This window comes from Tinamus guttatus, unplaced genomic scaffold, assembly GCF_059628265.1.
Source record: "Tinamus guttatus ecotype Peru unplaced genomic scaffold, ASM5962826v1 Tinamus_guttatus_pri_ptg000616l, whole genome shotgun sequence".
NCBI lineage: Eukaryota > Metazoa > Chordata > Aves > Tinamiformes > Tinamidae > Tinamus > Tinamus guttatus.
The window spans coordinates 360,312-430,236 of NW_028289150.1; the positions used below are offsets into that span (position 1 = coordinate 360,312).

The 69,925-nt window shown below is 51.5% G+C and overlaps 4 protein-coding genes across 4 annotated transcripts; 2 read left to right on the forward strand and 2 right to left on the reverse strand.

The window, feature by feature from the left end:
• Window positions 1–1,059: 1,059 nt before the first annotated feature.
• On the reverse strand, window positions 1,060–1,983 carry LOC148592379 (olfactory receptor 14A16-like). Its single transcript, XM_088535113.1, has one exon. The coding sequence runs from the start codon at window positions 1,981–1,983 to the stop codon at window positions 1,060–1,062; it is 924 nt and encodes a 307-aa protein (XP_088391239.1).
• A 21,814-nt stretch (window positions 1,984–23,797) lies between these two features.
• Window positions 23,798–24,718, forward strand: LOC148592380 (olfactory receptor 14A16-like). The gene has a single exon (XM_088535114.1). The coding sequence runs from the start codon at window positions 23,798–23,800 to the stop codon at window positions 24,716–24,718; it is 921 nt and encodes a 306-aa protein (XP_088391240.1).
• Window positions 24,719–33,194: 8,476 nt separating this feature from the next.
• On the forward strand, window positions 33,195–39,875 carry LOC148592381 (syncytin-A-like). Its single transcript, XM_088535115.1, has 3 exons — window positions 33,195–33,333; window positions 38,628–39,374; window positions 39,844–39,875. The coding sequence occupies exons 1-3, from the start codon at window positions 33,195–33,197 to the stop codon at window positions 39,873–39,875; spliced, it is 918 nt and encodes a 305-aa protein (XP_088391241.1).
• Window positions 39,876–56,510: 16,635 nt separating this feature from the next.
• LOC148592382 (olfactory receptor 14A16-like) lies at window positions 56,511–61,199 on the reverse strand. Its single transcript, XM_088535117.1, has 2 exons — window positions 61,163–61,199; window positions 56,511–57,475 (listed from the first exon to the last, which is right to left on the reverse strand). The coding sequence occupies exon 2, from the start codon at window positions 57,468–57,470 to the stop codon at window positions 56,511–56,513; it is 960 nt and encodes a 319-aa protein (XP_088391243.1). The 5' UTR covers window positions 57,471–57,475; window positions 61,163–61,199.
• Between the last annotated feature and the right edge of the window lie 8,726 nt (window positions 61,200–69,925).

The window sequence follows — 69,925 nt, forward strand, 5'->3', positions numbered from 1 at the left end:
GACAAGGGGGTTCAGTGCTGGAGGCACCACTGAGTACCAAATGGCCAGTACAGAGGGATCCAGAGCTGGGAAGGATATGGAGCTGGGAGAGGGGGGAATAAAATGGCTAAGGGTGACATTTCACTGCCCCTGTGACCGGGGGTAGGAGTCAGACCCAAACAAATGGGTATCATGACCTCTAATCCCTCCGGGGGACTGCAGATGACTGCACAGTCCAGGGCACCTGGACTGCAGAGCATTTCCAAGGGTGCTCATTGTGTCCAGTTGTGCCTATGCATCCTGCCCCTGGTGTTTGATAGATGGTGACCCAGAGGGCTCTCCGTTCTCCCTTCTTTCTAACAGTTGAGTCCTCACTGCCTCTCCTGAGACTGCAGAGTCCTCTTTTGCCTGCGAATACCCAGTGCTTTACCTCTAAGAAACTCCATCCTTGAGGACCTCCCTTTATGAGGCTCTACTCACAGGCCATCCCAGGCATATGCAGTCCCAGGAGGATCTCTGTGCTCTCCTGACACCTCCAGCTGCCCCTCCATGAGAACAGCCGTCTGACACTGTGCCTTAATACGTACAAGAGCTGTGCATGTGTAAATCCATGACCATTCAGTGTCTCCACTATCCTTGGAGTCTGATGGGTGAATTGTCAAACCAGCCCTTGGTCTCTGAAAGATCATTACCTGATTCTAAGCTCTGTGTTGCTGAACCCATGGAGAATCCTGTGCAGCAGGTCCTTGAGGGGTGCAAGTCCTTGGGCCTACTCTTGACACCAGCTTTGGAGGAAAAGCCCAGCTTTCACCCACTGTACTGATAGAAATTACTTTATTACAGACATACTGTTAGGGAGCCAGTCCTTGTCCAGCATTCAACACAATTGAGGGTATCAGGTGAGACAGAACAGACACCGTAAAAGGGGGAAAGAATACAAGTAGTTGTGTAGGAAGACGATAACAATTATTATCACTAGTAAAAGCCATAATAAAAATAACATGAAGAAACAATGCTCAATCCAGTTACAGGATACAGAAAGAGTCATTTGTGGAGAGATGTGGAAAAACTACCACTGCTTTAAAAGGTCCATGAAATCACTTTCCTAATGGCATCCTTGAGCTCCTTGTTCCTCATGCTGTAGATGAGGGGGTTCAATGCTGGAGGCACCACCGAGTACAGAACAGCCAACACCAGATCCAGAGATGGCGAGGAGATGGAGGGGGGCTTCAGGTAGGCAAAAAATGCAGTGCTGACAAACAGGGAGACCACGGCCAGGTGTGGGAGGCACATGGAAAAGGCTTTGTGCCGGCCCTGCTCTGATGGGATCCTCAGCACAGCTCTGAAGATCTGCACGTAGGACACCACAATGAAAGTGAAACACCCAAAGCATAAACAGGCACTAACCACCAGAAGCCCAACTTCTCTGAGGTAGGAATCTGAGCAGGAGAGCTTGAGGATGTGGGGGATCTCACAGAAGAACTGCTCCACCACATTGCTTTTGCAGAGGGGTAGAGAAAATGTGTTCCCGGTGTGCAGGAAAGCATAGAGAAAGCCACTGGCCCAGGCAGCTGCTGCCATTTTGACACAAGCTCTGCTGTCCATGAGGGTCCCATAGTGCAAGGGTCTGCAGATGGCAACGTAGCGGTCATAGGCCATGACAGTGAGGAGACAATACTCCGCTGATACTGAGAAAAGGAAGAAAAAGACCTGAGCAGCACATCCCAAGTAGGAAATGTCCCTGTTGTTCCAAAGGGAATTACTCATGGATTTGGGGACAGTGGTGGAGATGAAGCCAAGGTCGAGGAGGGAGAGGTTGAGGAGGAAGAAGTACATGGGGGTGTGGAGGTGGTGGTCACAGGCTACGGCTGTGATGATGAGGCCGTTGGCCAGGAGGGCAGCCAGGTAGATGGCCAGGAAAAGCGAGAAGTGCAAGAGCTGCAGCTCCCGCGTGTCTGTGAATGGCAGGAGGAGGAACTCGTTGAGGGAGCTGCTGTTGGACATCTGTTCTATTGGGCTCAGGAAAACTGTCTAGGGAAGAAAAGGCAATAATAGCTTAGAGGAATTTTCTCTGAAATAAACTTTCCATTTTTCATAGAAATGCTTCTTGACCCCGTCCCAACTCTCAGCAATTCCTTCTTCTCACTATCACCTTCAGTCAGCTCCTCAGTCTCTGTTCCACCTGAGTGTTCTGGGAGGAGCCGGAGCCTGAGCTACTCTACGCCAATGTGTATAAAGGACTGGTTCTTGATATCTCTCCTTTTCGGAGTTGATGCCACAGGACATCCACCTTTAAGACAAAGGGTCTTTTAATATTCCCACAAACACTTCCAAAGAGTTTGGGGTGCAGCAGGGGTTTTAGCATTTTGTTTTAGAATTACTTATTTTGGAAATTTTTATATTCTGTCACCATATCTGGTCAGGTTCTTTGCATGTCTTTATCGGCATGCAAATAAAGACAGCTGTCTTTATTGCTGCAAGCATGAACATAAAGCAGACTGGAAAGGGAAATGGTCTCCCTGCTGCTTGGGGAACAGTAAGGAGTGCTGTTGAGTCCATCTGCCTTGTTCCCAGCAGACAACTCTGGACTCTGTTGAGATCATAGAAGACTGGTTTCAAAGCACTCATTTGACTCTGCTCTCCCTCTAAGGTCAAGGTGGATACATGATGGAGAGAAGAGGACACTGCTACTGACATGGCAAAGACTCTGTGCACTGAGTCCACTTATGCAGGGCAGCTCACAAACCCACCAGGACAACAGAGACAGTCACAGAGTCTCCTAAAGGAAGAGTCAACCCCTTCGCAGCCCCTCCAATGACGCTGCCCAGCACCCTGGGCACATTGCCCCTCTTCAGACACCTCCATGGCAGGACCTCAGGGTGAGTATCTGAATTTGTAGCTGAAGCCCCAGCTGACTGCCAGGACAAGAGCAGAAAGGAGAGGCAGGGAAACGAGGAGAAGCACTGTGACTGCTGCCAAGGGAGGACAGAGAGACAGAGCAGCACCATCCCCAGGTTGCACTTCCTAGACAGTGTGGACTTCCAGGGCAGTGGTTCTCAGCCCCTGTGCCTTGCAATGGGAAATGGGCACATGGCAGGAGAGAGGCAGCTCTGCTGTTCTGGAAATCTGACTGCAGAGGAGGTCAGAAATGCCCTGGAGCCCTTCCCCTTGAGAGTGGAGTGAGACTAAGCACAATGAGAATGAGGAGAGCTGCAAAGGGGATATTGCTGCTGCCCACAGGTGAAAAGGCAGTTGAAGGAATATTCTGGGGTCCTTGCAGACCTATTGATCCCTCAGAGCAGCACTGCAGAACTCTCCTTCAGGCATCTAAACCTAAAATGTCCCATTCATTTGCTGCCTTGTCAAAGATACAAAACAAAATCCTAGCCTCTGGATATTCCCTTCCCTTTCACAGAAGCTTCCCAAGAGTGTCCTCTTGAAAAGCCCTTTCCAAATATGTTGTGTGGGTGAGGCTGAGCTGTGAGCATCCCTGACCCCACACAGCAGCCTCTCAGCAGGAGAATGAACCTGCCCAGGGGGGGGATCTCTCCACCCACCCAGAGCTTCTCCCTGCAGCGCCCTGGCAGGCTGAGTGCTGATCCTCACAGAATCACTGCCCCGGGCACACAGCACCCTGGGGTGCATGGACACTGCTCTGAAGAACAGTTCTCTGAAGAACCTATGTGCCCACATTGCCTTCACTGTCTTGCACCAGCTCCTGAAGAAGCAGCCATGATGCCCTGACCTTGTGATGCTGGCACAGGGAATTTCTGTTCTGAAGCATCTCCTTGTATGCAAAGTAGAAGCAGGGAGAACAATCCTCCAAAAAAAAAAAGTCATCAGCTGTAGGGGTGCTGCAGACCCCTCCAGAAACCTCAGTAGCATTACCCTGCAGCTGGCGACTTACCGTGTCACAGATTGCTCCCACCATGAGCTCTCCTCTGTCCTCCCACGCCACGCTGCCTTTCACCTCTCTGTCCTCTCTTCTCCCCTGTCCGCAGCAGCAGGCAGTGCCCGCAGCCCTGCTGCTCTTGGCACAGGAGCTGCTCCTGCACACGGCTGTCTCTGGGCAGTGCTGCCAGGCTGCCACGAGCTGCGGCCCAGCTGAATTCATGGATTACTCTGTCCCTTGGGATTCCTCCTCCTGGGATATATTCCATCAAGTAAAGTAACCTGTTTTCCTTCTCTAAAGAGTACAGGGATACAGATTTCAACATTGCTGTTTATTTCATCATTTGATTATCTACCAAAGTTAGAAATGTCCCACAGGAAGTCCTGATTCACGTCTCTTAACTAGGCAGGACACTCAGACAGGGATAAGAAGGGAGCTTGTTGATACCCGGTGCAATATGATTCAGATGATTTATTCAAATGGCTTATTGGGGCTCCACATGTCTGTTCAGAAGCCCCCGGGTTGGAGAGGGATTCAGCTAACTCAGGAACTCCACAAATACATGGCAGGTGGAATTCCCCCTTACAAGGCTAAGCATGCACATGGTCTGCTTGCAAGCTCCTGGCCTAAGGTCCTAATGGAATCACTGGCGATAGAGCTTCAGTGGGAGGCCAGGGCAGGAATTTCCTTGGTCATCTCTAATGACCCTGGATGCCTTCTATCCTACTAGAGCAGCACTCACAAGAAAGCTGAGGGACAGGCAGATCCCTACAGCTCAAAAAGCTGATCTATTCCAGTGGAGACCATTTATAGAATCACAGAATGGTTGAGGTTGGAAGGACCTTCGCAGATGATCTAGTTCAATCCCCTTGATCAAGCAGTGTCACCTACAGCACTTTGCACAGGATCCTGTCCAGGCAGGTCTGGAATATCTGCAGAGAAGGAGTCTCCAGAACCTTTCTGGGCAATCCATGCCAGTGCTCTGTCACCTTCACAGTCAAGATGCTTTTCCTCAAATTTAGGCAGAACTTCCTGTGCTTCTATTTGTGTCTGTTGCCTCTTGTGCCATCACTAGTCACCACTGAAAAGAGTCTGGGCCATCCTCTTCTGCTCTTGGCATCCTCTCTTCAGGTATTTGCACACACTGATAAGATCCCCTCTCAGCCTTCTTTTCTCCAGGCTAAAACAGGCTCATGTCTCTCACCTTCTCCTCATAGGAGGGATGCTCCAGCTCCCTGATCAACTTTGTAGACCTATGCTGGGCTCTCTCCAGTAGCTTCATGTCTCTCTTGTACTGGGGAGCCCAGCACTGGACACAGGACTCAAGGGGTAGCCTCCCCAGGCCTTAGTAGAAAGGCAGGATGACCTCCCTTGACCTCCTGGCAACAGTCTTCCTACTGCACACCAGGAGATCATGGACCCCCAGCTCCTTCTTTGCAGAGCTGCTTTGCACCCTTGTGATCTTCAGGGCATGTTTCGCTTAGCAGCAACCCTGGGCCCCAGGGGCTGCTCTGCCAGCAGTCTGCAGGTGGGTAGGCAGGCTTCAAGGGGGCTTGACCTCTAGAGATCATCTAGTCCAACCCCCTGCTCAAGCAGGGACACCTAGAGCATGTGGCACAGAGTGGCATCCAGATGGGTTTTGAAGATCTCCAGAGAAGGAGACTCCACAGCCTCTCTGGGCAGCCTGTTCCAGGGCTCTGGCACCCTCATAGTAAAGTTCTTCCTCACATGGAGATGGAACTTCCTGTGTTTCAGCTTGCACCCATTACCCCTTGTCCTGTCACGGGCCACCATTAAGAAGAGTTTGGCCCCATGCTCCTTACAGTCACCCCTAAGGTACTTACTTCTACATGCTGATCAGATCTCCTCTCAGTCTCCTCTTCTCCAGACTAAACAGGCCCAGCTTGCTTAGCCTTTCCTCATATGATAGATGCTGCAGTCCCTTAATCATCTTGGTTGCTTTATGCTGCATCCTCTCCAGAACCTCCATGTCCCCCTTGTCAACCAGGATTCCCAAATCCCTCTCTGCGGAGCTGCTTTCCAGCAGGTCAACCTCTAGTCTATACTGGTGCCTGGGGTTATTCCTCCCCAGGTGCAGGACCCTGCGCTTGTCTGTGTAATGTGATGCTGGGCAATATTTCTAAATGCCTCTGCCTTTGCCTCTGCCTTTTTTTCTCCTCTACATTGCCCTATTACCCTGGAGCTAAGTAAGGAGATCCCAGTCTACCCAAGGGGTATCTGCTGGTTTGAGTGTCCTGAGTTGTCTGATAGTTTTAGTGAGTATCGGAATGGCCCATCCTTATGCTTGGCAGGTCTGTCCTTAAAGACCTGCTGCCTTTCCTGAGCTCTGATGTCCTTGAGAGCTGCCTCCCCTGGAATCCCCCACCAGTCCCCTGAACAGGCCGGGAAGTCGGCTCTTCTGAAGCCCAGTCTCCATTCTGCTACTGTCCTTCTGCACTCCCCTCAGCATTAGGCGCTCCAGATTCTCATGGTCACAGTAGGCAAGGCAGACACTGAATATCCCATCCCTGATCGGTTTGCCCTTGTTTGAAATGTCCAGATACCAGAAAGCATCGTCCTTATCAGCCCATCTGGCATCTGTGCAAAAAAGTTCTCCTTGATGTCATCCAGAAGCCTCCCAGACTGCTTGCACCCTGCAGTTTGCCTTTCCAGGTCATGGTGGGGGCGTTAAAGTCCGCCCAACAAGAACCAGGGCCAGTGAGCCACAGACATTTTTATACTGCCGAGAAATAGGAGAGCTCCCTCCTGAGATGCTCACCCACAAGCTCTCACTTCAAACCTTGCCTCTTCCAAGGAAGAGCTCCACACATCCAATCTGCTCCTTCACACAAAAAGCATCCTCCCTCATCTTCCATTGATCATCATTCCAATGATATTTCTGGCCTGTGACAGCTTGCACATCTTCACGTGCTCCTGCCTCTACTTCAGGCTGCCTACACTTGCACATATTTGGGCTATAGAGCTTCAGCTGTGGCACAGAGAACAGAATGGTCACAGAGAAACCTGTTACCAAGAGGCAAAGACACTGGGTGTGCAATGGCCCAGTTCAGAGGAGAGCCATGCCGTCATATATAGCAGGAACCATGCAATGGTGGAGGCAGCTTCCCACTAACAAAGTGAATCCAGCAGTGTCTGAGGCCAGAAGGACACAGAGCTGGGCCATTGAGAAACAGCAGGAAAGGGGGTTCTGCCTGAGGTGACTCTGTGGCTATACTGGACCTATGACAGACTTCTTGCACAAATCTCCAGGAAGGACAAGGTGCCCCTGAAGATGTCCATGGACCCTGACAGCCTGTGATCCAGCCACGCTGAGGTCCTCATTAGCCCAGTCCCTGTTCATATAATATGATGGAGTGAGCAGAAGTTGAGGGGAGGAGAGCAAGAAGGGTTTGAGAGAGCAAAGAGTCTCAAGATACCTTGGTGTGATGTGCCTCTCATTTATGCAGCACACATGGATGTAGACAGGATGGACTTTCCCTACAGACAGTTTGTTTGGGTTCGGGATGAAACCCTAGGATTCTCTGGAGCACTTGCCCAACAAGCACTCCGTGTTGGCAGGGATAGTTTCCCTGTAGGTCCAATCTGCTAGAGACATATGCTTGAGCTGGACAACCCAGGCATCTGACAAGGCTCTTCCAGCACTTTTCAACGCCATCAAAAGAAGTGTCTGTGCTGAATTACAAGAGCTGCTGGTTAATACTGGAATCTTCCTATGCCTCAGCTGGAGTGAGTGGGGCTCTAGTTGTGTTTGGCACCAGGAGGTCATTTCAGATAGCCAAGACAATTCCCCACCTCATCCTCACCTCATCCTCTAGGATGATGCAGGTCCCCCAGTCCCTGCATCAGAGCAAGCAGACACTGACACCACATCTGTGTGTGCAACATCTGCCCTGGACCACATCTGTCTGTTCAGCTGTCACCAGATATCTGTGTGTAAGCAACTGACTCTTCCATCTCCAATGATTATCCCTATGATTATAGTGGGATCTTAGACAGAGCACACACGCACAGTTCTGTGTTGTGCTCACTTTGTTTTTGGCAAGGGGAATCCCACCGATGGTGTCTGTGGAATTTACAGGAAAAATCAAAATATCACTTCAGACCCAAGCCTGCGGGGTCTGAATTCTGTAATGCCCAGATTGATTAATCCTAATCAAAACCTGAACCACTCAGTGAGTTGGCTTTTGTCCCATCTAGGTGTCCCTGTCTGATTGAGAGATGAAAATCATTCTTCCAGAGTGGGACATTCACAACTTTCATAGCTCCTCATCCTCTGATGAAATAAATTGCAATGTTGGAACCTCTCTCCACTCACGAGAAAAGGAAAACAGATTATTATTTTAGTTTGCTTGAGGGAACATTCCCCAGGAGGAGGGGGCACAAGGGACAGAGAAATTGGTGAGTTCAGCTGGGCCTCTGCTCCTGAGCGGGACCAGGCTCCTGGGACGGAGGCAGCTCGTGGCAGCCTGGCAGCACTGCCCAGAGACAGCCGAGTGCAGGAGCAGCTCCTGTGCCAAGAGCAGCAGGGCTGCGGGCACTGCCTGCTGCTGCGGACAGGGGAGGAGAGAAGGCAGAGAGAGGAGAACGGCAGTGTGGAGTGGGGTGACAGAGGAGACCTTCACAGCTATTGACATGGTGAGTTTTTGCTTACAGGACAATGCTACGGAGCTTCTTGAAGGGGACATAAGAACCCATCACACCCCAAGGGTGGCAGCAATTTTTGCTTCTTTCTCATGACTTTTCCAGTGCAGAGGAAGAGGAGCTGCTTCAGAGCAGGGATTCTCTAACATACCACCTAAGGGCAGGGCATCCTGCTGCCTTCCCCAACAGAAACAGCAGTGATGTGAAGCTGGGGTGTGCAGACAGGGTGAGAGGTCTGCACTTCAGAGCAGGGTCCCTGCACCCAAAGGCGCTGTGTGCCCGCAGCAGGGACTGTGTCGCCTGTGAAGGTCAGCGCTCAGCCTGCCCAAGGAGCTCCTCACAGCACTGAGGGGAGAAGTTCTGGGTGGGAGGATTATCCTCTACCAGGACAGGTTCCTTCTCCTGCTGGGAGGGTGCTGCGGGGGTCAGCTCTGCTCACAGGTGTAGCTGTGAGCACATTTCAGAGGGCACTTTGCAAAAGGAAAGGCAAGGCAGGTATTGAGATGGTGCTTAGAATTTCCTTCCACTTGGTAAGAGGAAAATGGAGACGAAACTGGCAGATTTGAACAAGACACTGAGACTCATTGAGAGATTCAAGGAGCAGCCAAAGAGTCTGCCAGGGACATCTGACTGTCCCCTCAGCCATCCCTTAGTTCATAGACAGCACCAGCTTCTCCTGGGCTGCTGCATCAGGGTCTATCTGAGCTGCTCTTTAGCACATGCAAACATGGGGGTGCCCCTGGACAGTCCCCTGCTCCTGGGAGGTTTCTGCAGGGAGGACTGGGCTCACTTGCGAGTGTCGTTGTCCTTCATCTGAGTGAGGGGCAAGTACACGACAGTGAGGGGCAAGGCTCAGTGATGAAACAGGTCCTGTGACAAAGTCTTTTTCTCCTGAGAGTGATTGAAATGGCAAAGATTTCTGTTCTATCTAAGAATACTCCCACATTGAGGAGGCACCTTTGTGTGTTTGTGTGTGCACCATTATAGATATTATATATACACATATTTCTATATCAACAGACTCCTGCAGTGACCCTTTTGCAGAGAACACTTGATTTCTGCATATTGAAGAGCCCTGCCATGGAAGGGGAGGCCATCAACTCCTGCAGATTTTGTGCAGCAAAGCTACTCCTTCTCTCTGAAGTTTCTGGAAGACAGGTGCAGATGGTGAAGTGGCATGAGGACAAGGTCTGTCTCTAGACATCTCGACATCTAAAAAGAGGTAAGGTCTTTCCTTGCTTCCATTTGACTGTTCTCCTCCCTGGCTGGAGTCAGATCTGGTGTGACAGATTCAGACACAAATATCTCTGTTGAGGTGGGCAAGATAGATGGAGACAAAGCACTTCTCCTTCAGACACAACCGGTGTGAGCGCTGTATTCAGCTCTCATGCTGGTGAATGGAGAATATTCCCAGCGGGGTTTCCGGGCCACGTCCCTTCCAAGAAATGCAAGATGCCATTCCCAGGAATCTCCAGAAATACTAATCAAAGAGCAGTTTGACACATCCAGTTACACCTGCAGCACAGCAGAAACAACTCTTTGGAGCCATGGGAAGTGGGTCCCTGCTGCAGGAATACAGCCATTTCAACGTGGATCACCTGAAATGGGGCTGAATTAAGGGAGAGAGGAAATATGGGGAATTTTGAGAAACTGAAATGGTTTGGCTCAGACAAGTCCGCTCTAAATTTTTGCTTTCTTTCCTTCCTTGGACAGGACTCCCAAAGGAGCTAATGTCCAACAGCAGCTCATTCAATGAGTTCCTCCTCCTGCCATTCACAGACACACAGGAGCTGCAGCTCTTGCACTTCTCGCTCTTCCTGGCCATCTACCTGGCTGCCCTCCTGGCCAACGGCCTCATCATCACAGCCGTAGCCTGCGACTACCGCCTCCACACCCCCATGTACTTCTTCCTCTTCAACCTCTCCCTCCTCGACCTTGGATCCATCTCCACAACTGTTCCCAAATCCATGGCCAATTCCCTGTGGAACAACAGGATCATTTCCTACTCAGGATGTGTTATCCAGGTCTTCCTGGTAGCATTCTTGTTTTCAGCAGAGTTTTTTCTCCTCACAGTCATGGCCTATGACCGCTATGTTGCCATCTGCAGACCCCTGCACTATGGGACCCTGCTGGGCAGCAGAGCTTGTGTCAGAATGGCAGCAGCTGCCTGGACCAGTGGCTTTCTCAATGCTCTCCTGCACACTGGGAACACATTTTCCCTACCCTTCTGCCAAGGCAATGTGGTGGAGCAGTTCTTCTGTGAGGTCCCCCAGATCCTCAAGCTCTCCTGTTCAGACTCCTACCTCAGGGAAGTTGGGCTTCTTGGGGTTAGTATTTGTTTATTCTTTGCATGTTTTGTTTTCATTTTGCTGTCCTACGTGCAGATCTTCAGAGCTGTGCTGAGGATCCCCTCTGAGCAGGGCCGGCACAAAGCCTTTTCCATGTGCATCCCACACATGGTCGTCGTCTCCCTGTTTCTCAGCAGTTGCACATTTGCCTACGGGAAGCCCCCCTCCATCTCCTCCCCATCTCTGAATCTAGTGGTGGCTGTTCTGTATGCAGTGGTGCCTCCAACGGTCAACCCCCTCATGTACAGCATGAGGAACAAGGATCTCAAGAACGCCCTAATGAAACCGGCTCAGTTGGTGCTAGAAATAAGCTCCCTGTCCTTCCTGACAAGTGGTTCCTAATGCATCTCAGAGAGTTCTGTGCTTTGAGCATTCTCTATGTGTTTATAATGATTTTTTACATAAGTTTTTGAATGCATCCTCCTTTGCCAGAAGCATGAACTCGCTCTGTGTAATTGCCATACCTGCTGTAAATATGTCTGTCCTTGCGTTTCTGTGTCAGTCCTGGCTTCGCTCAAATAAAAGTGGATTTCCTTACTGCAGTACTTGAAGGTTTGACTCTCCTTCCAAAGTCAGATTCTAAAATGTGCTCAGGGACTTTCACCATCAAAGTGTCTGTTTCTTTCCCAGGGCTCTTCAGGGCCTCCAGCAATGGTCTCATGGATGATGTGTTAGGGAAGGAGGGTTGGATTCAGTTCTCAGCTGTGGGTGCTCAGAGCTCCTGCAGGTGGTGAATGGTCAAGTCGTATCTTCAATGTGACAGGGCTGAGGATGCATATGGATACCCTGCCCTGAGTGCTGTCTGCACAGTGGAGCCAGGGAGCCGTGTGCGGGTGCAGGGATGGGCACACATGGAAGCCCCCGTGTTCCCCTTGGGAGAAGGGAACCTGCCAGGAGCTCTCCCACCCCTGCCTCACCAGCACCAGTGATGACCAGCCCTGCTGCTGCACCCACACTTTCTTGGTGCTGAACTCAACCACGTCCCCAAGCTGCTCCCTACAGCTGGTGCAGGGACACCCATGGGGCCTGGCCATTCCTGCTTCTCACAAGCCGCTTGTCCAAGGGAAGGCTGGAAGAACAGGCTGGCACCATCCTCTTGGCACTGCACTGCCTGTGACTGTCACAGTGAACACTCCCCTCCAGAGAATGGTTCCTGGGACAGGCACTTGGGAACAAGCAGCTGGCAGTGTTGATGGGAGCCCATCCAGGACATGTCCTCTGGGTGGACAAGGAGGCCTCAGGCTCCCTCAGCCTTTTGGGGAGGAGTTGGTCACTGGGAGGAGTGTGGGGAGGAAGGACGTGAGTCCTCCTGTGGTTTGCGAGGTGAAGGCGCTGACATGTGGCGGAGACCAGGGCACTGCTGCCTCCTCGGCCCTCTCCCAGCACCTGGGGGATCATTGCAGGAGCCAGCCAGTCCCCAAGAACAACTATTCCCACAACTTTGCAGCCAGTGGTGGCAGGCTGTGTGCACATGGGGTGCCCTTTCAGCCACGCACTTATTCACATTGCTTAAAGGGGACTGTACCCACCTCCTCACCCTGCCTGGGTGCTTGGTCACTCCCATTGTGGTCTCACCCTTGTCACCTACAAGCTTGAACTCAGGCCCTAGCCCTCATGTTCAAAGAGCTCCACATAGCTGATCTGCCCCTTCACACTAAGAGCAGCCCCTTTACTCATCTTCCTTCACTCACTCCTGAAGATCTCCTACCCTGCTACTGTATGAGATGTAGAATCATGTGTGAGATTCCACCACACCTCAGCAATATTTCTCAGTCAGATGGGCACCTCCATCTGCTCCTCTCTCTGCCCCAAGCTTTATGCACTTGTGCATGTTTCCATTGCAAAGCCTCAGCTGTGGCGCCGTGAACAGGTTGGTGATGGTGAAACTTGTTCTACCAAGGGCCAAGGACACAGCATTTCTGGTGGCTGCACTTCAGAGCACAGGCATGCTGTCATGGAGAGCAGGTGGCAATGTGATGGTGACAGGAGGGTCCCACTAAGACAGCAAAGCCTGCAGAGTCTGGGGTAGGGGGAATCATAGAATCATAGAATGCTTAAGGTTGGAAGGGACCTCTAGAGGTCATCTAGTCCAACCCCCTGCACACACAGGGTCACCTAGAGCACGTGGCACAGGAGTGCATCCAAGCGGGTTTTGAAGATCTCCAGAGAAGGAGACTCCACAACCTCTCTGGGCAGCCTATTCCAGTGCTCTGTCACCCTCACTGTTAAAATTTTTTTCCTTAAGTTCCTGTGGAACTTGTGGTGCTTCAGTTTGTGGCCATTACCTCTAGTTCTGTCGGTGGCCACCACTGAAAAGAGACCAACACCATTCTCTTCACTCCCTCCCTTGAGGTACTTATAGACACTATACAAACAGAGTTGGACCGCCCAGTCCTGGCAGGAGAGGGTTTTGCTGCCTGAGCTCCCTCTGCAGCACCTGGCACCTGGGACAGAGCTGAATTGATCTCCCTGAAGGACAGTGCACCAGTGAAGCACGTCCTGGCTTGGACTGCCATCCAGTCACCCTGTGAACATCACTTTCATTGTCCTTGCTCCTGTCATCAAGTGGTGGAAAGGGGTCTCTGCTCTAGTAGCCTCATCCTTAAAATCTTGTAGCTCTCCCTCTCTGGAAACTCTTCACATGCTTACATGAGGGAAATGGGCTAATGATGACCTCAGTGTGGCAAATATCAGGCTGCCCAGGTCTAGGCACTTCTTCAGTGGCACCTTGTCCTTTCTGAAGAGGGATTCACCTCTGTCACAGGCCCAAGTTGCCATTAATCACCCCTAGGAGGCAAATCCCTCTCCTGTTTCTCCCTTGCCTTGGTCATTCCAGACTTTGCTCTCTTTGTGGGAACCTCCTTTCAGCATAACCCTGACAACTGCTCTCTACAAAAGCATGTCCCCGCTGTCAAGTGGGGCCATTGCACACACGGTGTCCTTGGCTCTTGGTAACAGGTTTCTCCATTGCAGATCTCTTCTTTGTGCCACAGCTGAGGCTCTCCAAACCCAATGTCGCACACAACTGCATGCAGGCTGGGCCACAGAGGAGGGCAGATGGAGAGGCACAAGCTGTCACTGCACGGAAACACGGTTGGAATAATTGAGATGCTTTGAGACCGCTCACATGACTAGAGGGCTGTGATGGCAGAGGACAAGCTCTGCAGGCAGGAAAGCTAGTGGAGAAGAGCAGGGTGGATTGGATGTCCTTGATGGGAAGGGACAATTCAGATGGAAGGAGCTCTTGCATGGGATGGATCAAGGTCTGGGTGAGAGCTTGTGTAGGCTCCCTCCCCGTGGGGGAAACTGACAATCTGAAGGGTGGTGGAGCTTAGGAAAGCCAGCAGGTCTTTAAGGAGCAGAGCCACCCAACCCAAGGATGGTCCATCCTGATGCTCATTAAAACTAGAAGACACCTTGGGAGATCAGCTTGGCTATGCAGGATAGCATTGTCTATTTTCTAGGGATGGTGTTCCAATAAGGAAAAAAATCAGGTCCTGCTCCTGGGACAGACCAACCCTTGCAGGGATATGGACTGGGGAATGTCCAGCTGGGCAGCAGCTCTTCGGGGAAAGAACCTTTGTGGGCAGCAAGCTGCATGTGAGCCAGCAACATGCTCTGGAGGCCACCATGTCCTGGACTGCATGGACAGAGTCCTCTACTCTGTACTCGTTAGAGTGCCTCTAGCTACTGCATCCAGTTGGGGCTCTCTGTAGAAGAACTCTGCTCATCACATGAAGTGAGTTCAGTGTCAGGCCCCCAAGGTGGGTGGGGGCTTGAGTATCATTGCCCCACCCTGTGAGGAGAGGGTTTGGGCTTGTTCAGTGCAAAGAAGTTAAGGGTTCTGCGGAAAATTCCTTTTTTGTTGTTTTCCTGTGGGTCAGCAGCTGACATTACCAGAATCAGACCCTTCTACCAGGGTGAGGTTGCTTTTTCAGGCCTGGGCAGCACACGGCCTGCATGCAGAAGCTGAGGGCCATGAGCTTCTTTAGCCTGCTGAAGTGTTACAGCTATTGGGAAGAGAGCAGGAGCCTGTGACTGGCTGCAGGGTGGTTTCAGGGATGATGGACATTGCTCAGGTAGTGGGAAAGAAACTGAGAAGAGGAAGCATCCACAAACTGCCGCTTGAGGTACAGGCTTGACTTGAAGAAAAGAGAAATGTCACTTAAGAGCAGTGGTGTGGTACATCACGTCACCTGGAGGGGACCTGAGAGCAAGCCATGCCTTTGTGTTTCAAAGAACAGTCACTAAGGACAGAGAGATATGGGAAAAGATGGAGAGATGCTGGGGTGAGAACAAGGTGAGCAAGCAGCTTGATTGTCTACAGGCTGCTGGGAAACAGACACAGGCATGGGAAAGTGTAGGAGAGCCCAAGGGAGAGAGAACTGGGGGCAGTGCCAAAAACTTCTTCAAGAACCAGGACTATGTCCTCTTGGCCATGGCTGGTGTGTCTGCCATTGAGGCTTAAGAGAAGAAACTTCTTCCTTTTGGCAACAGGGCCTCCTTGCCTGCTTTCCCCCAGGCACACAAGGTGTCCTGTATCAGTGTCCTGCCCTAGGCCTTGAACACTCCCACCTACACACTGCTCCAACCAAAAGCCTTGGGCAAAGCATGATGGAAAGGATCCCCCTATTTAGGGCCTGGGCCTCTCTTTGGTCAATCTGCTTGAAAACACACATGTAGGGTTGACTTGGCATCAGAGGCAGCTGCACTTTGCATTTTCCTATGTTTAATCATGGCTTGCAACTCTGTGCTCTAATCAGCCCCTGGGGAGGCTTTGCTTGGTAATGAACCACAGAGGGACCCATTAACCCTCCAAGAAACTTGGGGATGTCCTTCTGACTTGAACTTTTTGAGAAGTTTCTTCAGTCTCCTCTCAGCATTGGTGGTTCATGGGCTCAGCACCAAGAACTCCCAAGGGGTCAGTCAAATGCAAAACCCCTCAGGAGCCATGATTCTTGCCATAATTTTCTTCAATTTTCAAATCTTCTCTAGCTAATTGGAAAGGAGTGTATTAACATTAGACTGATTACAATGAGCACCCGGAAAAGAAAGATGGCTATTTTTTTTTGAACTTTCTTTATTCTTCCATTTTCTGAATCAGCCATATGCACCTTCTCCAATTCCTAGAGTGTCTCCTAATGAAGTCTGGACATGTGTGAAAAGTAATGTTTTTGAGGGGAGACCTGTATGCAGAACCTTCTTGCTCAGCTCCCCAGCCCTGCCACTTCTCTCATCAGCCACTGGGGCCTTGGATCACTCTGGCTAAAATCAAACCATTTTTCTCACTCCAGTAGCTGAATGTTACAGCCTACAAGGAATAACCTTCCTTGAACTGCTTTTCACAACCAGATAGTAAAGGCTGGATAGACACACAGTGAATGAGCTGGTTAAGAGACAACAAGAGTCTCCTGAAAGACTCCCTGAAGCTCAAAGCAGCAAGGGAAGAGTTCAGAGGTGAACGATAAAGAGCAAGGGGAGAAGGAATACTCAAACCATGAAAAGTGCAGATGTGCAGATCATCTGAATCAAAGCTGACTTTCAAAGTGATAAGTGTCAGACCCCATCCATGTAGTTGCCTCTGTCAAATGCAGTTGTCTGGAATTCCCTTTCTAGTCAATGCAGGGGAATAAGTGGTCTTAACAGACATTTGATTTTGGCACCACAGGGGAACACAACTGCCCCAGGGAACCTCCAGCAGCACCAGCCTCTCTGTGTGATCAAATTGAATCCAACCCCTACAGCAGATTTTAGTCATAAGTCAGAACATTCTCATAGAATAACAAAAATTATCCCTTCTAAAACTTCTGGCCATTTTTGACATTATGAAATACATTTAAATTTTCTTATTTTGCAGCACTATGTTGGTGCACAACATTGACCATGGCAATGAAGTAAGGCTGGAAGCAGATTCCTAGATAAAGTTCTCAGGAGGATCTGTGTTAAGGGCACCTTTGCTCTTTTCTGGCCTATCACTTCTATCTTAAGAAGCACAGTGCATGAAACCCTGCTGAGGAATTGAAGAACAATGAGCCTGCTTTGGTGCCTCCAGGAGGAAGACTGTCTTCTGCCACAGACTGTCCTCCATCCCACTTCTACCCAAAGAGCAGCCCACAGCAGTTATCATGGAGCTGAGGCTCACCTTCATCTCAGCCTGTGCTCAAACTTTGTGCTCTTTTATCCCACAGGACTTTGATCCTGTCTTGCCAAATGCCAAACCTTCAAACCAAGCCCCAAGCCCAGGCAACCCCATAGGTCTGCCCAGGGCGCGTACTTGCCAGGGCAGGGACAGAGAAGTGACCTCTCCAGTTGCCCCTTTCAGACATTTCTCAGGCTTCACTTTGTTGGTGAAGGTTGACTGAAGCCAAGCAGGGCTGCACTTGCTAAAATCCCAGTCCCATTCAGCCATTAGCCCACATTTTCCTTCTTCATTCTTTTACTCCCGCTGAAGCAGGAGCAGGGAGATTTGGCTTTCCTCAAACCACCCTTACTTTGCTGGACAATATTTCTGGCTTCCTCCTTTGCAGCCTCTCTCTTCCTCCCCTTTCCACTGCTGCCTCATTGACTGGAAGACCACATGCCAGTTCCCTGTTTAGTCAAGCTGGGCTCCAGAGATGTTTCCTGATTTTACCAACTGTTTGTATGGAGCATTCTTCTTCTTAACAGATGCTTACTTAATGGCTGCCTTTCCAGAGGTCCTCCACCCTTCAGAGCTGCTTTCTTTGGTTCATCCTATTGAAGAGCTCCATGTGTCCAAGCTATCCACTCAACATAGCATTTCCTCAAGAATTCCATGCTGTCATTGAAGGAATGTAGCCATTCAAATGATCTCACCACATCTCTCTTATTCTAATTGTGGGGCACACCTGTTGCACATCACTCTTTGAAAGTGATTTCATAGCTGTTTTAGGTAACAGCGGTGTTAAAAGTAAAGTAAAGTAAAGTAAAAGTAAAAGAGGATTCTCTCTTGTCTGTACTTGAAGACTGGGCTCCTCTTCCAAAGCTGGAAGTAAGAATGGAAACAGGGAATAGCCCTCAAAAATACCCCCTGGAAACCTCTGGGTTTTGCATGGGCCAAAGGTCAACAGCTCCTAGAGTGAAGTGTTAGGGAAAGAGGACTGGATTCAGGTGCCACTTGTGGGTGCCCAGTGCCCTGGAGAGGGTGAGTGCTCAGGAGGGATCTCCTGAGGACAGTCCCACTCATTACAGAGCTGGGACAGATGCCCATCCTTCTGGAAGGGGCTATGGAGCCACCATGGAGCACAGGAGACCTCCAGGAGCAGAACATGCCTGGAGTGGGGGTGAGTGCTGTGCTGGGAGAAGGGCTGCCCAGAGGAGATGCAGAAATGATTAATGTATTCAAGACACAGAAAATATGGGAGTGATCACAGAGATTTCCTCTACAGTCCAATAGAGAGCAGTGAAAATTAAAAGGCAAGGGCAGATAAATAGTTCTTCACAGCACATTGAGAAACTTCCTGAAGATTTCCACTCCTTGATCACTGGAAAACACTGAAAACAGTCCTTCATCTTTGCAGGCAGAGCTCAAGTGTCTGAGCACCAGCACCCAGCGGGACTTGGAGATGTCCCAGTGTCTCTGAGTGACCTGTGTGGGCCTGAGAGCTCTCGCAGGGACCTGCAGGAGAGCAGAGCCCCTCAGAGCTGCAGAGGGAGGCTGGGCACAGCGGACCACGGTATGTGTAATGGCAGCAGCTGTCCAGGACTCTGGGACTGCATCCCACCCAGTTCTGAAAATCATTTTCCTTTTCAAGAAAAAAAGATCATGCCAAAGTCTAGTGTGCTAAAACAGAACAATGAATAAAGATGGAAGCTAAATCAAAGCATTTATTTGCTTTAATTCTTGCTCTTAATTTCTTTCTAGCTTTGTTTTTGAAGACATTTTCTAAACATTTCTGTTATTATCAGGCCTATAGCACTAAATAGGAGGTTTCCTTGTCCCACTCAGAGCCCAGCGCTCAGAAAAGCATCCCTGCCCACAGCTGTCCCTGCCACCCCTCACTCTCTGCACAGAGCACATCACACTCGGTGGTGTCGTCCTCTCTCGCCTGGTGCAGAAAGGCAGGAGACCAGCTTCAAGGAAATGCTCTGCTTTAGCGGGGCCAGTTTTGCACAAACTAAATCTACCTCAGTTAAAGTAATGTTCAGGGCCAGGAATAAATGAGCCCTCCCCAGAAGAGCTCATAACTCCCCCCTCATCCCAGCTCCCCTTCGACACCATCCTTGTGCTCTCTGTGTCGGTGCCATCCCTGCTGCCTGCCTCTCCTTTCAGCCCCACTGCTCACCTCGCTCCTGCTCTCCTGCAAGCCTGAGAGTCCATCTGTGGGCTGGGAGCAGGCGTTCGCCTGCCGCTCCTTGTCCATGTTCAGGATCCTCTCGTGGGGACCTGACACTGGCACCAAGGAAAGTTGCTCCCTCCTGATGGAGTTGCTCTCCTCAGAGTGGGGAGCCTGGGGCCTTGGTCCCCAACAAGAACATGGTCATAATGGGGACCACCCGCTCACAATGGCCTTATGGGCATGCTACCACTGCCATCACAAAGCCCTGGTGGTTTCCATGGGGCCCCTATCATCATGTCCTGCTGGACACCATGGCAGACCCCATCATGATGCCTTTGTGGGGACTATGGAGACCCCATCATGATGCCTTGGTGGAGACCATGGAGAAAGACGCCATCACAATGTCTTGGTGAAAACCGTGGGGATTCCATCATGATGCCTTTCTAGAGATCCATAGTAAAGATCTACACAAGGCCACCTCTGTTGCTCTGCCCACTAATCCTCATCCCTACAATCCTGACAGGCTCTTTGTCCGTCCCTATGCAGAGCTCCCTGCATCCCACTGCTCTCTCCAGGGGTTCCTTTGTTCACATCAATTGCACATTTCCCTGCCATCCCAGCCCATCACTTCCTCACTCTTGCGGAAGTTTTCTTCTCCCCTGAGTCACTCCCAGTTTAAGGCTCTCCTCACCGGCTTGGCCACCTGGTTGATGACCATCAGGCTGGCAGATGGGAAGAGTCTCCATCCAAAGGAAATGTGACAACCTGCAGCCTTGCTGCCCTGCTGTGGGCTCAGCTCCAGGTCCTCCTCCAAATCCTACTGAAAAAATAAAATGAAAAAGAAGAGAAAAAAAGGGGAGGAGGGCAAGAAAGACCCTTGCTATTTGTCCTCTCCAATTTCATCTTGTAATAAGCTGGTATGAGGGTACATGAAAGCAATATGAATTATAGTATATGAAATGCAGAATTAAATCATGAATATTTAGGACACGTTCTCCTTCTTGCATGAGTGCATGCCCAGATGTGCAGGGATGCTGCTGCTGGAGGCATAATCTGTGCATCACTGCTCTGTTCCAGAGCAAAGGCCACCACAATGGCACTGGCTGAAGACTCCAAAGCCCATGGACAGAGCAGCAGGTTATGAGGAAGCTCCAAAAGTGCCTTTGCCCACTCTGCCTTTTGACAGCACCAGCAGCACCTTTACTGGCTCCATCAGGCCACCAGGCAGGGGCAAGGGGATACCCAGGGAGTGCCAACACCCAAAGGCCGTGCCAGTGCTGTAGGCACCATGGGTGTGTGTGTGTGCAGGTGCTGTAGGTGGGCACATGGACCATTTGTGACTGTCACACCTGCCTAGCCTGAGGGATGGGGCAGGATGGTAGATTTCTTGAAGCAATCTCTAGGAAAGCGAAGGTGCTGCTGAAGAAGTCCCTAGGCCTTGGTAGCCAGAGCTCCATCCACTCTGAGGCCCTCATTAGCCCAGGCCTTGTTCATATCATCTGGCAGTGGGGGCAGAAATTCAGGAGAGGAGAGCTAGAAGGGTTTGAGAGGGCAGAGACTGGAGCAGAGACATGGCGGGGTGAGGATGCCTCCCACTTATGCAGCACCCTGGATGTAGACGGGATGGGCTTTCCCTACAGCCAGTGCTGGAATGTCTTTGTTTGGGTACGGGACGGAAACGCTGGATGCCCTGGGGCCCTCGCCCAGCAGTCACTCCAAGGGGCATGATTTTCCTGCAGGTGCCCTGCTGCATTTGCTAGAGACATGTGGTTGTGCGGGACACCCCAAGCATCTGACAAGGCCCTGCCAGCACATTTCTATGCCATCAAATCAAGTATCCACACTGAATTACCAGAGCTGCTGCTTCATGCCAGAATCTTTCTATGCCTCATCTTCATAGTTCCTGGGGTGCCATTGTATTTGGCATCTAGGGTCATCTCAGATGAGCAATGCAATTCCCCATTGGCCCCCACCCTGATCCTCTAGGATGATGCAGGTCTCCCAGGAACCACATCAGAGCAAGTGGGCACTGGCACATGCCTTGGACCTCCTCAGTCTTTTGGACTGTCACCAGGGAGTGTTTGTATGTGATCAGCTGACTCTTATCCTCCATCTCCAGTGACTGCAATTGCAGCCTAGACAAGGAGCTCTCTTGCAGACCTCTGTGTTGTGCTCACCTCATTTGTGGCAAGGGGAATCACACAAGCTGCCTGTGGAGCTCACAGGAGTTTTATGAATCCCACTTCATGCCAGGGGCTTCTAGATCAGCATGAGATGCCCAGACTGACACATCTGAGTCAATTCCTGAACCAGGTGTCAAGGAGCTCCCTTCTTGTCCTAACTAGGTGTGCTGCCTGGTTTGGAGATAAGAATCAGGGGTTCCACAGGAGCAAATTTCCATCTCTCACAGGTAGTGATCCTCTGATGAAAGAACTTGCAATGTTGGAAATAGTTCCTCTCCACTCAATGGGATGAGACTACAGGTGATTACTTCAGTCTATTGCAGTGAACATTTCCCAGGAGGAGGGAACACAAGGGACAGAGAAATTGGTGAGTTCAGCTGTTCCTCTGCTCCTGAGCGGGGCCAGGCTCCTGGGACGGAGGCAGCTCGTGGCAGCCTGGCAGCACTGCCCGGAGACAGCTGAGTGCAGGAGCAGCTCCTGTGCCAAGAGCAGCAGGGCTGCGGGCACTGCCTGCTGCTGCGGACAGCAGAGGAGAGAAAGCAGAGAGAGGTGAACGGCAGTGTGTAGGGGGAGCACAGAGGAGACCTTCACAGATCTTGACACGGTCAGTTTGTGCTTAAGGATAATGCTATGAAGGTTCTTGAAGGGGACATAAGAACCCACCACACAACATTGCTGGCAGCATTTTTCTCTTCTTTCTCCTGGCTTTTGCAGTGCAGAGGAAGAGGAGCTGCTTGAGAGCAGGGATTCTCTAACATACCACCTATGAGCAGGGCATCCTGCTGCCTTCCCCAACAGAAACGGCAGTGATGTGAAGCTGGGGTGTGCAGACAGAGTGAGAGATCTGCACACCCGAGAGATCTGTGAGAGAGCAGTGTTCCTGTACCCAAAGGTGCTGTGTGTCCGGGGCAGTGACTCTGTTGCCTGTGAAGGTCAGCACTCAGCCTGCCCAGGGAGCTCCTCATAGCACTGAGGGGAGAAGCTCTGGGTGAGAGGATTATCCTCTGCCAGGACAGGTTCCTTCTCCTGCTGGGGTGTGCTGCGTGGGTCAAGTCTGCTCACAGGTGTAGCTGTGAGCACATTTCAGAGGGCACTTTGCAAAAGGAAAGGCAAGGCAGGCATTTCCTAAAGGAGAAGTCAGTGAGGTGGTGCTTACAATTTCCTTCCACTCAGTAAGAGGAAAATGGAAACAAAACTGTCAGATTTGGACAACAGATTGAGACTCATTAAGAGTTTCAAGGAGCAGCTAATGAGTCTGCCAGGGACTTCTGACTGTCCCCTCAGCCATCCCTTAGTCTATCAACAGCACCAGCTTCTCCTGGGCTGCTGCATCAGGGTTTATCTGAGCTGCTCCTTAGCACCTGAAAACCTGAGGGGGTGCCCCTGGACAGTCCCCTGCTCCTGGGAGGTTTTTGCAGGGAGAACTGGGCTCACTTGTGAGTGTCATTGTCCTTCATCTGAGTGAGGTGCAAGTGCAGTACAGCGAGGTGCAAGGCTCAGCGATGAAGCAGGTCCCATGACAAAGTCATAACAAGGATTTTTTTTTTCCCTGTTGGGATGCACAAGGGTTTATGCTGAGAATGATTGAAACGCCAAAGTTTTCTGCTCTATCAAATAATGTTCCCACAGTGAGTAGGCACCTTTGTGTGTTTGTGTGTGCACCATCATATATATTATTTATAAGCACACTTATATATCAACAGACTCCTCCACTTATGCTTTTGCAGAGAAGACTTGATTTCTAAATGTTGAAGAGCCCTTCCATAGAAGGAGTGGACATCGTCTCCTGCAGCTTGTGTGCATCAAAGCTACTCCTTCTCTCTGCAGTGCCTGGAATAAGGGTGCAGGGTGCAGGGTTAAAGGCGGCATGAGGACAAGGTCTATCTCTAGACATCTCGACATGTAGAAAGGGTAAGGTCTATCCATGTTTCCTTTTGACTGTTGTTCTCCCTTGCTGGAGTGAGATTTGGTGTGGCAGACAGACACAAATATCTCTGTCGGGGAGGGCAAGAGTGATGGGGACAAATCCCTCACAGAGCTCTTCTCCTTCAGACACAACTGGTGTGAGGGCTGTATTCAGCTCTCATGCTGGTGAATGGAGAATATTCCCACCTGGTCTCTGGGCTAAGTCCATTCCAAGCAAGGCAATATGCCATTCCAAGGCATCTCCACAAACACCAGTCAAAGACTAGTGCATCTATTTCCGTCTGCAGCAAAGCAGAAACAACTCCTCCGGAGCTATAGGCAGAAGTCCCTGCTGCACGTGGCAAACTCAGCCAGTTCAAAGTGCAGCACCAGAAAGGGAGCTGAAATAAGGGTGAGAGGAGTTGTGAGGAGTTCCTAGAGAAAGTGAAATGGTTTGGCTCAGAAAAGCCTGCTTTAACTTTTGGCTTTCTTTCCTTCCTTGCACAGGACTCCTATGTCCCTAAGGAACTAATGTCCAACAGCAGCTCCTTCAGCGAGTTCCTCCTCTTGGCATTTGGAGACACACGGGAGCTGCAGCTCTTGCACTTCTCGCTCTTCCTGGCCATCTACCTGGCTGCTCTCCTGGCCAACGGCCTCATCATCACAGCCGTAGCCTGCGACCACCGCCTCCACACCCCCATGTACTTCTTCCTCCTCAACCTCTCCCTCCTCGACCTTGGATCCATCTCCACCACTGTCCCCAAATCCATGAGTAATTCCCTTTGGAACAACAGGACCATTTCCTACTCAGGATGTGCTGCCCAGATCTTCCTGTTAGCAATCTTATTTTCAGCAGCGTTTTCTCTCCTCACAGTCATGGCCTATGATCGCTACATTGCCAACTGCAGACCTCTGCACTATGGGACCCTCATGGACAGTAGAGCTTGTGTTAAAATGGCAGCAGCTGCCTGGGCCTCTGGGTTTCTCCTTTCTCTCCTGCACACTGGGAACACATTTTCCCTTCCGCTCTGCCAAGGCAACGTGGTGGAGCAGTTCTTTTGTGAGGTTCCTCAGATCCTTAGGCTGTCCTGCTCATACTCCTACCTCAGGGAAGCAAGGCTTCTTGTGATTAGTGTCTGTTTAGGCTTTGGGTATTTCATTTTCATTGTGGTGTCCTATGTCCAGATCTTCAGAGCTGTGCTGAGGATCCCCTCTGAGCAGGGCCGGCACAAAGCCTTTTCCATGTGCCTCCCACACTTGGCTGTGGTCTCCCTCTTTGTCATCACTATCATGCTTGGCTATCTGAAGCCCCCTTCCATCACCTCCCCAGTTGTGGATCTGGTGGTGGTCGTTCTATACTCACTGGTGCCTCCAATACTGAACCCCCTCATCTACAGCCTAAGGAACGAAGAGCTCAAGAATGCCCTAAGGAAACTCATCCAGCGGGTCTAGTGCCAGCAACAAGATCTGTCCTAGGGGATTTGGCATTAAGGATAAGTGTTGTTCATTTATTTCTTGCTTGCCTTTTTTCTCTTATATTCCAGTAAAGGAAAAATATATAGTCTGGTTTGTGCCATTTCTCCACAGGAATGTCTCATTTGAATCTGCCACAAGGGACCATGTTGAAGCAGGACGCCAGGCTTCCCCCTTCACCAGCAAAGAGGGGGTAAACTCTGAGCCCCACTAAGCAACCTCTGATGTCTCCCATGCAATGAGGAGAGTTTCCCTGAGCAGTGCCTCTTCCAGCACGAGTACAGACAGGGTGAGACCATGGCACCTGTGTCCTTTAGGAGAACTCACCTTCCCTAGCCACAATCAGGGGGTAATTTTAGCTGTTCTCCCGTGGAGGTCATAGTCATGTGTCGCCCAGCACTGGTCCCTTCCTTCTACGCTGCTCCAACAGTCCAAGTCGGACATGAGTGGAGGGGAGGAGAGGCTGGATGCAGCCTGTGGGGACAGAGGTCTGCTGCACAGGGCAATCCCCACGCTGCAAGGCATTTCCTTGCTGCACCCTTCAATGGGCCTGCAGTTTTTCTGGCAACATGTCCACCAACAGCAGCAGAACTTTTTTTTTTTTTTCCTCTTTTCAAGGCTCTTCTCCTCATTTTCAGACTGTCCTGCTGTGCTCTCTTGTGCCTATTTGCCCTAAGTGCTCTTGTAACATGGTGTTTCCTGGTACATTTCTGTGATGTCAGGCAGGACTAGGGCCTGGGCACCCTTATGCCAAACCTGGCCTACACAAGAACATTTTCTATAATAAAAGAGCATCTCCCCTGTGATTTGCCTCAGGTGTGGCCTTTCTTCACAGACGGATCTCAAAGGAGTCTCGTGTTCTGCTTGTGAACTCCATGGGCTCTAGGAGACAAGCTCCAAGGATGTTTGATCTGTGTGATCTCCTAGGGACTGAGGACAGCACTCAGAGTTCATCTCTCAGTGGCCAGTGCCAATGGAGATGGGAAATTGTTTCTGAATCACCTGCAGCAGGTGGTGTCACAGGTGACAGTGCTGATGGGATTTGTCCTCCATCCTTCTGGAGGAGAATCTCCAGGAGATCCCCAGGAGAGCTTAGAAGACCTCCACGGTCCAGGTGAGGGCTGTGAGTGGAGCCTCACAAAATGAGGGATGGTCCACCATGGAGTAACCAGAAGGCAGAGCTTTAAATCCAGGTGCACATGAGGAAAGGAGGACTTTCAGCCCTTGGAGAGGCAGTGGGGACCCCAGAGGGCAAGGGAAGCAGCACTGGAGGGTGAATCCTGCTGTGAAACGCCAGAGACAGGAGCTAGTGCCCACCCAAACACATCTCCTCCCACTGCAAACACTCTGGGGTCATGTGTCACCAGTATCGGTGGTGGCAGTCCCAGCCCAACTGGGTCTGCTTCTCTCTCTGACCACCACGGACCATAGTCCCACAGCTGCTCACTCTGCAAAGCAGCACCACCAGAACAGGGCAGGTGCAGGAACAGCTCAGCCAGGAATAGGGACACTGATCTGGGAAAAGGCTCTGTGGGGAGCAGAGATGTCCCAGGAGAGAGGCAGGGTAACATCCTGAGACGGAAAATGCAAAGGAGAGCCAGGTTTCTGTGTGCCCCAGCTCAGGGCAGGAGCTTCTGGAGGGTCTGCAGGACCAGGGGTCCTCTGCTGGACTGTGCTGGGCAGTATGGTGGGCTTGGAGGAGCTGCAGGCAGACAGGGAGGGGATCTGCTGGGCACAAGAGCAGGGAAGACAGGGAGTGATGGGCCCCATTGCTGGGCCTCATCCCCCTTATCAGGGAGCTGCTGCCCTTGTCCTTGGCCTGGTCATGCCACGGACATGGCAGAGCCTGGCCCTGCACCTCTCAGGTTCTGACCAGCTGGCCTGACTGCAGAGCTCTGCTTTGCACCTGCCACCACACTACAGTCATGAAAGCCTTGACAAGGAAAGCTGTGAGCTGAGGAGATCCCACAGAATCCCAGAATGCTTGAGCTTAGAAGACGCCTCTGGAGATCATCTAGTCCAAACCCCTTGCGCAAGCAGGCTCACATAGACCATATTGCACAGGATCACATCCAGGTCAGTTTGGAATATCTTTGGGAAGGAGACTCCACAACCTCTCTGGACAATCTCTGCCGATGCTCTGTCAGCCTCACACTCCAGAGGTTTTCCCTGAAATTCAGGCAGAACATCCTCTGCTTCAGTTTGTGACGGTTGTCTCTTATCGTATCACTGCCCCGCACTGAGAGTGTCTGGCCCCATTCCCTCAGCACACTCCCTTCAGGTATTTGGGCACACTGCTAAGATCCCATCTCTGCCTTCTCTTCTGTAGATCACAAAAGCACATTGCTGGCTCATGGCTCAGTTCGTAGTCCAGCAGGAAAGTCCTCCCTTTCTGGGCACATGAGTAACGTGCATCTGATTTACAAGGAAACACTAAGCGAGGCAGGCCTGTTCAGCCTGGAGAAGAGAAGATTGGGGGTGGATCTTATCAGCATATAAAAATACCTGAGGGGGGAATGTAAAGAGGATGGGGCCAAACTGTTTTCAGTGGTGGCCAGCAGTAAAACAAGGAGTAATGGGTACAAACCGAAACTCAGGAAGTTTCATCTCCATAAGAGGAAAAACTTCTTTACTGTGAGGGTGACAGAGCACTGGAACAGGCTGCCCAGAGAGTCCCTTCTCTGGAGATCTTCCAAACCCACCCGGATGCAACCCAGTGCTACATGATTTAGGTGTCCCTGCTTGAGCAGGGGTGTTGGACTAGATGATCCAGACATCATCTAGAGATCTCTTCCAACCTCAACATTCTGTGATTCTGTGATTTTGTGAATGTTCCTGGAAGCAGACAGCAAGGACTTGGATCATTCCCGAGCAACTTCACTCTGGCATTTTTCAGGTCTTTTGTAGATGAAAATGATTCCAGGACTGGAAGAGGCATTACCATCAAGGGAACACACAGCTAATGCTGTCTTTGTCACTATGGGAGGATAAGAGAGATGGATTTCTTCAGTCTGGAGAAGGGAAGGCTGTGGGCTGGCCTAATAACAGCCTCCCCATGCACACCAGGAAAATGGAGCCAGACTGCCCTGAGGACCCTAACGGCCGGAATGATTCTTCCATTCTACTTTCTTCACCCCAGGTCTTCCTTTGTTTACCTTAGGGAAAATCTTCAGCTTTTCTGCAACCATGGGTCTATTTCAGACAGAAATAGGATGACGTTAGGTCATACAGGTCACCCAGAGGAGACCTGAGATCAGCACAGGCCTTTCTGTTTCAAAGAACAGCCAGTGAGTGCAGAGAGACATTGGGGAAGATGAAGAGATCCTGCGGTGAGGACAAGGTAGGAAAGCAGCTTGATTATCTACAAGCTGCAGGGAAACAAGTGCAAGCATGGGAAAGTGCAGAACAAACTCATGGGGAGCTGGCAGAGGGCACTCGCACCTCCAAAAGAACCAGGTCTTTGTTCTCTTAGCCATGGCTAGTGGTTCTGCCACTGAGGCCTCGAAGAAGCTTCTTCCTTATGACAGGAGGCCTCGGAGAAGAGACTTCTTCCTTATGACAAGAGGTCCTCCTTGCCTGCTTTCCCTCAGGGAAATACGATATGCTCTGTTGGTGTCCTGCCCTGGAACACTGCCCCCACCAAGGGCCCTGGGCAAAGCATGATGGAAAGGATCCACCTGCTCAGGAACTGGGCACCTGTGACTGGCCCATCTGCTTGATAACACACAAGAAGAGATGACCTGGCATCAGAGGCACCTGCACATTGCCTTTGCCTACCTGTAATCAGGACCTCCAGCTTTCTGCTCGAATTAGCCTCTAGGGAGGCTTTGCTCATAATGGTCCTCAGTGAGACCCATTAACCCTCCTAGAAACTTGGAGATTTTCTTCTGACTTTAGCTTCTTGAGAGGTTTCTTCAAGTTCCTCCCACCATTGGAGGTCTATGTGCAAAATACCAAATACCCCCAAGGGGACATTAAGATGCAAAACCCTCAGGAGACATTGCCTCTTGCCATAACGTTCTTCAAGCTTCAGTTCTTGTTTGGCTAACTGGAGAGTTTTTAAGACTGTGTTGAAGTTAGATTTCATTAGGCACCTGAAAAAGACAGATGGCTGCTTTTTAAGCCTTCTTTATCCCTCAGTTTTCAGAAGGACTCATACCTACATTCTCCAGTTCTTACAGTGTCTCCCAATGATGTCTGGACATATATATATAAAAGCAGGATTTTTGAGAAGATACCTGTATGAAGAACCTTCCTGCCCAGCTCATCAACTCTGTAGTTTCTCTCATCAGCCACTGGGTGCTGCTTGGATCACTGGTTCAAACTGAACCTGTTTCTACTCCAGGCAGTAGATGAATGTTACAGCTTGTGTGCACCGATTCTCCTGAGAACTAGCTGCAAGCAGGCACAGAAGGATTTGTCTTGCAGTCCTCAACTGTAGGTCAAGTCTGAGTTACCTCCAATGAAGTCCACCAAGAAGTCCACCAAAATCGTTGAGATTTGGCACATTAATAGTAAAGTTTAGAAACAATAATAGTAAAGTTCTGACACATTAATAGTAAAATTCAGAAAAAAAATAAAAGAATCATGAAAAGTAAAAGACATAGCGAGAGTCCTGAAAGGCAAGACAAGGTTTAAACTCCCTGAATCTGAGAGATGACTGGAGAGCTGACAGATTTCAGATAGAAAAATGAGCAAGGGAAAAAATTGGGGGGGTGGGGGGGAATGCATATGTCTAAGTGATTAGATGCAAATATGACTTTAGAAATGATTTATGTATTCAGGACATGCAAAATAGCTGAGAGATCACAGAGATGCCATCTACACTTTAAGAGACAGAGCAGTGGAAACTCAAGGGCAGATCAATAATTCTTCACACCAGATTCAGACAGTTCCTGAAGATTTCCACACTTTCATCACTGGAAAACTTTGATAAGCCAAACATCTGAGATGTTGAAAGTGTGCTCATATTTTCCCTAACATTGAAAACATTCCTTCACCTTTGCAGGCAGAGCTCGGGTGTCCAACCACCAGCACCCAGCAGCACTTGGAGACGTTCCAGTGTCTGTGAAGGACCTGCCTGGGCCTGGCAGCTCTCACAGGGACCTGCGGGAGACCAGAGCCCCTTGGAGCTACAAAGGGAGGCTGGGAGACCATGGCACCTGCAATGGCACTAGTTGTCCAGCGCTCTGGGACTGCATCCCACCCCGTTTACAAAATCACTTTCCTTTTCAAGAAAAAAAGATCATGCAGAAGGCTAGGGTGCTAATATAGAACAAATGAAGAAAGGTGGAAAGTATAACAATGCATTTATTTAATTCTTTTTTCTTAATTTCTTTCTATTTTTAAGACGTTTTCTAAACATTTGTGTTTTAAACAGGTCTACACCATTAACAGGATATTTCAGTGTCCCACCCAGAGCCTACTGCTCAGAAAACCACCCCTGCCCACAGCTGTCCTTGCCACCCCTCACTCTTTGCACTGAGCACATCGCACTCTGAGGTGTTGTCCTCTCTCAACTGGTAAGCAAAGTAGGGGACCACCTTCAAGGAAATGCTCTGTTGTGGTGTGGCCAACATTAAATAAATTGACTGCACTCCTGTTAAAACAATGTTTTAAGGAAGTCTCTAGAGTATCTTCAATGCAATCATTGAAAAAAAAATACTTTCCAAAATTCCTCACAGCTTTTGCCATTGCCATTTACTCTTTCCTGCTGTCTCATGTCTATCTTAAGCATCACAGTGTAAGAAACCCTGCTGGGGAGTTTTAAAAACAGAGATCCTCCCTTGATACCTCTGAGAGGAAGGCTGTCCTGTCACCGCAGAAATAAGACTTGAGGCTCCCCAAAACATATCGATCTGTGGCCACACTTTGTGCTGTTTCAGCCCCCATGAATTTGATCCTGTCTTGGACCACCCTGAAGCCCTAAATTCCCTCACTGGACTGCCTGGAGAAGAGACGTGGCAGTGCAGGAGTGCAGAAGTGTCCTCTCCAGGGCTCCCTTTGAGACATTTTTCAGCCTTTGGCATCATCTGGAGATATTCCTGAAGGATTATCAGCAGGTTTGGGAAATATCTGGGGGGAAATGAGGTGACTGCTTTCCAGGACATGAAGAGACACCTCTCTGCTCCTCCTGGCTCTGGGATGTGGCTCCAAAGGGCAACACTGGGGAGCACATGAGCAGTGCCCAGCAGAGCCTGGGCCACACAGGGCAGGGAGGGCACCACTCTGGCACCAGGGAGACCTCCTTGTGATGACGCACATCTCACTGTGACCTCAGATTGTGTCACTGGGAGCTCAGCAGGTCACTGCCATGGAGATAGCAGAGCTAGGCAGGGAGGAGAGACGTGTCCTTGCACATGCTGCAAAGCGGTGACCTCCCTTCATATCTGTGCTATCACACAACTCTCCTCTGGCCTAATCCTAATCCTAATCCACAACCCTAAAACCCTAACCCCTAACTTCTAACCCCTAACCTGTTTCTAACCTAAGCGCAAACCTAAAACCCCAACTAACCATAACATCCTAACCCCAAAACCCTAAGACTAAACTCTCCGATCCCTAAACCGCCAAACGCTAACCCCAAACCTTCTTACCCTCTCACCCTCTAACACTAAACACTCTAATCCTAACCCCACCTCTAACCCGTAACCCTCTAACAGTCAACCCGAAACTCTCTAACCCTAACCCAAACCCCTAACCCTCTAACCATCACCCTAAACCCTCTAACCCTTAATCCTCTAGCCCTAAATCTTCAAACGCTAAATTCTCAAACCCTCTAACCCCTAACCCTCTAACCCTAACAAGCTCAGCCCCCAACCCTCCAACCCTGACCCATAACCTTCTAACCCTAACTCTCTAACCCTAAACCCTCTAACCCTGACCCTAAACTTTCTAACACTAACCCCCAACCCTCTAACACTAAAACATCTAGCCCTAAACCGTCTACCCTAAACCTAAACCCTCTAACTCTAAACCCTCTAACTAACTATAAACTCTAAACCCTCTAAAACTAACCCCTAACTCTCTCTCTTACTCTATAACCTCTATCCCCTTTAACCCTAACCCTAAACCCTCTAACCCTGAACTCTCTAACCCTCAACTCTTTAACCTTCTAACAGTAAACCCTAAACCCTCTAACTCTAACCCCTAACTCTCTAACCCCTAACTCTCTAACCCTAAACCCTCTAACCCTGACCCTAAACCCTAAACCCGCAAACTCTAACCTGCTAACCCTAAATGCCCTAGTCCTAAACCCTCTAACCCTAAACTCTCGAACCTTTCGAACTTCTAACTCTATCCCTGTTGGGGCCTTAGCACTTTTACAGGAATACGAGGAGCTGAAGTGATGAGAACTGAGGAGCTGAAGTGATGAGAACCGAGGAGCTGAGGCGGTGAGAACCGGGAACTGAAGCGATGGGAACCAAGGCCACCCGGAGAAGATAACGCTCGTTAGCAACTTTTTAATGAACTAGGCCGGCCATAGCCAGATAAGCATCCGGGAGGACCAGCAATAGAGCATCGGAAAGGAATGTCAGCCAGCTGCAAGCTAGTTATGCATGGACACTATAGCTTAACCAATGAGAATGCTGTTGCTTAGCGCGTGTGTACGCTTACAGGTGATAGAATTGTATAAAGCTACACCGTAGAGAATAGTAAACGAATTGAACCTGCTTCACATTGAAGTGTCGTTCATTCCGTCTCGCGGGGTGGGCCTCGGCATCTGGTGACCCCGACGTGATACGACCGTGGGTAGAGTGGAGCCGAGAACGCGAGGGATCCTGCAGCCAGCGGAGAAGTAGCTGGGCGCCCGGGAGAGGCGGATCGTGGCCACGGCTGACCTAGTGAGTCAGGACTGACCTGGTGAGTCAGGGGCAGGATGGGGATTGCTGCATCAGCAACTAGGATGGAAATTGCTGCATCAGCAACGGAGCGTGCTATTATAGAAAGTTTGTTAAAGCTCGCTCAAAAGACTGAAACTGAGATCTCAAAAGACGATTTAATTGACTTGCTGCTGTTTTGTAAGCAGAAAAAACTCATAGAAGAAACTTCTCAGGTATATAAGCTCGAGTCCTGGGAGCGAGTGGGAAAAGAACTGTGGGATGGTGTGCAAGTAGGTTCAAAGGAAGCTCGGCGACTTGCGAAAATATATCGTCCCGTGCGGCTAATGCTTGAACAATTGCACGGAGAGGCTCAAGTCGCTGCTGCTTTGCGAGAGGCACTCGGCGGAGAAAAGGGGGAGGAGAGTGGCTCAGGAGACTCCGAGTGGACTGAAATTATTGAACCGAATCCATACGAGGAAATGGACAATAAGGAAAAAGGGATTTCAACTCGACAGGCGTGTCCAGTAACTCTAGCTGAACGTGAAGTATGGGGGGGAGTGGATGAGTATCTTCCACCATGGGAGGGGAAGGAACGACCACCCCCGGAACGACCACTCCCCACAGCGCCCGAAATGGACGTGGATCCGATTAAAGTACCGATCCCGAATGGGTCGGATGACGATGACAGTACCATCCAAGGAATGCGACGAGAACTTCGGGAGCAAACAGAGAGAATGACGGAGTTATTGGAACAGATGCGGCGCTTAGATTGTGGGTCCAGGGCAAGGGATGTGAAGGCAGCATATAAGGCTGCCCATAAGGCTATCGTAGAGGGGTTGGAGAATGTGGATAAACAACTGGGGCAATGGGAGGCGCGAAAAGGTACTTCTAGCTCTAAGGTGAATGAAGAGGTTATGAAACGACAAAAGGAGTGGGTACTGCAGAAGATTAAAGAAGGGAGTATGACAATTGACGAAGCAAAAAATTATCTACAGGCAAAATTTGGTATGGAGGGTTACATTTTGGGTGGAGAGATTGAGGAGTTATGGAAGGCTCAAAAGAAAGGGGAAGCAGCTGGAGGGAGCGATCCAGATGAAGAAGGGTTGTTGTCGTGGTTCCGAGCCACTGTAAGTGGAAGTGATAGTGCGGGAAAAAGTAAGGATGTGGCGCCACCTATTGATCCAACTTTTAACGCGGGAGCGCGGTATAAGGGGTTGATAGAGAATGCTCGGTTACAGGGGGACTTTATATTAACTCCAATAGCAGCCCCCGTAGTAGTGGGAGCCCAGGGCCCCAAGTGGGAGCCTTTAGATTGGAAATTGGTGCGAGATTTACAAAAAACAGTGATGCAATATGGACATGATAATAAGCTTGTTCGAAACCAAGTCTCTGCCTTGTTTAAATATTCGAGTATGGTTCCTGCAGACAGCAGGGCTATAATGGAACTTCTGCTTTCCTCTACTACCTATATGCTCTGGTTAGCAAAGTGGCAAGAAAGGTTAGAAGAAAAGCAATTGGAAAATCTAAATTGTAGTATGGATGATCCGTTAAGGGTCGCCACTCTCGACCAACTGATGGGAAATGGGCGTTATCGGGCAGTTGAGGCCCAAGCAGCGCTTCACCCTAGAGTATTACAACAATCAAAAAATGCAGCTTTAGCAACCTTTCTTGCCCTGCCACAGATAGGAACACCTCAATTGCCATATACTAAAATAATGCAAAAGCCAGACGAGCCTTTTTTCGGTTTTGTCGACCGGCTGAAGGATGCCCTGGATATGGCACCTAATGTGCCTCCAGAGATGAAAGCAATATTGGCTAAGGAATTGGCAATACAAAACGCAAATCAATCCTGTAAACAACTGTTGGCTACTCTGCCACCAGGAGCCTCGATTATTCAAATGATAGAAGTATGTTCCCGAGCACCACTGGTCGAAGAAGAGCAGAAGGCTAAAATACATGCCGTGGCTTTGGCTACAGCACTCAAGGAGGGGAGAACATCTGGAAAGGGGGATAAAGGATTTCATGGAGTGTGTTTTCAATGTGGCCTACCAGGACATGTGAAAAGAAGGTGTCCTAACAAATTTAGAGTTGAAGGTGTGGGCCCGAAAGGATTTAATGGGAACTGTGCTAAATGTCAAAAGTTTGGGCATAAGGCAGCAGAATGTCGGTCACGATGTTATAAGAACGGTACACAGTTGCAGGGAAACGGGAGCTGCCGCGTTATGAGGGACGCGGCGAACAAATATCCCCAAACGATGGCTGCCTCTGTGAGCTCTCCTCCGCAACTTGCGGAAGTGCAGGAGTCGATTTGGCCGTGGCAAAATCCACAGTAATTAGAGATTCTGATGTGCACATATTGGAATCTACGTGCACTGGTCCCCTGGGGAAGGGCCTATCCGCTTTGGTGATTGGCCGTTCCTCAGCTTCAAAAATGGGTATTTTTGTTCTACCAGGGTGTATTGATGCTGATTACTCTGGAAATATTGGCATAATGATTAAAATTTTCAATCCTCCTGTTACTATTCCAGCACTGAGCAGGATAGCCCAATTGATACCTTTTCGAGCTCTAGTTCCTAATCCTGGACAGGCCCAGCGTGGAAACAAAGGCTTTGGATCTTCTGGACCCCCCCAGGTTGCCTTTTGTGAAAAAATAACTACTCAGCGTCCGACAAGACTCGTGAGTATGGTGGGACCGGATGGTATTCGTCTTACTGATGTTGCCATGATGATTGATACAGGTTCAGATATCACTATCGTTCCCAAGTTTGCATGGCCACCTCAGTGGGATCTGCAAGAAATTGATGCTCCTGTGACAGGTATCGGAGGGCAATCTCCTACGCAGGTTAGTCGATGCTTTGTAACCATCATGGATAAAGAGGGAAACAGAGCCATGATAAAACCTTATGTGATGTGTACATCACTGTGGCTGTTGGGAAGGGATGTTCTGGCCCAGTGGGGAATCATCTTGCAGACACCTTTTCCCTAGCGGCCATTGGGGGCAGCTTCCGCCCCACCTTAAAGTTAACATGGACCACGAAGGACCCTGTGTGGGTGGACCAATGGCCGCTGCCAGAGGAGAAGCTGCATTACCTAAAGGAACTAGTTAAAGAACAATTAGACCAAGGTCATATTAAGCCGTCAACAAGTCCTTGGAACACCCCTATTTTCACCATTAAGAAAAAATCAGGAAAGTGGAGATTGTTACATGATCTCCGAGCTGTTAACGCATGCATGGCAAACATGGGAGCATTACAGCCAGGGTTGCCTTCACCTGTTATGCTCCCACAAGCATGGCATTTGTTAGTAATTGATCTGAAAGATTGTTTCTTTACAATACCCCTCGACCCGGAAGACAGTGACAAATTTGCCTTTACGGTTCCTACGATTAATAGGGAAGGCCCATCGGAGCGATATCAGTGGGTAGTTCTTCCACAGGGAATGAAAAATTCGCCAACCATCTGTCAATGGTTTGTGAATTTGGCCCTGAAACCGTGGAGGAAAAATCACCCAGATTTAATTACGTATCATTATATGGATGACATCCTAGTAGCAAGCCCTGAAGTTTTACCAGCTACGCACGAAGAGGAATTAATTACTTGTTTAAAGGAATTTGGTTTGGTCGTTGCCCCTGAGAAAGTGCAAAGGCAAGCTCCTTGGAATTATTTGGGTATGGTTATCACAGAGGCTAGAATTAGACCCCAAAAGCTTAAATTGCAGACAAAAATTGACACTGTTAACTGTGTGCAAAAATTAGTGGGAGACATTCAGTGGATCAGAAATTTTTGTGGTATTACCAATGAGGAAATGGAGCCGTTGTTTCAACTGCTCAGAGGAGCTAAAGAGCCTGCGGAAAAGCGGAGCTTAACTCCACAGGCTGCCACAGCCTTAGAACGAATTGAGGGGAAGATAGCCGGAACAGCTGCCTATAGATTACAGGAAGGGTTACCAATATCTTTGGTGGTTTATAATCGGAAAAGGGAGGTAGCAGTAATCATTGCCCAGATAAATGAGAAGGGGATCTTGTTTATACTCGAATGGGTTTTTCTTCCAAGTCACCTACGACGCACCTTAACTCAGAGGCATGAGGCAATTGGAATGGGAGTTTTGAAAGCCCGGCAGCGTTTACGAACAATTGCCGGTAGGGAGCCTGACAGTATTATTCTGCCTCTAAGGGCTCTGGAGATAGTCGAAGAATGGTGCTTGAACAGCGTAGAATTTGCCTTAGCCATTCAGGGAATTAAAGTGGACAATCACTATCCTAAGCATCCTCTCTTCCACACCTCTTTGGAGCTGGAAGAGCGAGAAATCCGGAGCTCAAGACCATTGTCAAACGCGATTACTGTATTCACGGATGCTAGTAGCAAAACTGGAAAGTATGGGTATGCTTTCCGGGAGTCAGATCTCTGGAAAACACAAATTCGGAAAGAGACTGCATCCGTGCAGGTCCTAGAACTAAAAGCTGTAGTTTGGGCATTTTTAACCTTTCACGATCAGCCCATAAATATAGTCATTGATTCCTTGTATGTGGTAGGCATTGTTCAACGAATTAATAGGGCAATTATAGGGCACGTAAACAACCATAGTCTCCAAGCCTTGTTTGTTCAGCTTTGGAACATCATACAACAGAGGAGGTATGCTTTTTGGGTATCACATATCCGTAGCCACACTGCACTCCCTGGTCCTTTAACAGAAGGCAATGCAGTCATAGATAGTGCTGTGTCAGCAGCAGGTATTCCTTGCTCGGTGGAACAGCAGGCATCATTTTCTCATTCATTTTTTCATCAGTCTGCTCGAGCGTTACAACGCGAATTTAAAATTTCCCGAGCAACAGCTCGTGCTATTATTGCTGCTTGTCCTGATTGTGCACGCTTGACCCCTTTACAGGAAATGGGTACTAACCCGAGGGGATTACAACCAAGACAGATATGGCAGTCAGATGTAACAGAGTTTGCACCTTTTGGGCACCTCAAGTATTTACATGTTACTGTGGATACCTGTTCAAAGGCTTTATGGGCCACCCCAGCCACTTCTGCAAATGCCAAGTCAGCCTGTAAACATTGGACTCAGGCAATTGCTGTTTTAGGAAAGCCTGACATTATAAAGACGGATAATGCACCTGCATTTAAGAGTAACACCTGTGCAACCTTTTTCCAGCAATGGGGAATAATCCATCAGACGGGTATCCCTTATAATTCTGGTGGTCAGGCCATTATCGAGCGTCACCATAAAAATTTAAAACAATTACTGTTTGCTTTGAAAAAAGAGGGGGAGAAGAGTCCCTACGAGTTAATCAGTAAAGCATGTTATGTTTTAAATTGGCTTAACCCTCGAAATGATGATAGTATACCTATTTTCACCCATTTTTCTAAAAACCCAGCTGATCTTTCAGGAAAGAAGGTGCAGGTAGAAGTTTTCTGGCCGCAGAAACAGATCTGGGAAGGTCCAGTCGAGTTAATTACGTGGGGACGGGGTTATGCTTGTGTACTTGCAGGAGATGGAGCGACCTGGGTACCAGCCAAGTGGGTACGACCGTGGTTGCGGAACAGACAGGAACAATCAATGGACCAGGATGTCAGAATGGACCAGGTTCAGCTGTTTGGTAATCATCTTGATAACAGTGACAGGAATAGTGCAGGGGAAATGGCAGACAGAAATTCAGCAGAGGGAGAACATTTGGGTCACCATAGCTAATCAGACAGGCCAAAGTGCCTTCTGTCTTAGCTTGGAACGTCCAGGAGACCCTTTTCGTACTTGTTTGATAGGTGTCCCTGTTTGGCAACCTCAAGAATTCAATGGGTACGTAGCTAATTTTGCTGTGCTTAATGATACTCTATTAAATACTACTATGTGCTCTTACCGATCAAAGCGAACGGCAGAACAGTTAGACGGGTGCTGGCAATGTGAAATCATTAAAAGTCTGAATGGCACTCTGACTTCCCCGCCGGAGGAATTAGACTTGTTGGGAAGTCTGAATGCCACAAATACCACCCGAAACGGTGGATGGGTTAGTTTTGAACTGCATAGCAAAGGTGCACTTGAAGAAAGTACATCGCAATGGGCAACAGTTAACTCGGGGCTGAAAATTAATGATGTTTATCTTCACACATATACCCAATGTAAATTAACGAGCTTCTCTGCAAAACGGCTACCACCAGGAGTGTTTTTAATATGCGGAGACCGGGCATGGAACGGAGTACCGTCCAGTCCACAAGGAGGTCCATGTTATCTGGGGAGACTGAGTTTGTTTCACCCTAATATATCTCAAGTGATGACCTTTGTATCCAAAAGGAAGAAACGATCGATACATGAGTTAGATTGTACAAAAGTTGGGGATCCAAGATTTTGGTCAAGGGTCAAAACTATCTTCGTGTCCCTGCTTATCCCAGGGAGCACTGCCGCACGAGCAATGACTTCCTTGAAACAGCTAGCATGCTGGACAAGGAATGAATTAAATTTAACATCAGATATTTTAGATCAGCTATCGCAAGATGTAGCTAGTGTAAATCATGTAGTATTGCAGAATAGAGCCGCAGTAGATTTTCTGCTTTTAGCACATGGGCATGGGTGTGAGGATTTTGAAGGTATGTGTTGTTTAAACTTATCCGATCATTCAGAGTCTATCCATAAAAAGATTGCGCTCTTGAAAGAAGGGCTGCACAAGTTGAAGGAAGAAAGTTGGGGATTAGAAGATTGGCTCAGATCGTTAGGCTTAGGACCATGGGTTACAGAAATGTTGTACCACTTGTGCGTGATCGGGACGGTTATACTCGTGCTTGTGATTATGTTACCTTGCTTTTGCCAGTGCTTGCAACGCTTGATGCATAATACCGCTAATTCTGTTTTTGAAAAAAGAGGGGGAAATGTTGGGGCCTTAGCACTTTTACAGGAATACGAGGAGCTGAAGTGATGAGAACTGAGGAGCTGAAGTGATGAGAACCGAGGAGCTGAGGCGGTGAGAACCGGGAACTGAAGCGATGGGAACCAAGGCCACCCGGAGAAGATAACGCCTGTTAGCAACTTTTTAATGAACTAGGCCGGCCATAGCCAGATAAGCATCCGGGAGGACCAGCAATAGAGCATCGGAAAGGAATGTCAGCCAGCTGCAAGCTAGTTATGCATGGACACTATAGCTTAACCAATGAGAATGCTGTTGCTTAGCGCGTGTGTACGCTTACAGGTGATAGAATTGTATAAAGCTACACCGTAGAGAATAGTAAACGAATTGAACCTGCTTCACATTGAAGTGTCGTTCATTCCGTCTCGCGGGGTGGGCCTCGGCAGCCGGGGAACGGCGATGTCTTGGAGGGCGGTGATGCCTGTGGTGGGAAGGAGAGCTGTGGGCGATGGGCCACACGGGCACACGGAGAGCACCTGCCTGTCCCCAGCACCAAGGGCTTCCCAAGGGTCTGTGGCCTTTGCACAGAAGCCCCTGAGCGCTTCCTGCTGCTGACCTCGGTGCCACTTGCTGTCCCACTGTCCCCAGAAGGACTCTGCACGCGGGTACGTACCTGGCTCAACGTCTGGCCTGGGGCTGCAGGAGGACGATGACTTCTCCTCCTCTTGGGACTCCGAGGCCTCCTGCATGGACGGGACAAGAACACGCACCCGTTGGCCATCAACTGCTGCTGCTCAGGGTACCAGTACCCCTGGTTACACAGGGTCAAAGGGTTTGGGGATGGGGAAGGCTATCCATGGATGCGCATCCCAAGGGAAGGGACCTGTGGCTGGCACAGAAAGGGGACAAGGCTCTTTGTGGGGCTGTAGCAGCAGAGCTGGGCAGGGGGAACGGAGGCAACCGGGTGCATGGCACAAGGGGGCTCGTGTCCTGGTGTGGAGGGGGCTACTTCTGGGGCTGCCCCTTTCCTCCCTGCTCAGTGTCTAGGCTCCAGGGCTGTATGTAGCACAGGGGTGGAGGGGACAACAGCCTTGTGCCTTTGGCCCTTGGATACAGAGAGGACTCGGCATCTCCCCATGGCGACATCGCAGAGGGCAAATAGTTGGGGTGACAACAGGGCACCACGGCAGGGGGGTCCCACGGGCTGGAGCAGCTCTGAGCACCCCCTCTGCTCACCCCAGACCCAGCTCCCACGGCAGCTCCCTGGGATAGTGGGTGCAGGTGAGGCGCTGCTTGCTCACCTGGGGAGCAGGGCCTGCAGCCAGGGGAGGAACCGCTGGTGCCGTGTCATCAGGCAATGGTTGCTCCAGAATGGGGTTGTCACTCACAGGGGGCACCTTCTGCTGAGATGCCTCCCTGTCTGCGAACAGGATGCGCAGGCTGGGTCTGACCCAGGTCTTGGAGGTGCTTTCCTCCACCTCTTTGCCTTGCAGAGCCTCTTCACCAGCATCCTCCTCCTCATCAGTGTGGCCTGTGAGCTCATCCTGCTCTGCCCCTAGGGCTCTCTTGCCTCTCCTTACCTGCCCCTCCTCCCTGGGGGCATGGGCATAGAGGCGCTCCAACACCTCCCACTTGCACCTCACATCCTTGAGCAGCTCCACTTGTGTCATCCTGGGGTTCCACAAGTCATAGAAGGAGTTTCTAGTGAGGAGCTAGAGAATAGAGGGAGGTTTATGAAGGGGGCTTCACTTCCCCCCAGAATGGCTTCCTGAGCCCCACCAGCACAGGGACAACTGGGCTGTCACTGTGCAGAGCAGCACCTGGTCCCAGCCATCCCTTCTGCTTACCTGCTTGGGTCGCACATTGAGCGATCCCGAGGCTGTCAGGGAGAAATGTGTTCCCTCGTCCTCCTCTTCCTCGTCCTCGCTCTCCTCCAGGCTCTGCTGCTTCCTCAGGAAGGCGCCTTCTCGCAGCTGGGCCAAGCTCTGCCCGGTGCGCGCCAGGCAGCTGCTCTGGAGCTCCTCCAGCGGCTCCGTGCGGATGCTGAGCACGGACAGGTAGCGCGCTGTGTTGTCCGGGTGCACACGCAGTGGCTCCGCTCCCAGGTGGCAGATGATGCCCACAGGCTGCTGCTTTGGGCCCTGTCCTGTCCCTGCTCGGCATGGTGGGGCAGCCTTCCGGCTCTCTGCCCTCAGCTCCACCGCAATCTCTGCAAAGATGCTCTCCACGAAGCCAGCAGGCTCAAGCAGGGATGAGCGTGTGGCCTCCAGTGAGCCAGCAGCAGCCATGTCTTCTGCAGAGCCGTGCGGTGCCTCTGCGAAGGGCAGGCTGGGGAGTTCAGCCTCCCGGGAACCCTCCTTGGCTGCTGGTGTGCACTGCTGGGCATCCTGTGGGGCAGAATAGGCTCTTTCTTCCTGGCACACCGTGGCGGGTGGCACTTCCACTTGAGAAAGCTGCAGCTCTCCCCCTTGGCACCCTGAGGATGTGCTTAGCACCAACTCCTGATTCAGCACCGCTGCCTCCAGGCGCTGGTCCTTGATCTGCTGGTCCACCTGTGGGGAGAAGGAGGCCCCTGGTGGAGGTGGTTGCATGGATACAAGTGGCCCCTGAAGCACAAGAAACCTCAGCCCTGTGTCCAAGGGAGGCTCGTGGCTGCACACAGCCTGGCTGAGCTCAGTCTAGAGCTGCTTGCTGAGCCTCAGCACAGAGCTCACAGGGTTTGGGTGGCCCTGGGAGGACTCCGGCTGGCGTCTTTTGTCCGAGAAAAAATATCCAGGGCCGAGAATAAATGAGCTCTCCCCGGAAGAGCTCATGCCTGGCTATCTCTCCCCAACTCCCCTTCCAAACCACCCTTGTGCTCTCCGTGTCAGTCCCATCCCTGCTGCTCGCCTCTCCCTTCAGCCCCACTGCTCACCTCGCTCACGCTCTCCTGCAAGTCTGAGAGCCCGTCTGTGGGCTGGGAACAGGCATTTGCCTGCTGCTCCTTGTCCATGTTCAGGATCCTCTTGTGGGGACCTGACACTGGCACCAAGGGGAGCCGCTCCCTCCTGATCGAGCTGCTCTCCTCAGAGTGGGGACCTGGGGTCTTTTCCCTCAATAAAGGCAGGGTCACCATGGGGACCGCCCCCTCACAATGGTCTTGTGAGCATGATGCCACTGCCATCACAAAGCCCTGGTGAGTGCCATGGGGACCTCATCACGATGTCCTGGTGGAGACCATGGGGACCCCATCATGATGCCTTGGTGGAGACCATAGGGACTCCATCATGAGGTCCTGACCATCTCCATGGGGATGCCCATCACCATGTTGCTACCTCCAAGTCCTGATTCCAGCTTCTGAGCCTGCCTGGGAACTGCTATCCAGGGAGCAGAATGAATGTTCCTCCCTCCAGCTCTGCACTCCTCAGGCCTTGCAGAGGCTGCACTTCTTCAGGCGCTCCATAGCAGAGATCCACACATGGCCATCACTGTTGGTCTGCCCATTAATCCTCACGCCTACAATCCTGACTGACTTTCTGTCTGTCCCTAGGCAGAGTTCCCTGCATCTTGCTGTGCTCTCCGGGGTTTCCTTTGTCCACCTCACCTACACCTTTCCCTGCCATCCCAGCCCATCACTCCCTCACCCTTGCTGTAGTCTTCTTCTCTGAGTCATTCTCAGTTTAAGGCTCTCCTCACCAGCTTGGCCAACTGGTTGATGACCATCAGGTGAGCAGATGGGAACAGTCTCCTTCCAGGTGAAATGTGACAACATGCAGTCTTGCTGCCTTGCTCTAAGCTCAGCTCCAGGTTCTCCTCCAGCTCCTGCTGAAAAAAAAAAAAAAAAAAAAAAAAAAGGAAAATAGACTCTTTGCTCTTCATCCTCTCCATTTCTTGCTTGTCTTAAGCTGGTATGAGGGTACATGAAAGTAATATGAATTATGGTACCTGAAATGCAGAATTAAAACCTGAATCCTTCGGACATGTTTCTCCTTCTTGTATCAGTGCATGCTCAGATGTGCAGAGCTGCTGCTGCTGGAGGCCAGTTCTGTGCATCGCTATGCCAGAACAAAGGCCAATCCAAGGGCACTCACTGAAGACTCCAAGGCCAACAGGGAAATCAGCAGGTTGTGAGGAAGCTCCAAAAGTGCCTTCACCCACTCTGCCCATTGACAGCACTAGCATCACCTTTGCTGGCCCCAGCAGGCCACCAAGCATGGGAAAGGGGATAACCAGCGGTACCAGGCACCCAAAGGCCATGCCAGTGCCGTAGGGACCATGGGTGTGCGTGTGCAGGTGCTCTAGGTGAGCACACCTGTATCTGTCACACTGGACTAGCCTGAGGGACAGGGCAGGATGGCTCCCAGAAGCACACTGCTATGTTCCCCTGTGCTTCCCTGGCACAGTTAACTGCGGGTGACATTCCTCCTCTTCTGCGAACTTTCCAGGCCAGCCCAGCTGGGTAAGGCAGCCCCAACAGGAGAAGGAGTTGCTGCCCCAGGGGACTCTAAAGTACCTCGAGGCATGTGACAGAGGTAAAGAGGATGTCCAGGAAGGGCAAGTTGCTGCTGAGAAAATTCCTGTTCCTTCTGGATGAGGACAGCCTTTCATGTGGCCACATTGAGGACATCAGTAGCATACTCACTGTCAGGATCACCACAGGTAAGAAGGTTCAGGAAGAGGAGACCCATCAGCCTTTAAGAACATAGGTTCATGAAAAGAGACCCCAGTGTCATGTGTCTCCCATTACTGATTCCTCCTTTCATGTGTTGGTGCTCAGTTGCTGGTCCATAGGCCCTGGACCACCTTGAGAGGCCTCAGAGTTCCTGCCCTCTGCACCCATTCCAGGAGGTTGGGTCTTTCCTGGAGGTGCTGTGCTGTATTTGCCAGCCATGGCTGGCTGTAATGGGCACACCAGGCACCTGACACAGCTCTAGAGACCTTGGACTGAACTTAGGTGCCTGCCGTGCAGGGATGTATGTGTGTCACTTTGCTTTGCTCTGATTTGAGCTCACATGCCCTAAATGCACATGTCTGGTTCCATTTCAGGTGGTCAAGGATACCCTCCTTGCCCCTATATCCACCAGCTGGTGCTTGGGAAGGATGTCCATCTCTCAGGATGGTTCCAAGAGAACTTGAAGACCCTTGCATTTGCCTTGGACCACCCCAGCCCCTCAGGCATTACAAGGTGTTATTACTGACTCCTACCCTCTCTCTCTAGCGATTAGAGATGCCAGGGCCGTTTCCTACCTGGGATGTGCTGCACAGGTCTCTGTCTTCTTGAGTTCAAGAGAATGTTTTTTTTCACATAGTCATGTGAAAAAGTGGTCATGCTTATGACCACTTTGAGGCCATCTGCAGACCCCTGTACTATGGGATCCTCCTGAGCAGCAGAACTTGAAATGGCAGCAGTTGCCTGGGCCTCTGAGTTTCTCAATGCCCTGGTCTGCTAACACTTTCATGCTTTCTTTCTGTAGAGACAGCTCTACGGACAGTAGTTTTCTGAAATCCCCCAAATCCTCAAGCTCTCCTGCCAGGCTACAGGCATTTCCATATATTTGTGATGCAAAACATCAGGATGTGGCACAAAAGACAGATTGGTCATGATAGACCCTATTACCAAGAGCCAAGGACACCGTGTGTGCAATGGCCCCACTTGAGAGCAGAGAAATGCTGGCATGGAGAGAAGATGTCAATGCAATGGTGAAAGAAGGTTCCCACTAAGAGAGCAAAGCCTGCAGTGCCCAAGGCCAGGGAGAAACATAGTGTGACTGTGAGGAAATGGCAGGAGAGGGCTTTGTTGCCTGAGCCGATTTGTAGCACCTTGGGGCCTGTGACAGAGTTGGGCCAATATCCAGGCAGGAGAAGGCATCATTGAAAGTGTTCTTGGGCTGGAGCTGTCTATGATCCAGTCATCCTGAGGCCATCATTAGCCCAGCCATATCATCCAGGGTGAAAGGAGGTTCTGTTTGATAAAAGCAAGAAGCTGTTAAGAGACCAGAGACCAGAGCAGACACCTTGGTGTGATGTGCCTCTGCATTTAGGGAGCACGCTTGGCTGTAGGAGGGATGGACTTGGCCTAAAGGCAGTGGTGGGATCCAGTTGTTTTGGCACTGGTAGCGAACCCGAGAGGTCCTGGGGTGCTTGCCCAGCTCCAACTCCAAAGGGACATGACTTCTCATAGATCCCATGCTAGAGGAGGCATTTGGTTATGCTGGACAACGCAGGCACCTGTCTTGGCCCAGCCAGCCTATTCCAATGTCACTGAATGATATGCCTGCCCTGAATTATATTAACTTTTTGCACTATGATGATCTGCCTGGGTCTCTGCTTTATACTGCATGGTGCTCACATAGTAGTGGAAGGCACCTGGGGTCATTTGAGATGGCCAAGGACATTCCCCACCTGGTCTTGTCCGGGAGCTCCATGAGAATGTGGGTCTGAGATTTGCTTCTTAAGAGCAAACAGACATGGGCAGGTTTTTGGTACCTCCTCTGCCTCTTCAACTGTCCCCAGCTGTTTGTGTGTTGCCAGCTGACTCCCACCCTCCATCAGCAGTGATTACAAGGGGAGCTTAGAGAAGGAGTTCCCGTGCAGATGTCAGTGCTGTGCACACTTCAGCATGGGGAAGCAGAATCCCACCTTCTGTGTATTCAGGGGAGGAATGTGAAACCCATCCCAGATCAGTGACTTCTGAACCAGCATGTGATGCCCACATTGACTCATCTGAATCAATGAGCCTCCTTCTTGCCCCTGTCTCAGTGTCCTGCCTATTAGGGTCTTACTAACTAGGGACTTCCAGAGTGGGACCTTTTTAACTTACATAGATAGTCATCCTCTGATGAAATAGATGGCAAGCTGGGAATCATTCTTTCTCCACTCAGTTGGAAAGGACAACAAGTGATTATTTTAGTTTACTTAACAAACATTCCCCAGGAGGAGGGAGCACAAGGGACAGAGAAATTGGTGAGTTCAGCTGTTCCTCTGCTCCTGAGCGGGGCCAGGCTCCTGGGACGGAGGCAGCTCGTGGCAGCCTGGCAGCACTGCCCAGAGACAGCCGAGTGCAGGAGCAGCTCCTGTGCCAAGAGCAGCAGGGCTGCGGGCACTGCCTGCTGCTGCGGACAGCAGAGGAGAGAAGGCAGCGAGAGGGGAACGGCAGTGTGGAGCAGGAGGACAGAGCAGAGCTCACTGTGGAAGTGAGCTCCCAGCCCCTTGCATGGTAAGTCTCTGGCTGCAGGGCAATGCTACTGAGTTTCCAGAGGGGTCTTCTGCACCCAGTCAATGCCATCACTTGTTAGGGTTTGGGGCAATCGCTCTCCCCCCATCTCCAATGCAGAGGATGCTTCAGAGCAGGATTCCCTGCCTCAGCGTCACAGGGACAGGGCATCCTGCTTCCTTCTCCCGGGGATGCTGCAGGGCTGTGAAGCTGGGTGTGCACCCAGGTCTGCATGGGCTCTAATGCAGAGCAGTGTCCCTTTGCCCCAGGATTGCTCCTTGCTTCCCTCCTGTCCGTGCTGCTCCTGGTCTTCTCTTAGGCTCACTTGGGTGGAGAGGATTTCAGCTGCAGTTCAGATATCAATGCTGCAAGTTATGTGAAACAGGGGTCTGCATGGGAGTGTGGTTTTTAGGGTAACATGTAACTGTGATCATCCTCCAGCTCAAAGCAGTGTGAGTGCAGGACAGCTGGAACCTGGGGTAATAGAGAAGCTCTTGTCACTCTGCCCCAAGTGATAGGGAAGCCTTTCCTCTCAGCACTCACAGCAGAAAGGACAATGATCGTTATCTTCAAAGAGCGCTGCCCAGGTGGGAGAGGGGCATCTCAAAGAAAATAAATAATGTCAAAAAAAGAAACCAACTTTCTTCTACAATCCACATCCTTTAGAAATGGGTGTGAAGATGCTGAACAGCCCTGTTATGTGAAAAGTGATTTTATTGTGAGTGTCAGAATTACTCACTCCAATTCCTTCCACATTCCATGGGCAGAGGTCCCAAATCCTTACAACACACCTGGTCAGCACAAAATGGGGTTCAAGCCATATAAGTGCACAGATGCCCCTTCCCCGTCCCCTCCCCCTAGTAAAGAGAGAATCAGTGTGATGTGTTTTTAATGAGAAATTGATTTTTTTTAATTTACTGGTTTTTATTTCTTGAAATGTCTTTTCCTAAAATGCCACATCTTTTTTTTTTTTTTTTTTTTTTTTTTAACTCCCAGGACAGTGCACTATGCCCTGAGATAGCAAATGTCCAACAGCAGCTCCTTCAGTGAGTTCCTCCTCCCGCCATTCGCAGACAGGCGGGAGCTGCAGCTCTTGCACTTCTCGCTCTTCCTGGCCATCTACCTGGCTGCCCTCCTGGCCAACGGCCTCATCATCACAGCTGTAGCCTGCGACCACCACCTCCACACCCCCATGTACTTCTTCCTCCTCAACCTCTCCCTCCTTGATGTTGGCTCCATCTCCACCACTCTCCCCAAATCCTTGGCCAGTTCCCTGTGGGACACCAAGGCCATTTCCTACTTGGGATGTGCAACGCAAGTCTTTTTCTTCCTTTTTTTTATTTTCAGCAGAGTTTTCTCTCCTCACAGTCATGGCCTATGACCGCTACGTTGCTATCTGCAGACCTCTGTGCTATGGGGCCCTCCTGGACAGCAGAGCTTGTGTCAAAATGGCAGCTGCTGCCTGGGCCAGTGGCTTTCTCAACGCTCTCCTGCACACCGGGAACACATTTTCCCTACCACTGTGCCAAGGCAATGTGGTGGAGCAGTTCTTCTGTGAAATCCCCCAGATCCTCAAGCTCTCCTGCTCAGACTCCTTCCTCAGGGAAGTAGGGCTTCTTGGGGTTAGCCTTAGTTTAGCCTTTGGGTGTTTTGTTTTCATTGGGGTGTCCTATGTGCACATCTTCAGAGCTGTGCTGAGGATCCCCTCAGAGCAGGGCCAGCACAAAGCCTTTTCCATGTGCCTCCCGCACCTGGCCGTGGTCTCCCTGTTTCTCAGCACAGGCATGTTTGCCTACCTGAAGCCCCCCTCCATCTCCTCCCCAGCTCTGGATCTGGTGATGGCTCTTCTATATGCGGTGATGCCTCCAGCAGTGAACCCCCTCATCTACAGCATGAGGAACAAGGAGCTCAAGGATGCCCTGAGGAAACTGGTTACATGGGTCCAATGTCAGCACCAATAACTCCGCCATGCACAACCACTCACCAGTTACAGGCTATCTGGCATCAAGTCTTTATGCTGTTCCTTCCCTTCCCTTCCCTTCCCTTCCCTTCCCTTCCATTCCCTTCCCTTCCCTTCCCTTCCCTTCCCTTCCCTTCCCTTCCCTTCCCTTCCCTTCCCTTCCTTTCCCTTCCCTTCCCTTCCCTTCCCTTCCCTTCCCTTCCTTTTCCTTTCCCCTCCTGTCTCTTTTTTTTTTTTCTGATGCATTCAAATAGAAAATAAATAAGTGAATACACAAATTCTGAGTACTGATTCCTCTCATTTGTATCTTCTCCAGAGACTCTGTTGAAGCAGGACGCCCTGCTTCCCCCTTCACCAGCAGAGAGGGGCAACCTCAGAGCCCGCTGGTCAGAGCTCCCCCAGGTGTCGTGTGCCTCAGTGCAGTGAGGAGAGTTTCCCTGTGCAGTGTCTCCTCCTGCTTTGGCACCAAGGGAGATCCGAGGCACAGAGTTTTGCTCAGGCAAGTACGGATGGGGTGAGACCATGGGTCCCCTGTCCATTAGGAGAGCTCAGCTGCTCCAGACGCCGTCAGCATGTCATCTCACAGCCCTCTCCTGCAAGGGTGACAGCCACGTGTCACTGTGGGCTGGTCCCTTCCCTCTACAGAGCTTCAACATGTGGGAGAGGAGGAACATTGGAGAGGAGGGAACTCGGACAGCAGTTTGTGAGGATAGACCCCATGCTTGACAGTATCATCCCCACAGTGACAGCAGCCTTCCTGTGAGGGCGGCAGCTTTCCTGGAGACATGTCCCAGCAGAGCAGCAGAACTTTTTCTTTTGAGAGCCGCTCTCTTCATTTCCATGCTGTCCTTCCATGCTCTATTCCGTCGATATGGTCCAGCAGCTCTTATTACAACATCTTATTGCAACTCCATGACATCTTTTTCCTCATCCCCTGATCCCGAAGCATTGGAATTTCATTCTGCATGAAGACCCTGGTGCTCCTACCCTCGAGCTGGCATCCCCGAAGCCTGGAGACCAGCCGCCACAAAGGCATCTCCTGCCCAATGCCAAAGTTGTGCAGCTGAGGGCCAGGGTCTTTTCCCCAATTCCCCTGCTCTCCTCCTGCTTCTAGCACCACAAATGCTGAGCCCATGTCAAACCCTTCAGCCTCCAGACTGCCCCGGGGCCTGAGGCAGCTCCAGCTCCTCCAGGGCTGCTCTGGAGCCGTTCAGGATTGGGCTGAGGTGGGTCTGGCACCACCAGGTGGGAGAGGGCAGCCCCCTCTGCCACGCTGGGGCTGGTGCTGGGCACAGCTTTTCCCTGGGATCTCCCTGCGGAGCCGCTCCAGGGGATCCTCCACCTCTGCCCTGGCACCAGCACCAGCGCTCAGGGTGCCGGGGTGGGAGTGCAGAGAGGGCAGGAGGGGATGGGCTGCCCCGGGGGAGCATTGAGACCTGCTCTGTGCCAGTAGGGATGGAGAGAGGAAATGCAGAGCTCGGCTGGAGCTGGAAAGAGCGAGGGAAGGGGAGGGCAATGCGGAGGCCTCCTGCCAGCACATCCACAGCACAAGGAAGGAGGGAGGGAAATGGGGGCTACTGCTCAGCAGGGTCAGGCCTGAGGCAGCCGGTCCCTGCCCACCCCAGGCTGTGCCCCACACAGGGCTCCGCAGGCAGCTGGGCTGCAGGACCTGCTGGGCTCTGCTGCACAAGAGAGGTCGTGCAAGCCTGGCCTGTTCCTCTCCCTTGGGATATGGGGACCTGCGGGAGGATGGAGCTGGCCAGGGACCGCCTCACAGCTGGATGAGAACTCAGGTGTGGGACAGTACGAATGGGATTCCCATTAACCTGTCTTTACAACACGCTCGTTGCCACCACACTGAGCATCCCCAGCTGCCAGAAAGGAATACGATGAAAACAGCTCCAGATCCCTTTTTTATTTCTTTGTTACATTTCGGTTTTTATACCCTGCGTTGAGCTGAGCCTTGTCCACACTCCCCCTACCCAACACATGCTGGTCTGGCTCACTCAGGGACGCAAACACTCTCTTTTGATTAACATGGTCAAAGGCATTTGTGCAACCACTGGATCTGTTCAGCTGCAAGATGGTCAACTGCTTCACTCAAGTGGTCTTGCAGTTTATCTAAAACAAGGGCCACACTACAGTCTCACCCTTCAGCTTTCCTTGCAAGAACTGTAGTCCATCACATCCTATCTTCTTCCCAGAACCTCCTTCCATTGCAGAAATTTATTGATCACTTGCGAAGGAAATTTATATTATACTCTAGTTTTACAGGAAACAACATGCAAGGCCATGTACCCTATGAGCAGGACATCTCAGCTGACCTTCCACAGCCCTGCTCTTCTTATAAAATAGAAGTGCTGCAAAGAAAGCAGTCTAATCCAGCCAGAGGTTGTGCAAAGGTTACACCAGAAGTGCAAAATCAGCCTCAATGGCCCATTTCAGGTCTGCACAGAATTAACTCACACTGTAACATGGCAAAGGGACTGATGGAACCAAGAATCATGAATGGATCTGATTGGTCATGTAAACTAATGTATATGAAAAATTTACCTCTGCTTAAAAGTTAGACAGAAAAATGCTCAGGATCCTAGCCTGAAAGTAGCCCTGAAACTCTGGTTCCCTCACAAAATGCCAAATTCCCAATCTCAACATCATGCCTTCCTGCACAGCTGTGCCCAGTGCAGAGGCCTGTTCATGCAGGGGAGTAACAGGAACTTCTCCAGTGCCCCACTGGAAATACTTCACATCCTTTGGTACCATTTGGAGACATTCCTGAAGGATTTATCAGAAAGTTCTGGAGAACAACAGGGGTGAGTGGAGGGCACTGCTTTCCAGGACAGTTCTCTGCCTGGCTGTGCCATCTCCAAGGCAGTGACCTACACAGTCCCCTACGACACAAAGTACCCTCCTCCTTTGGACACCCTCCCTTAAGGTATTTATAAAAACTGATAAGATCCCCTCCCCACCCAGGATGCCATTGGCCTTCTCAGCCACGCGGGCACATTGCTGGCTCAGGGTCAACTTCTTGACCACTGGGATGTCCAGGTCCTTCTCTGCACAGCTCCTCTCCAGCTGGCCAACCCCCACCTCTCCTGGGGCATGGAGTTATTCCTCCCCACGTGCGGTTATAGACTGTGTTGAACCTCATGAGGTTCCTCTACCCCCAACTCTCCAGGCTGTCCAGGTGCCTCTGAATGCCTGCACAAACCCTCCAATGGATCAGCCACTGCTCCCAGGTTTATACCCTCAGCAAACTCGCTGCACTCTGTCCCTTCCTGCAGGACATTAATGAATAAACAGAGTAGGACTGGACCCCTGGGTACACTGCTAGCTACAGGCCTCCAACTAGGCTCTGAGCCACTGATCACAACCCGAAAGCCTAAACCCCAAACCCAGCTGCTCACATGGAGGTGACCTCACAGGGGCAAACCCACCACATCCCTGCTGCTGCCTGTGGCCTTCAGAGACAGCAGCTTCCTCAAACCCCTTCCCCACACAGGAACCACTGCTGCCCCCTCAGCTCCTCTCACCACAGAGACCCCCCACCCACCGCCCACGCCTGCCTGCCTGCTGCCGGCCAATCAGGCACTCACAAAGACATGACATCACAGCGCCGTCCCGCCCAGCTCTCTGGCCTTGCCCTCCAGGGCAGCAATGGCCTCCCCAGCCCTTCCCCGCCAGGAGCCCAGCCCGGGCTCAGCAGCTGCTCCGCGGAGATGATCTCAGCAGCGCAGAGCCCCGCAGGGCCCGGCTGCTGCCCAATGAGGCGCTGCGGGAGCGGTGACCTCACAGTCACCAGGCAGAGCCAGCCCTGCTGCTGCCCAATCAGCTCTGCACGCAGCGGGGACCTCCCAAGCAGCAGCCACGCCCTCTCCCTGCAGCTGGCCTATCAGGGGCTGCGGCAGCAGTGACCTCATCATGCCCAGTGCAGCCATTGGTTGTGAGGCCCAGCGGGGCTCCTGGCTGTGCTGGGGGCTGTGCAGGGATGGGGCAGGGAGGGGAGCCCAGCTCGGGGCTGCTGGTGCTGCGGGTGCTGGTGTGGGGGCCTGGGGGGCTGTGTGAGCTGCTGTGTTGGGCTCAGCCAGCACTGCCCACCCCGGCGTGGGGGAGAAGAGGGGCAGCCAGTGCCAGGGAAACCTGCCCTGGATTCCCTCCTTCTGCCCCCAGCACCCACACAAGGGTTGGAGCTGCCTCACGGGAGCCTTGGGGCTTGGGGAAGCCCCAGCCCCAGGAGTCCTGGCTGCCACGTTGTCCCCTGAGCAAGGTGGGACCCTCAGGCAGGACTCCTGCGGCAGCCTCCAGCCCTGAGCAGCTGCTGCCACAGCCCGGGATCCACAGGGGTCTTTGCGGTGACAGTTTCTGTGTGACCCCTCGGGAAGGAGCTCCCGAAGCTGGGAGCCTTGGTGGAGAGCAGCAGGATCCCTGGGAACGAGAACTGAGGTCCAGGCTGCGGGTGGTCATCCAGCAGTCCCCATCTCACTCATCAGTCCCCATCTCATTTGACTCAGCAGTTTGGGAGATGACCGGCTCCCTGCTCTGCAGCTGATGAAGCTGGCAAATATCCCTGCAGCCTCCCTTCCTGCTCTTCCTCATCTCCGCATAGTCCTGGGGACCATCTTAAAGAAGGGAAACCCCATCTCCCTGGAGTTCTGCCTAAGATGTGGCTTTCCAAGTCGCTGCCAAAGGAAGGACTTCTTTGGGTTGCTTATTCAGTCTGTGGCAGCTCATCAGTGATGCTGTGAGCCCAGCTCTTCATGCTGGGGGTCTTGGCCCATTCTCTCCCCTGTCTCCTGTGTGTCTACCTAAATCTCCCATTCCCACATGTCCTGTTCAAAGTGACAATTTCTAAAATCCCCTTTAGGGCACTATCTGGACACATTGTGACTCCTCCTGATGCTCTGTTCATTCAGAGACCCAGCGGCTGGTTTGCCCTTTAGGGGGGTTAAGCTTACTCTGTCTTTCTGCAGTCTGCCCCATTAGCCAAGTCCTTACTATATGTACGGATTGTATGGACTTAGCATATATTCAAAGAGTGTCATTATTTTCCATGAAACTATACTCTGCTTTATTTTCTGTTTCTTTGTAACTAAAAGAAGATCCCCTTGTGCCTGTTGGCAGCCAGTTGTCTAAGTAAAGCAGGTGAGAATTGGGGCAGGTGAGCTATAACACTGAGTGCAGACTTAGGTGGACTAAGGCTGGCTTTCTACAGGAGTGATTTAAATTCCCAAGAGGCTGATGAGGGAAATGGGAGGGCTGGGTAAGTGGGGAGGAAGATTGTGCATAAGGTGCCTGATCTCTGGGACACTGCTTTTCTTACATGTGCTGATTTCGTTAGGAGTCACTCTGGATGGCTGTGAATTGGATGGTGTGCTGTCACCTATTCTTTAGAATAATAATAGAAAACTTTAAAAAGATGAAATACTTGTATGTAATTGTTGTCTTCAGCTTTCAGCTACACGTCCCAAACCTCTCCAATTAGCCATGGACAGTTGAAGGAAATAGCAGGGAGAGTCCTGGTTTATAAGGGCTTTTTGCTTTTTGATGAGCTCCATGCAGTACTTGGAGGTGAGTCCATGAATTGCAGCTATTGAAAGGAGATTGGAGAAATCAGTGGAGAAGCCAAAGTCAGAAGGAAACCCTAAAGTTTTGTAGAGCATTAATGGATCCCACTGAGGCCATTAGCTACAACAACTCACCAGGGGCTGATTAAAGCTAAAAAATATAATCATTGGTAATAGTTAGGTAGAAAAATTACTCAGGTGGCTCTGATGCTGAATACACCCTTGATGTATTTTGTCACCACACATTGGACAAGCACAGGCAGAGAAACCCTGGGAAGGGAGATCCTTTCCTCCATGTGTTGCCCAAGTCTCCTCCTGGCATCAGTGTTTGGGTGAGGGTGTGCAATGCTGAGTGCAGGACAAGCACACGACACCTCCCAGGGTGCCCAGAGAGATAAAGGGGGTAAAGATATCCTGATGATTCCTGGTAGGCCTTGGTGACAGACACAACAGCCATAGTCAAGAGGATAAAGACCTCCATTGTGTTGGGGCCTTGGCAGCGCCCTTGGCCATCTCTACCACGGGTCATCCTAGACCTGCTGCTGTGTCTCTGCAGACTGTAGACACCCAACCTGCATCTCCACCAAGTTCTCACAACAGCTTCTCTTTCCCTTCATTGAGGGCTTTTTCATCCTCAGTGGCTGTTTCTTGAAACACAAAGCCATTGGTGGTGACAGACTCACTCTGGGTGCCCTGTTGCACCACTGCTCTACCCTTCAAGTGATATTTCTTCATCCTATTGCCCAATCTGAGCTTCCCAAGCTGTGTTTTGGTCCTGTTTCCTCTTTTCATGCTGCTTCCCACTACCAAGGAAATCTCTTGGCAACCCCATAATGTGGGGACGAATATAACCTCGTGTATCACGACAGAGTGGAACGTGAGGAACTGAAGTGCCAAGGCCTGAATGACAGGCCCGAGTCGGGGTTGACTTAGAGATGAATACGGCACTGCCTTTGCAGTACACAACACTCACCTGTAGAACTGCTCATGCCAGCTTGCACAGAGGATTATTAAACTGTAGCTTTTTTAAGCTCTCATGCGGCTGTTTTTGACCTTGAAGGGAGCCCTCCCATCCGAGGCCTGGGCTCTGACCAGATCCCCATCCCACATGATAGGGAAAGTATGCCACATCAGATGTTACTGCTCACAAACAAAATGCAAGTTGTCATGATTTGCTGATTCGGCTCTATAAAAGATAGACACTCTTGCCACGATTTTGGAGACCTCACGGGTGGATGCACCACGTAAGACCTCCCAGTTGCTGGGAAGGTTCTCCAAATCCTCACCACAACAGGGACTCCCCAGCGAATGTGGATCTGGATGATGATGACATATTTAGGCATATTTAGGCATTTGGTGATGTATCTTTTAATCACTATTCTCTTTCTCGTATACTCATGGCTAGGTGCACTGCCTTGCTTATTTTGTCTGATGCTAAAACCAGTGTGTAATAACCTTATTTTGTTAAATGTATCATTCTGAACTGCCTTAATTTTAATAGTGAAATAAGACCATTCTTTCCAGTGGCATCTGGTTCTTTCATGTGCCCCAGAGCTGTGCCGGTGCTCTTCTTTCTCATCGTGCTCCTTTGCATGCCCCAAGCCCCTGGCCCTAATGGCCCTGAGTAGCAAGTGTGTGTTACAAGCAGTATGCAAATTATTGCCTGATGACTTTTGAAAGAAGGGAAAGATGCCTTTTCTCTTGCTGCTCTCCAAGAAAAAGCAGCCCAGTCTGAACCAGACAATTATTATCACTAGTAAAAGCCATACCCAGTGCTTTACCTCTAAGAAACTCCATCTTTGAGGACCTCTCCCTTTATGAGGCTCTACTCACAGGCCATCCCAGGCATATGCTGTCCCAGGGGGATCTCTGTGCTCTCCTGACACCTCCAGCTTCCTCTCCATGAGAACAGCCGTCTGACACTGTGCCTTAGTACGTAGGAGAGCTGTGCATGTGTAAATCCATGACCATTCAGCGTCTCCACTATCCTTGGAGTCTGATAGGTGAATTCTCAAACCATCCCTTGGTCTCTGAAAGATTATTACATGATTCTAAGCTCTGTGCTGCCGAACCCATGGAGAATCCTGTGCAGCAGGTCCTTGAGGGATGCAAGTCCTTGCGCCTATTCTTGACACCAGCTTTGGGGGAAAAACCCAGCTTTCACACACTGTACTGATAGAAATTACTTTATTACAGACATACTGTTAGGGATCCAGTCCTTGTCTAGCATCCAACACAACTGAGGGTATCAGGTGAGACAGAACAGGCACCGTAAAAAGGGGAAAGAATAAAAGTAGTTGTGTAGGAACACGATAACAATTATTATCACTAGTAAAAGTCATAATAAAAATAACATGAAGAAACAATGCTCAATCCAGTTACAGGATACAGAAAGAGTCATTTGTGGAGAGATGTGGAAAAACTACGACTGCTTAAAAAGGTCCATGAAATCACTTTTCTAATGGCGTCCTTGAGCTCCTTGTTCCTCATGCTGTAGATGAGGGGGTTCACTGCTGGAGGCACCACCGAGTACAGCACAGCCAACACCAGATCCAGAGATGGCGAGGAGATGGAGGGGGGCTTCAGGTAGGCAAAAAATGCAGTGCTGACAAACAGGGAGACCACAGCCAGGTGTGGGAGGCACATGGAAAAGGCTTTGTGCCGGCCCTGCTCTGATGGGATCCTCAGCACAGCAGTGAAGATCTGCACGTAGGACACCACAATGAAAGTGAAACACCCAAAGCATAAACAGGCACTAACCACCAGAAGCCCAACTTCTCTGAGGTAGGAATCTGAGCAGGAGAGCTTGAGGATCTGGGGGATTTCACAGAAGAACTGCTCCACCACATTGCTTTGGCAGAGGGGTAGGGAAAATGTGTTCCCGGTGTGCAGGAAAGCATAGAGAAAGCCACTGGCCCAGGCAGCTGCTGCCATTTTGACACAAGCTCTGCTGTCCATGAGGGTCCCATAGTGCAGGGGTCTGCAGATGGCAACGTAGCGGTCATAGGCCATGACAGTGAGGAGACAATACTCCGCTGATACTGAAAAAAGGAAGAAAAAGACCTGAGCAGCACATTCCATGTATGAAATGTCCCTGATGTTCCAAAGGGAATTACTCATGGATTTGGGGACAGTGGTGGAGATGAAGCCAAGGTCGAGGAGGGAGAGGTTGAGGAGGAAGAAGTACATGGGGGTGTGGAGGTGGTGGTCACAGGCTACGGCTGTGATGATGAGGCCGTTGGCCAGGAGGGCAGCCAGGTAGATGGCCAGGAAAAGCGAGAAGTGCAAGAGCTGCAGCTCCTGCGTGTCTGTGAATGGCAGGAGGAGGAACTCGTTGAGGGAGCTGCTGTTGGACATCTGTTCTATTGGGCTCAGGAAAACTGTCTAGGGAAGAAAAGGCAATAATAGCTTAGAGGAATTTTCTCTCAAATAAACTTTCCATTTTTCATAGAAATGCTTCTTGACCCCGTCCCAACTCTCAGCAATTCCTTCTTCTCACTATCACCTTCAGTCAGCTCCTCAGTCTCTGTTCCACCTGAGTGTTCTGGGAGGAGCCGGAGCCTGAGCTACTCTACGCCAATGTGTATAAAGGACTGGTTCTTGATATCTCTCCTTTTTGGAGTTGATGCCACAGGACATCCACCTTTAAGACAAAGGGTCTTTTAATATTCCCACAAACACTTCCAAAGAGTTTGGAGTGCAGCAGGGGTTTTAGCATTTTGTTTTAGAATTACTTATTTTGGAAATTTTTATATTCTGTCACCATATCTGGTCAGGTTCTTTGCATGTCTTTATCGGCATGCAAATAAAGACAGCTGTCTTTATTGCTGCAAGCATGAACATAAAGCAGACTGGAAAGGGAAGTCTCTGGAAAGTCTCCCTGCTGCTTGGGGAACAGTAAGGAGTGCTGTTGAGTCCATCTGCCTTGTTCCCAGCAGACAACTCTGGACTCTGTTGAGATCATAGAAGACTGGTTTCAAAGCACTCATTTGACTCTGCTCTCCCTCTAAGGTCAAGGTGGATACATGATGGAGAGAACAGGACACTGCTACTGACATGGCAAAGACTCTGTACACTGAGTCCACTTATGCAGGGCAGCTCACAAACCCACCAGGACAACAGAGACAGTCACAGAGTCTCCTAAAGGAAGAGTCAACCCCTTCGCAGCCCCTCCAGTGATGCTGCCCAGCACCCTGGGCACATTGCCCCTCTTCAGACACCTCCATGGCAGGACCTCAGGGTGAGTATCTGAATTTGTAGCTGAAGCCCCAGCTGACTGCCAGGACAAGAGCAGAAAGGAGAGGCAGGGAAACAAGGAGAAACACTGTGACTGCTGCCAAGGGAGGACAGAGAGACAGAGCAGCACCATCCCCAGGTTGCACTTCCTAGACAGTGTGGACTTCCAGGACAGTGGTTCTCAGCCCCTGTGCCTTGCAATGGGAAATGGGCACATCGCAGGAGAGAGGCAGCTCTGCTGTTCTGGAAATCTGACTGCAGGGGAGGTCAGAAATTCCCTGGAGCCCTTCCCCTTGAGAGCAGAGTGAGACTAAGCACAATGAGAATGAGGAGAGCTGCAAAGGGGATATTGCTGCTGCCCACAGGTGAAAAGGCAGTTGAAGGAATATTCTGGGGTCCTCGCAGACCTATTGATCCCTCAGAGCAGCACTGCAGAACTCTCCTTCAGGCATCTAAACCTAAAATGTCCCATTCATTTGCTGCCTTGTCAAAGATACAAAACAAAATCCTAGCCTCTGGATATTCCCTTCCCTTTCACAGAAGCTTCCCACGAGTGTCCTCTTGAAAAGCCCTTTCCAAATATGTTGTGTGGGTGATGCTGAGCTGTGAGCAGCCCTGACCCCACACAGCAGCCTCTCAGCAGGAGAATGAACCTGCCCAGGGGGGATCTCTCCACCCACCCAGAGCTTCTCCCTGCAGCGCCCTGGCAGGCTGAGTGCTGATCCTCACAGAATCACTGCCCCGGGCACACAGCACCCTGGGGTGCATGGACACTGCTCTGAAGAACAGTTCTCTGAAGAACCTATGTGCCAACATTGCCTTCACTGTCTTGCACCAGCTCCTGAAGAAGCAGCCATGATGCCCTGACCTTGTGATGCTGGCACAGGGAATTTCTGTTCTGAAGCATCTCCTTGTATGCAAAGTAGAAGCAGGGAGAACAATCCTCCAAAAAAAAAGTCATCAGCTGTAGGGGTGCTGCAGACCCCTCCAGAAACCTCAGTAGCATTACCCTGCAGTCGGAGACTTACCATGTCACAGATTGCTCCCACCATGAGCTCTCCTCTGTCCTCCCACTCCACGCTGCCTTTCACCTCTCTGTCCTCTCTCCTCTGCTGTCCGCAGCAGCAGGCAGTGCCCGCAGCCCTGCTGCTCTTGGCACAGGAGCTGCTCCTGCACACGGCTGTTTCTGGGCAGTGCTGACAGGCTGCCACGAGCTGCAGCCCAGCTGAATTCAGGAATTACTCTGTCCCTTGGGATTCCTCCCTCTGGGATATGTTCCCTCAAGTAGAGTAACCTGTTTTCCTTCTCTAAAGAGTACAGGGATACAGATTCCAACATTGTAATTTATTTCATCAGATAATGATTATCTACCAAAGTTAGAAATGTCCCACGGGAGGTCCTGATTCACATCTCTTAACTAGGCAGGACACCCAGACAGGGATAAGAAGGGAGCTTGTTGATACATGGTGCATATATGATTCAGATGACTTATTCAGATGGCTTACTGGGGCTCCACATCTCTGTTCTGAAGTGCCAGGTTTGGAGAAGGATTCAGCTAACTCACGAACTCCACAAATACATGGCAGGTGGGATTCCCCTCAGCAGGCCAAGCATGCACATGGTCTGCTTGCAAGTTCCTGGCCTAAAGGTCCTAATGGAATCACTGGAGATAGAGCTTCAGTGGGAGGCCAGGTCAGGAATTTCCTTGGTCATCTCTAATGACCCTGGATACCTTCTGTCCTACTAGAGCAGCACTCACAATAAAGCTGAGGGACAGGCAGATCCCTACAGCTCAAAAAGCTGATCTATTCCAGTGGAGACCATTTATAGAATCACAGAATGGTTGAGGTTGGAAGGGGCTTTGCAGATGATCTAGTTCAAACCCCTTGATAAAGCAGTTTCACCTACAGCACATTGTACAGGATCCTGTCCAGGCAGGTCCGGAATATCTGCAGAGAAGGAGACTCCACAACCTTTCTGGGCAACCCATGCCAGTTCTCTGTCACCTTCACAGTCAAGATGCTTTTCCTCAAATTCAGGCAGAATGTCCTGTGCTTCAATTTGTGTCTGTTGCCTCTTGTGCCATCACTAGTCACCACTAAAAAAGTCTGGGCCATCCTCTTATGCTCTTGGCATCCTCCCTTCAGGTATTTGCACATGCTGATAAGATCCCCTCTCAGCCTTCTCTTCTCCAGGCTGAAACAGGCTCAGGTCTCTCACCTTCTCCTCATAGGAGGGATGCTCCAGCTCCCTGATCAACTTTGTAGACCTATGAGGGCTCTCTCCAGTAGCTTCATGTCCCTCTTGCACTGGGGAGCCCAGCACTGGACACAGGACTAAAGGGGTGGCCTCCCCAGGTGGTCACCTTACCAGGTGACCTGTAGAGAGGCAGGATCACCTCCGTTTTCCTCCTGGCAACAGTCTTCCTACTACACCCCAGAAGAGCACTGGCCTTCTTGGCAGCAAGGGGACATTGCTGGCTCATAAGCAAGCTTCAAGGGGGCTTGAGTGAGAGAAGGTGTCTTTCTCTGGTTGCAAGGGACATTTGGAGATCATCTGGTCAGATGTTGGTCAAGTCAATGTTTGTAAGCACCTGGGAGGCCAGCAGCAGGCACATGGCACTGCTCCTGCTTCAGAGGGGGAATCACATTGTCTGTGCTCCTGGCTGGACAGCACCAGGCATTAGCAGGTCCATACACGCCTGTGAGAGTGACCGCGAGCTCTGCTCTTTTCCGAGTCCCTGGCAGGCCAGCAAGAGGCGCCTGGCTGGGAAGTTCCTTGGGAGGTCCCTGCTGGCAGAGCAGCTGCGAGGCCAGCGCTGGCCCATGGCTGGGGACGGGCTCTGAGGCCGCTCCTGTCCCAGCAGCAGCGCGGCCGGCAGCGGGGTCTGGTGCAGACACGCGGGGAGGTCCCTTGTGTGCGCGGAGCTGCCGGGGCAGCAGCAGGCGCTGCCTGTGAGGCCAGGGGTGTCTCAGCAGCGGGCAGGGACATGGAGGCCATTGCGGGGACGCTGCCGGGAGGCCCCTGCTCTCTGCAGGGCTGGCTCTGTGCTGACGCGTGGGCGTCGGCTGGTGACGTCACTGCTGCCGCAGCCCCTGATAGGCCAGGCCGCGCAGCTGGTTGTGACGTCAGCAGCCCCTTCCTGGCCGGGGCGGCTCTGCCGAGGAACCTGGTGTCCCTGCAGCCCGCGGCGGCAGCAGCCCACGCTGGGCTGTGCGCGAGCGAGGTCCCCCTGCCCGAGGAGCTGCTGGGCCAGCAGGAGGCTCACGGCGGGTGCTGGCACTGAGGTCGCTGCTGCCAGAGCAGTGAGGGGCCAGCAGCAGCGGCGGGGACGAGAGGGTTTGCTGAGGGTGCCCCGTGGAGGGGCTGACACCTGCGGAGCTCTGCAGCCCTGGAGAAAGGCAGCTCCTTAACCAAGAGGAGGGAGATGGAGCACTCAGCACCATGAATTTGTGCCGCTGTGAGCATGAGCTTCTCTGGCGAACGTGGACAAGGAGCAGAGACTTGTGGCCAGGTACCATTGGACCAGGGAGCCCAGCAAGACCTTTTAGGCTGCTAAATGAACAAGTGCCTGAGCGAGCATGGTGTAATGAGAACAGAACCATTAATAATCTGTGATTGCAAGGCTCTTTGTCTGTTGTAATTCCCCTCCCTGTCCAACAGGAGGGATCTTGTGAGATTTTCCTACAGGGTCTGAACTGGGTCTCTCTCCTTCATGGGTCCATCTGCTTTTATGGTCTAGGTAGGACTGAAAGACATTAGAGGTCTGTGACTTTCTATCCAAGCATGTTCTCCTCGGACAACAGGCACAAATGCTTTAGCAGGAGACAGAGGGAATGTCCCCCCAACAAAAGGGAGCTTGGAGCCTGCTGCCTGATGGACACTGAGGTTCAGGCCTGAAGCTTCCTCAGCTCTTGCCAGGATCTGCATCCAGATATCCCAAGCGGCCTGTGCAATACATACAGATATGTGTCTTGGAGCATGTGGAGTAGAAGAGGTAATCTCTCCGGTGGAACTGAGAAGAACTGGTGTGGGATGCGGTCATGGAGTCCTGGACAGCTGGTGCCATTGCAGGTGCCCTCGTCCTCTCTGCTCAGCCTCCCTCTGCAGCTCTGATGGTCTCCTGAGGTTTCTGTGAGAGCTGCCAGGCCCAGGCAGCTCCCTCAGAGACCCTGGGGCCTCTCCAAGTGCTAATTTTAATTCCAGTATTTTCCTGTCAGCTGTTACAAGACTGAGAGTATGAAAAAATGGTTTGGAAAGTGTATATAGGTAGCTAAAAAGAGCTCTGCATGTTCTTGGCTAGAAGTGGAGCTTGGAGACCTCCCTCAAGTGCCCTGAGAAAGGGAGAGAAGTTGGAGATTCGAGGTTTTGAAACTGGGCTTGTCTACTCTTAGGAAGGGTTGGGTTCCTTTTAGGGGAACTTTTTTAGGATGATTGTCCTGCAGTTCAGAGAGATGTGGGAACATGACACTGGAATCAAGGCTGACAGGCAGACGAGCTTTCCTCACTCTGCACAAGGTGACTATGATTCCATTCTTCTCAAGATTCCCAGTAGAAATGCTGAAAAATTCTGCCTCTGAGGAACACTCCCTGGGTGGTGTTTCACCTAATCTGCTGCTCTTGCAAGAGCCCTGGGGTCATTCTGAGAACCAGTCAAGAGCACAGATGCGTGCCAGCAGTATCACTGACGAGGAGCCCTGTTTGCTGGGTCTGCTACCCACCCCAACCACCAAGACCAGTGTGGAGTTAGGAGTCACCCCATGGCCTTATGGCCCCACAGACCCACTTGTCTCCCTGGAGATTTTCTGACACCAACTGACACGGGGAGAAAAAGCTACCAAATGGGTTTATTTGAAGCAGGCGATGGCTGCTGGCGATGCTGGCGAGTTTGGTTTCTCTGGGCACATGGGTGCTATCGGACACAACAGGGCAGCATCTCTGTAGCCTCCAGGACACAGCATCTGTCGCCCTGCCTCCCGGCTCTGCTCCAGCCCCCATCTCAGGGTCCCTGTCTGGAACATGCATCCGCTCGCTGCTCCTCTCGCTGTCCCGGGATGCAGCAGCAGCAGAACGCTCTGCGCAGAGCCTGAAGCGCTGTCCTGAGCCGTGAGCGCCATCGCCGGGGAGCTGCAACGTCTGGGAGGGCGGCGATGCCTGTGGTGGAAAGCAGAGCTGTGGGCAATGGGCTGCAGGGTGCAGGGCTGCACCTGCCTGTCCCTGCCACCAAGGGCTTCCCGAGGGGTTCTGTCCTCGGCACAGCAACTCCCGAGCGCTTCCTGCTGCCGGCCTCGGTGCCACCCCCTGTGCCAGGACAGGCCACTGTCCCCAGCAGGGCTCTCCACGCGGGTACGTACCTGCCTCAATGTCGGGTGTGGGGCTGCAGGAGGAGGGCTTCTCCTCCTCCTCTTGGGGCTCCAAGGCCACCTGCATGGGCAGAGCAAGAACACACACCCGTCAGCCATCAGCTGGCCCTGCTGAGGGTCCCAGTGCCCCAGGTTGCACAATGGCAAAGGGTTTGGATCAGAGGAGGCTGCCCACGACTACACGTCCCAAGGGAAGGGACCTGCGGCTGGCACGGCAATGGGACAAGGCTTGTTGTGGGGCCGTAGCAGAGGGCTGGGCAGGGGGAAAGGAAGGCAGCCGGCGGCGTGTGTGGCACAAGGGGGCTGGTGCCCTGGTGTGGAGGGGGCTGCTGCTGGGGCTGCCTCTTCCCTCCTCGCTCGGCATCCAGGCCTCAGGGCTGAATGCGACGTGGGCTGGAGCAGACTTCATCCCTGTGTCTTTGGCACTTGGAAACGGAGAGGAGCTGGCATCTCCCCATGGAGACATGGCAGAGGATAAATGCCTGGGGGTGACAGTGGGATGCCATGGGCAGGGGGCTTCAAGAAAATGGGGTAACTCTGGGCACCCCCCACACAGCTCCCACGGCAGCTCCTGGGGATGGTGAGGACAGGGGAGATGCTGCTTGATCACCTGGGCAGCAGGGCCTGCAGCTGGGGGAGAAGCTGCTGCTGTTGTTTCCTGCAGCAGGGTTTCCTTGGGAGACGGGCTGCTGCTCATCTCATCCCAAGGGTTTTCAGCCGAAGGAGAGGCCTCTGGTGCAGGTTCTGGAGGAAGTGATGGAGACGGAGGAGCATTTTCCCCTGCATGCTGGATGAAGTTGCTGGATGCAGGGGAGGCCTCTGGTTCTGCTCCTGCACTTGCTGCTGGTGGGACAGGCACGCTGTCCTCTGCGTGCAGAAAGCTGTTGGCCAAAGGAGGTGCTCCTGGCTCACCGCCCCTGGGCATTGCTGGCTCAAGGCCCTCCACGTGGCCAGGTGCCTCGTTCACAGTCTCTGTGGTGCTGACATGGGGCGAGCAGGGCACCTTCTCGTGCTCCGTCTCCTGGTCCACAGCCGGGCTGCAGAGGCTGGCTCTGACCCAGGTCAAAGAGTTAATTTCCTCCACCTCCTCTTCCCCATCCTCCTCCTCCTCATCAGTGTCCTCTGCTCTCTCCTCCTGCAGTGCTCCCAGGCCTCTCGGCGCCTCCCGGGTTGGGGCATGAGCATAGAGCCGCTCCAGCACCTCCCACTTGCAGCTTGCGCCTTTGAGGAGCTCCACTCGCGTGATCTCTGGTTTCCAGAGGTCATAGAAGGAGTTTCTGGCGAGGAGCTAGAAGGAGAGAGGGAGGTTTGTTAAGGGAGGAAAGGCCTCGTGGGGCTCCGCCAGTGCTTTGACAAGCCGGCTGTCCCGCACGACGCGGCACAGCTGCTGGCCACAGCACCGGGAGGGCTCCCCCATGGCCCAGCACTCCCTGGCACTCACCTCCTTGGGTTTGGCATTGAGTGATCCTGCCAGCGTCAGGGAGAAACGGTTGCCACGGCCCTCCTCCTGCTCGTCCTGCCTCTCTCTCAGGTTCTGCTCCCTCATTGGAAAAGCTCCTTCTCGGAGCTGGGCCAAGCTCTGTCCAGTGCGCTGCAGGCAGCTCCTCTCCAGCTCCTCCAGCGGCTCTGTTCTGATGCTGAGCACAGCCAGGTAGCGTGCAGTGTTGTCTTCATGCACGTGCACTGGCCTTCCTTGGAGGTGGCACGTGATCTCCAAGGGCTGCTGCCGTGTCCGTGATGTCCGTACTCTCACTGGCCCACTTGGGCAGCTTAGTCCACTAGGCCAGCTCGGCCAGCTAGGAATGCTGCACTGGAATTGTCCCCGATGACTGTAGGGATCAGGCCCTGTCTGAGGTGCAGAGGATGATGTGCTGGGGCGCCACTCTATGCTCTGGAGCTGCCATGATCTTGCCTGGGCGTCTTGGTGGATGACGCGTGCCAGTGCGTGTGGGGGCACAGGTACAGCAAGCTCCATCCTAGCTCTATTGGCATCAGGCTGTGTTGGCTCCCGTGGAGAGGGCGATGGCGTTTCCTGAGGCCTTGCAAGGCTGGTGGAGGGCTGCGGCTCTTGCACTGTGGAGGGGACATCGCTGGCCTTCTCCTCCACAACCTGCAATGAAGGCCACCACAAAGGCAGTCCTTACTGCCGTCCTTGGTCCCTCCCTCCATCCTTCCCAACGGGAAACCTCCGGCAGCCTCTGACCCCCTTGACGATGGCTCTGCCATGCAGGTGGCTGCTGCCCTGCTCCCAAAGGCTGCCTGGGGAGAGGGCTCGTGCCTATGGGCAAGCCTTGGGCAAAGGCAGCTCCTCGGAGAGCCCGAGGCGGGTGCGTGCAGGCTGCCGTGCAGAGCAGCGCTCGGCCTGCCGGGCACAGAGACCTCCTGGTGTCTCCCAGCACGTCCCACCTGCTTCTCGGCCCCATGGGGACTCAGGCAGAGGCTCGGCCTCCACCGCCGCTCAGCTCTGTACCTGTGCGATGCCGTGTTCAGAGGTGTGTGAGCCCTGAGGGCCGGGCAGCGGCGACAGCCGGTCCCTTTGGTGGGACGAAGCCGGGCTTCCGCTGCGCTGCACTGCTGCGGGCAGCTCCTGCTGGCCCACCTGTGGGGAGAAGGAGGCCTGTGATGGGGACACTTGTGTTGGTACGAGCAGCTCCAAATGACGGGAAACCCCAGCCTCGTGTCGAAGGGAACCTCCTGGCTGAGCACAATGCGGCTGTGCGTGGCCTGGACCTGCTCTCTGCCCTCAGTACAGAGCTCATGGGGTTCATGTGGGCCTTGGAGCATCCAGATCAAAGAATCATAGAATCACTATGTTGGGAAAGTTCTCCAAAACCATTCAGTCCGACTGTAAACCCCTCAACCCCATGCCTGCTAAACCATGGCTCTAAAGTGCCTTATCTGCACATTTCTTGAAGGCTGCCAGGGACCTTCTCTGGGCAGTCTCTTCCAATGCTTCACCACTCTTTCCACCTGGAAAGTTTTCCTAATGCATAACCTGAGCCTCTCCTGGTGCAACCTGAAGCCATTTCCTCTTGTCTTATTGATATCTATTTCTGAGAATAGATCAACCCTGCCTCACTACAACCACCTCTCAGGTTGTTGTGCAGAGCAATAAGGCCTCCCCTGAGGCTCCTCTTTTCCGCACTAAATAACCCCAGCTCCCTCAGCCACTCCTCATAGGGTCCATGCTCCAAAGCCTTCACCAGCGTTGGTGCCCTTCTCTGGGCAAACTCCAGTGCTTCCATGGCTTTTATTTTTACTTTTTCTAGTGATGAACCCAGAATTGAACACAGTGTTTGAGGTGCAACATCACCAGCACCAAGTACAGGTGGAGAGTGCAGGTCAGGGTGCTTTTCCCGTGCCCAGGAATGCACGTCCCCTCGCTGGAGGAGCTCCTGCCCGGCTATCTTGACCCAGGGCTCCTTCCCCACCACCCCTGTGCTCTCCATGCAGGTCCCGTCCCTGCCTCCCAGCTCTCCCTCCAGCCCCACCACTCACCTCACTCGTGCACTCTTGCGCACTAGAGTTCCCTTCCATGGATGAGGTGCAGGCGTTCACCTGCTGCTCCTTCTCCATCTCTAGGAACCTCTCTGAGGACCTCTCGCACGGGCACCAAGGGGAGTTGCTCCCTGCTGGTTGCGCCGCAATCCTCAGAGTGAAGACCCCAGCAGGGACACGGTCACCTTGGGGACTGCCCCATCACAGTGTCCTGTGGGTGTGATGCCACCCCCATCACAAAGCCCTGGGAGTCGCCATGGGGACACCAGGCACCTCCTCTCCCCACTCCTGAGCAGGTCCCTGGGGCGCAGGACGAGTTGTCCTCTCCACAGCTCTGCGCTCCCTGGGCCTTGCAGAGGCTGCCCCTCGTCAGGCGCTCCATAGCAGACACCCACCACGAGGCCACCCCCATCCTCACCCCTGTGCTCTCGATTGCCTCTTGGTTCACCCCAAGGCAGAGCTCCCTGCATCCCACTGCTCCCTCCCTGAGCTTCTCTTTCCCACATCACCCCGTGGCTATTCCTTGCCATCCCAGGCCATCACTTCCTCATTCTTTTTGGAGTCCTCCTCCTCCCCGAGTTGCTCCCACTTTGAGGCTCTCCTCACCAGCGTGGCCGCCTGCTCCACCATCAGGTCAGCACATGGGAACAGCCGCGTTTTGCACCCCCTCAGCTCCATGTGACACCAACTCCCAATCGGCCTCCATGAAAAGACAAAACACTTGGGACTCTTGTGCTTGTGTTCCCCACATGGGCTTGTTTCTGCCCACACTCATTTACCACCCCCAAAATTCCTGCCCTGTGGGTGCAGCATTGAGTGGTAAAAGTGGAGAAGGGAGTTAATACTATTTATTAATTGCAATCAAAATGTAAAGAAATCGTTCTTGTCCCCATCTAGGTGCATGCCTAGCTAAGAGACATTAGCTATCATCTTAATATGTAAGAAATCGTTATAGGTTTTATTGATATATACAGGGTTTTTAACGAGGTTGTACAAGTGGAAATGAGTGGCAAGGATATAGCAAGTGTAGGAGAACACTTAAAGGAAGGGGAAGAAGGGAAGGCATGGGGAAATTACTAGAAGCATAGGGAAAAGTGCAGCAAATGAGCGCAAGAGTTGGAAAATAATAGAAGGCAAATATAAGCATTGGAAAAAGATTGAAATGGTGGGAAGAAGTGCAAAAGCATTGGAGAAGTGCCCAGATCATGGAAAATAGGGAAAAACGTGGGTAAGGAATGATAGTGTGGGAATATGGTCAAAAGTGCGGGAATGGTTAGAAAAGTGGAAAAAGAGTGAAGTGATGGGAAAAAAAAGGAAAGTGCAAAAAGAACACAGAGCTTGGTAATATTGAGAAAGCATGGGACTAGAAGGAGATGTTGGGGAAAAGACAAAAGGGTAGGAAAATCTTCACAAGTGTGGGAAAATGGTCCCAAGCATGGGAGGGAATGTTTGTGAAAGAGAAGGAAAAAAAGTGAAAGCATGGGAAAATTATCAAAGTAGAGGAAAATGTGGGAAAAACGTGGGAAGAAGTGGCAAAATGTAAGAATACTAGTGAATATGAATCTGTGGGGAAAACATCCAAAGCAGGAGAAAAATAGACTGTGTGTGAAGACTTGTGGAAGGGTCCAGGGTCCCCCACATCTCCAGCGTGCCCTTGCTCTCAGAAGGCGTCTGCCCCCAGGGAGGAGGGACGCTCCTGCCTTCTTGTCACTGCCAGGTGCCTGCAATGTGCCCCTGCTCTGCTGCCTGTTGCTGAGGGTCCCCAAGGCAGCCCCACTGTCTGCCGGCCCCTCTCCTACCATGGAGCAGGCCTGCCTGCACGGTGCCTGGAGACCCCAGCAAGGCTGCGCTTAGAGGTGAAGGTGTCACTGTCCTCGGTGAAAGTCTGACTGGGGCCAAGGTCAGGAAAGGACAAGGGACAACAAGGACAAGCAGCAGCAAAGGGAATTTCAAGAGAGTTTAAGGACAAACTAATAATAATTTTTGTAGCTGAGCAGCACTGGGACAGGAGCCAGGAGATTTTCCTGGAGAAACCACCTACTAACCTGATTTTGCGAACCCTCACTTTAGCAAGGGCATTGAAAAGGTTTCTCATAGTCTCCTAGTCAAACTGGTGTGGACCATAAGGGAGGTAGATGGAGCATCAGGCTCACTGAGAACAGTGATCAGCAGTGCAGTGCTGCCAAGCGGCAGCTGGCTATTAGTGGCATCCCTCAGTGATCAGCATGTGGGACAGGACGGCTTCATCATAACATCATAACATCAAGTTAGTGAAGAAGTCCCTGGATGTGGGCAGCCTGTGATTTGGCAGCCTGAGGTCACCCTTAGCCTGTTTCCTCTTCATTTCCTCTAGGGGTGTGAAGAGTTTCAGTGGAGGGAGTGATAGAAGGTGTTAAGGGTGCAGTGACTAGCGCAGAGACCTTGGGGTGATGTGCCTCTCCCATTTCTGAAGCACGCTTGACTGGAGATAAGGAGGACTTGGCCTAAGGCAGTGGTGGCATCCAGTTGTTTGGACGCTGTCAGGAAACCACTCCAAAGGGTCCTGGTTTTCCTATAGGTGCCCTGCTGTATCTGCTAGAGACATGGGGTTGTGCTGGACACCCCAGGCAGCCCACCTGTCCCTGTGGGCCTGTTTTGGTGTCACTGAGTCAGGTGCCTGCACTGATCGACATCAAGTGCTTGCAGTGTCTGCATGTGCCTCAGCTGCCTAGTCGA

What these genes read in the sequence shown, in the direction of transcription:
- LOC148592379 (XM_088535113.1), bottom strand. Translation starts at nt 1,983, where the DNA reads ATGTCCAACAGCAGCTCCCTCAACGAGTTCCTCCTCCTGCCATTCACA.
- LOC148592380 (XM_088535114.1), top strand. Translation starts at nt 23,798, where the DNA reads ATGTCCAACAGCAGCTCCTTCAGCGAGTTCCTCCTCTTGGCATTTGGA.
- LOC148592381 (XM_088535115.1), top strand. Translation starts at nt 33,195, where the DNA reads ATGGACGTGGATCCGATTAAAGTACCGATCCCGAATGGGTCGGATGAC. An exon ending in ACAGATGCGGCGCTTAGATT is followed by an intron (nt 33,334 to 38,627) that starts GTGGGTCCAGGG and finishes AATGGGCAACAG; the next exon opens with TTAACTCGGGGCTGAAAATT. An exon ending in CTTTTGCCAGTGCTTGCAAC is followed by an intron (nt 39,375 to 39,843) that starts GCTTGATGCATA and finishes GGGCCTCGGCAG; the next exon opens with CCGGGGAACGGCGATGTCTT.
- LOC148592382 (XM_088535117.1), bottom strand. Translation starts at nt 57,470, where the DNA reads ATGTCCAACAGCAGCTCCCTCAACGAGTTCCTCCTCCTGCCATTCACA.